This window comes from Rutilus rutilus, assembly GCF_951802725.1.
Source record: "Rutilus rutilus genome assembly, chromosome: 15".
In the NCBI taxonomy this organism is placed as follows: Eukaryota; Metazoa; Chordata; class Actinopteri; order Cypriniformes; family Leuciscidae; genus Rutilus; species Rutilus rutilus.
The window spans coordinates 11,486,290-11,558,378 of NC_140220.1; the positions used below are offsets into that span (position 1 = coordinate 11,486,290).

The following is a 72,089-nucleotide window of genomic DNA, read 5'->3' on the forward strand; positions in this document are numbered from 1 at the left end:
GTTATTATGGAAGGCATGTTCTGCCTAAATTGAATAAATCAATTAAATGATAAAAATGAAAACTAAAACCAGATTAACCACTTCATTACAGAAAACTGTACGCATAATATGTGACAAAAATTCTCAATATCCATACTATCCATCCTAAACAGTTACGAGACGTTGCAGGAGTGCCCACTACTGGCGGAACCTTTGCAATAGGCTGAATTGGAACGTGCTACTACGCCCTTGGTCACTTAAAATCCACTATGGGGCTGAATATATATATATGTGTGTGTGTGTGTGTGTGTGTGTGTGTGTGTGTGTGTGTGTGTGTGTGTGTGTGTGTGTGTGTAGATCAGCAGTTGAGCAATATCAGCCATTTTTTTACAGCAATATAAACAGGCAATAGAAGACAGAATAAGCATGCATTTATAGGAAACAACTCCCTTGTTCAAGTACGCAATCTCTCAACAGGCATACAGCCTCTCAGTCACTGTTCGTTATTTGTTCATCCAAATCAGCATCTGTCATGCTTGTGAATCAAGACAGGGTGAATAATCTGTGAAGGACAAACGTGTATGCAGTAATAATAATAATAATAATAATAATCTAAAACAAGGCTGGGTTGAATTAGTAATAATTTAAATCAGACAGAATTTCTGCCTTAGGCCGTGTGTCCACCAAAGCATTTTTTCACACGGCTGGCATGTTTTTGCAATTGTTTTCAATGGGAGCTCCACGTTTTTAAAACGCCATTGGATCCACTTTTGCGACACAACTGAAGCGTGGAGTCACGACGCCTCCCCTCATTTGTACCTTGATGGGCATTCCTCAAGTTTACCGCTATGGCTGTGGTTTTGAGCCAGCGGCTCATGATTTGCCCAGTCTCCATGTGCTCTACTTCTATTGGATAGTCGCGTCGCGTTCAACGGATTCATTTGCATAAAGATGGGCATGCATCGGCCAGCTTTTTGACGCGCAGCATTTTTCCAAAAGGCACCAAGCGTTTTTTTCTCGCTGAAGCGCTGAGCACTCTGCGTTTTTAACAGGTTGCCGAGAGTTGAAGACTGTTTAACTTTGGGTAAAATGCAGAGCTCATCACTGTCACTTTTTACCCAATCGCAGTGGAGGAGGGGCGGGACTAATACCACATCGAATAACATCAACAGATGACAACAACAAGCATAATAACGGTATGGAACAAAATTATTTAAAATAATTTAAAACTCTGTGCCAGAGAAAATACGTTACATTCAGTGGTTAAATTAATAGACAGTAAAAGAAATGGACACAGCGACCCCATTGGATTCAACGGAGAAAAGTGAAGTCAATTAGAAGCACTCACTTCCTGATGGCTGACCGTACTGAGCAGACTCAAACTGAGCTTGACGACATAGATGTGACGTGAGCAACCTGTCTGTCTTCTAGTAGCTGTGCATGAAGCCATCCTGATTTACAAACAAAAAAAATAAAAATAAATAAGTACTGTAATAGAGACTAAATATAGGACACCTCGGCTTTCAGCTGAAATTGCAATTAGTTGTGTTTGGAATAATTATTAGCCTATTTAATTTCATTGTAAATTTTCTGCTAATATTTTATATTTCAATATAATTCATGTTAGGCAGCTGATCTAGCCTGGCTGCAGTAGCCTACTTAAATGTTATGACGAAATATCCTCTATTTTATTATTATTATTATTATTATTATTATTGAACCGAAAAACGGTACGGGCGTCACGGTTCGGTGCATGAATATACACGGAGAATACACGGTATAAAAATAAATAAAACTGGCTGCGGAACTACTGTTTGATACGCGGGTTCTTTAGGGACACCTAATCTGCAGCTCCGCCTTAGCTCTGAAGCTCTGTGGCTAATGAACAGGATTGCAATGCTGGAATATGTTGTGTGTGTGTGTGTGTGTGTGTGTGTGTGTGTGTGTGTGTGTGTGTGTGTGTGTGTGAGAGAGAGGCGCAGGGGCGATCGGACAGTGGAAACTATGGGAGACCATAAAAACATACTCCTTCATTTTGTTCATACAGGACATCATTCAAACTGCAAAGTGTTTACTTATAAATACACAACATTGTGCTTTTGTCAAACTGTAAACTCTTGTCAAACTGTAACCTACAACTGTCACCCAACCAAAATCACACACACACACACACACACACACACACACACACACACACACACACACACACACACACACACACACACACACACACACACACACACACACACTGTTTAAAGCCAAAAATATTTATCCAACCCCATTTAAAAACAGGCTGTGGGTGCCATATCATATTGCATTGGTTTTCATTTCTTGTCCTCAAACAGAGCACTAATCTGTTTATTTTTAAGTTACACATTCTACAATGATTAAAAAAGAAAATCAAATGTGTTTTATGTAGTATTATTTTTACAGAAATACATTATTTATAATTAAGATGAGAATAAAGTTAGTGTTAATTAAAATTTTAAGGAACACAAATACATTGATCTGAAATATAGCAAATTAATTTTAAATTCATTCAGGTACAATTACCAAACATATCTCAAGGTCTTTTTGTCTTTTTTTAATTACTTTAAAATTTCTTTACTTTATTAATACAACTTATTTAAAAAATAAAAGGCTTAAGACATTTATTTTCCTTTGGTGGTACAGCCTGAGACATGCACACACACAAAAAAAAAATTGTGTTCTGCATTTTTGTTTTGCTTTTCCCTCCATTGTACCGAACACGTACCGAACCGTGACTTCTGTGTACCGTTCCACCACGACATATTCTGCTTCAATCCATATTTGTTGACATCAAAATTTTCACTGTGGTGAAAATAAAACTTTGCTCTCGCATGCTTGCTTGCGGTCAAGTAGCTCTTACAGATTTATATGTTACGCTCACATAGAGGTAGAGCGATGCCAGGGTAAACAAGGGAGGGAAACAGAAAGGAACATAAGACACAGACTAAACCACTGACCGTAACATATATTACAAAAAGATCGTATTGTATTGGCCTAGAATATGACGAAAGACACAAAGCTTAATTTCAAAACCTCAATAGAAGCTTGGTTAGAATGCAAAAAGCCTATGACATGACAAAAATGACATTCGGTACAGTCTATATGCTGTATGTGTATATAGTATTTATATACACAATATTTACAGTAGAATTGCGGTAGTTCTAGTGTTAAAGTGGCAAGTTCTATACATTTCAAAAAATCTTTCAGAATTGAAGTTCAAGAACGTTGTGGTGGATGACCAAGTTTGTTTTCAATGGAATAAGAGCATGTCATTGTTAAACAACACCACCAACAATGGAAGAGGCCTGTGGAGATGTTGAGAAGAACGTCTCGGTTACGGATGTAACCCTCGTTCCCTGAGTAGGGAACGGAGACGTTACGTCGGATGACGACGATTGGGGTTTCGCTTAGAAAGCCTATCACCTTTGAGTATATAAAACGAGCCAATGGCAATGAAATGCCATGGGTCTGCGGAATTTGCATAGCGTATCTCCGCCCACCGCAGGGGGTATATAAGGAAGTACGCTGGCAACATGCAGATATGTCTTCGCTGAGGAGTCGAGACTGGACCCAGGCGTTTTTCAGCGATACAGCGGAAGTGGCAGGAAGACGTAACTACCCAGGGAACGAGGGTTACATCCGTAACCGAGACGTTCCCTTTCGTGGTCACTCCGAGTTACGTCGGATGACGACGATTGGGGTTCCAGTCTAATCACGCCACCTCGGCTGTCATCCAGTGCCCTGCGTAAGTCTGAGCTCCCTGTTGTGAGACTAGCACGAACAAAGGAGTCCTACCTAACACAGGAATACCAAGGTACACTGGGAAGCATATCTCAGGAGAAATATGCAATTACGCCCAACCATTAAGGGGGGGACTTGAGAGACACATATGCCAGAGGGATGCATATGGGGTATCACTGGGGTGTCCAGCCGCAGGTGGAATATTTAAACCCCAGGGGTGGCAAGGTGGCTTGCCAAGGGAAAGACACACGCTCAAAAGAGACTTACAGTGGAATACACATGTGGGGGTCGCCCAGAGGGGGGACCATGCACATGGAGGCACCTAGTCAAGTGCAAAAGCTGCGTATGGCAGATTGGCATAACTCAGGCGTTGACGTAACCAGTGCTGGAGGAAACTCAGAGCTTATCAGACTCACCTGAGAAGATAATCGCACATATCCCGTCCGTGGAGAGGAATGGCGAGCAAGCAAAGACACCTGAGCAGAATCTAGTACCGGCTGGTTGAAGCAAGTACATGGGAAGAAACTGGCTCTACTCGGAGATTATAGAATCTCGCGAATGTGTTGGGTGTCGCCCAGCCTGCAGCTCTACAAATGTCTGTTAGCGAGGCGCCATGCGCTAGAGCCCAAGAGGAAGCCACACTACGAGTGGAGTGGGCTTTCACACCAAGGGGGCATAGACGACCTTGCTGCTGGTATGCCAAAGCAATGGTATCCACTATCCAGTGAGATAACCTTTGCTTTGAGAGAGCCTTTCCCTTTAGCTTCCCGCCATAACAGACAAGAGCTGGTCTGAGGTCCTGAAACACTGCGTTCTGTCTACGTAAGCACGAAGGGCGCGTACTGGACAGAGTAGTGCCAAGGCTGGGTCTGCCTCCTCCAAGGGCAGCGCTTGCAGGTTCACTACCTGGTCTCGAAAGGGTGTGGTAGGAACCTTGGGCACATATCCAGGCCGGGGTCTCAGGATCACGTGAGAGTTAGCTGGCCCGAATTCCAGGCACGCTTCGTCAACCGAAAATGCCTGCAGGTCCCCTACCCTCTTGATGGAGGCCAATGCAACCAGGAGCGCTGTCTTCATTGACAGGAACTTAAGCTCCACTGATTGCAGAGGCTCAAAGGGAGCAGTCTGCAGGGCAGTCAAAACCACTGAGAGGTCCCAAGAGGGTACGAGGGGAGGACGAGGAGGATTCAGTCTCCTCGCTCCCCTCAGGAACCTGATGATCAGGTCGTGCTTTCCCAGAGACTTACCATCAACTGCGTTGTGATGTGCGGCAATGGCGGCAACATACACTTTCAGAGGAGTACTAGTTCGGAGAACCAGGTCCGGTTGTGCCAATACGGGGCAACCAAAATGACCTGCTCCTCGTCCTCCCTGATCTTGCGCAAAGTCTGCGCAAGAAGGCTCACTGGGGGAAACGCATACTTGCGTAGGCCCCGCGGCCAGCTGTGCGCCAGTGCATCCGTGCCGAGCGTGCCCTCGGTCAGGGAATAATACAGGTCGCAATGGGACGAGTCGTGGGAGGCAAACAGGTCTACCTGTGCGTCCCCGAACTGATCCCAAATCAGCTGGACCGACTGGGGATGGAGTCTCCATTCTCCAGCGAGAGGCCGAAGCCGAGACAGCTCGTCGGCTGCCTGGTTCAGGTCTCCCGGGATATAAATGGCTCTAAGCGACCTCAGATGCTTCTGACTCCATATGAGGAGGTGGCGGGCGAGTTGCGACATACGGCGGGAGCGTAGACCACCTTGACGGTTGATGTACGCTACTGTCGCGGTATTGTCTGATCGGACTAGTACGTGCTGACCCTTGAGCAGCGCATGGAAGCGGTGCAGGGCGAGACGCACAGCCAGCAACTCGAGGCAATTGACATGCCAAAGGCGCTGGGGTCCTGTCCAGGAGCCCGCGGGAGCATGTCCATTGCACATGGTGCCCCAGCCCGTGGTGGAGGCATCTGTTGATACAACAACATGCCGGGAAACTCGTTCTAGGGGCACTCCGGCCCGTAGAAACTTGAGGTTCGTCCACGGGGTGAAGGTCTGACGGCAGGCTGGAGTCACTGGGACTCTGAGCGTGCCGTGTAGCCATGCCCACCTCGGGACTCGATCGCAAAGCCAAAGCTGAAGCGGTCTCATATGAAGCAATCCCAGCGGCGTTACTGCAGCTGGCGATGCCATATGCCCCAGGAGCCTCTGAAAAAGTTTCAGTGGAACCGCACTCTTTCCCTCGAACTGACGAAGACAAGTCAGCAGTGACTGCGCGCGCTCGCTCGTAAGCTGCGCGCACATGGCGACCGAGTCGATCTCCATACCAAGAAAAGAGATCCTCTGCGCGGGGCAGAGTTTGCTCTTCTCCCAGTTGACCCGAAGGCCCAGACGAGCTAGGTGCTGGAGCACTAGGTCCCTGTGTTCGCAAACCTGGTCTCGAGAGTGAGCTAGGATCAGCCAGTCGTCGAGATAGTTCAGGATGCGAACCCCGTGTTCCCGGAGGGGAACAAGGGCTGCCTCGACGACCTTCGTAAAGACGCGAGGAGACAGGGCTAGCCCGAAAGGGAGAACCGCGTACTGGTATGCCCGCCCCTCGAAAGCAAACCGAAGAAACGGTCTGTGTCGAGGTAAAATGAAGACATGGAAGTAGGCGTCCTTCAGGTCGATCGCTGCAAACCAATCCTGCGGCCGCACACACTGGAGGATGTGTTTGGCCGTTAGCATCTTGAACGGCAGCCTGTGAAGGGAGCGGTTCAAGACGCGCAGGTTGAGGATTGGCCGTAACCCACCGGACTTCTTGGGTACAATGAAGTAAGGGCTGTAGAAGCCGGACTTCATCTCGGCTGGAGGGACAATCTCGATCGCACCCTTCGCCAGTAGGGTGGCGACCTCCGCTCTCATGACAGGGGCATTGCCACCGACCATAGTGAAGCGGACTCCCCTGAAGCGGGGAGGAGATATCGCGAACTGAATCGCGTAGCCGAATCTGATGGTTCTCGCGACCCAGCGGGACAGTCTGGGAAGCTCTAGCCAGGCCTCCAGAAAGTGCACAAGCGGGGTCATACGAACCACAGACGTACCGTCGGTGGTGCAGCGAGGCGGAATGACCGGCACCGGCGAGGGTGGCATAGTGGCCCTGTGCGGGGGCACGGTCATTAACCACGTCCTGCCAGAGGAGGCCAGGGGAGGGCGCGCGTCCCACGGGGGCGTGCTCTGGCAGGGGTCTGGCGACAGAGGGGGATGAGAGGAGCGTGGCCCGTGGGCGGCGCGTGCTGTCATCCCGCACCTCTGGGACAGAGGAGGGCGGCAGTGGCGGGACCCGAGGGTGGCGCGCACTGCGGCCCTCGGACTCTGTCGGCTCAGGATTGGGGGATTCAATTCTGTCTTTAACCACATTAGGGTACTGCTCGTCGTTGGACGAGCAGCGGGGAGTGGAGAACAAAAGATTCTCCCCCGGCCCTCCACCGGGGGAAGGAGTGGCCCTGCTACCAGCTCCTGAACAGAATTGAATGTCAATCCTGAGCAGCCCGTCTCAGGGGCGCCGCTTGGCCTGGCGTTTAGCGGGCCGCGGGGCCGGAGCGGGCTGTGGCGCCTTCCTGCGGCTTTCTCCACGACGCGGCCCAGATGAAGGCTGCTGCTGGGGCCGTGCGGGAGGGGCGGGAGCCGCGGGAGGGCGCCCTCGGCGGCGAGCAGGCTGAAGATTCTGTGCCGACGGCTGAGCAGCAGCGGAGCGTCGGGGCAGAATGTGCTTGATCGCCTCAGTCTGCTTCTGGGCGGTCGAGAACTGCTGGGCAAAGTCCTCGACGGCACCGCCGAAAAGGCCGGCCTGGGATATGGGAGCATTGAGCAGACGAGTCCGCTTGGGCTCACGCATATCGGCCAGGTTCAGCCAGAGATGTCGCTCCTGGACCACAGCTGTGGACATCACCAGACCCAGGGAGCGCGCAGTCACCTTCGTCGCTCGGAGAGCGAGGTCGGTGGCGGCGCGCAGCTCATCGAAGAGCCTTGGGTCTGTCCTACCCTCGTGCATGTCACGGAGCATCTTGGCCTGGTAGACCTGCAAGATGGCCATGGCATGCAAAGAGGCAGCTGCCTGTCCCGCCGCTCTGTAAGACTTCGCCACCATAGTAGACGAAAATCTACAGGCTTTGGATGGTGCTTAGGATCACCACGCGATGAAGCGCTTGTCGGACACAGCTGCATCGCGACAGAACGTTCGACCGGGGGAATCCCAGTGTACCCACAAGCATCAGCCTTATCGAGGGGAGGAAAGGCAGAGAAAGCCGACGAACGATCACGGGAAGACATGGGGTCCTTCCAGGACCGCGTGACTTCCTCATGCACTTCCGGGAAGAATGGTATTGGGGTTGGGCGGCGACGAGTGTCAGTGGCCGCTCCCAAAAACCAATCATCCAGCCGCGAGCGCACTGGATCGGGTGGCGGGGACCACTCGAGCCCAATGGCCGCGGCTGCCCGGGAAAGTATGGCAGTCAGCTCGGGATCAGACTCGGGCAATGCTGGCACGCCCGAGGGCGGCAACACAGCCGAATCCTCACTTCCCGAGGACTCATGCCCACCTTGTGATGCAGTGATCGACAATGCATCCTCTTCTGGAGCTCCAAACGAAACATGCGGGGCCTCCGTAGAGGGACCAGCGGTCTCAGTTTGAACACTTGCGGGTACCGATGCTGAAGAGGGGCGTGTGGACCGTGGACGTATCGGCGGTGTGCTCCACACAGTCACCCTCAGGTCACCCCGGCCACCAGCCGAAGTACTAGCTCTCGGGGAGTCAGTAGATCGGGGTGTGGGTAGGGGGACTCTCGCTCTGGTGAGCTCATTGAGTCTCGACCGCAGCATGGAGATGGTCATGTTCCCGCAGTGAGAACATGAGTCATCCACAAACGCTGATTTAGCGTGATCAACGCCCAAACACGCTAAGCAGAGATTGTGCCCATCAGGAGAAAATACAACGCGACCACAACCAGAAGTGCACGGGCGAGGCATCTTTAAAAAGACGTGCCACGTGCAATGCTCTTTTTTGTGAGAGGAAAAACTCCGCGGATGTTGAAGCGAACAGGGAGAAATCACACTATCTGTCAGATCACTGACCAGATCAGCAGGGTAGTGTGCACTCGCTGAAATCGCCGTCACACCAACACCGGAGAGTTCGCTCGTCTCGAAGGGATTGAGAAGAATAACTCAGGATTTTTGGCTTGCGTGGAGTGGAGAAGTTCTCGGCTCCGAAGCGAAAACATATCTGCATGTTGCCAGCGTACTTCCTTATATACCCCCTGCGGTGGGCGGAGATACGCTATGCAAATTCCGCAGACCCATGGCATTTCATTGCCATTGGCTCGTTTTATATACTCGAAGGTGATAGGCTTTCTAAGCGAAACCCCAATCGTCGTCATCCGACGTAACTCGGAGTGACCACGAAAGGGAACCATGGATTCAACATTCATAATGATTTTCCCCTTCATAATCCATGATAAGTAGGCCTATATATTTTGTGATGCTGATGAAATTCTCTGCAGATGTAAATTAGTGGCGTGATCAATTAAATTCAGTGATTGCAGTATATACAAAAGTAAATATTTTGCTGAATGCTGTGTTGGCTATGTAATTCTTTAGGGTAGAGGGGAAAAAAACTTCCATAACAAAACCCTTCATTGAAAAACTTTATGATAAACATGTTTTTTCATAAATACAAGGAATGCAGAAAGTGCTGCATGGGGTGTAACTTCAGTATCTCTGTCCTGTTTGGGTGTAGGGATGGTTCCACTCATAAGAAAAAACAATACAAGGCATTCAATTAATTTGTTTTAGAAAAACGTGTATTTTCATAAGTGTTCCATTAGTGTTTTAAATGTTGTGTGTTGTTATTTTTTTTGTGTGTTGTTATGATTTATGTGATGCAGTGGCTGTATTTTGAGGCCAAATTTATTTTAGATTAAATCCTGCAATTTACAATCTTAGTCTGTTTGTCAGGTAAATTTCCATAGTTTCCAATGTGCCAGCACGTAATTACATCTTAACACGCAATTCACACATTAACATGTCATTTACGTGTCAATTTACATATTAACGCATAAATTACTGGTAATGCATAAATTGCGTGTTTACAGAGCAGTTTCACACATTTTGGCCCTTATGGCCTTCCATACTGCAGATCAACGTGCTTCTGCATTTCTCTCCGATAAATGAAATGTGGAGGATTTTAACTGTGACAAGATGATTGACCGGCCAATTTACTGTGACAGGATGCAACAGAGAGCAACCGTTAAAAACGCAATTGTATGACATGATAGTATGTCCCAAAGCTTGTCTACTTTTTTGCTATGCACTCAAAAGTATCTACTATTCTTCACAAAAAGAGTACATACTTTTAGGGTGTAGTATAAGTAGGCATATGTCTTCCTATGAGTCCACATTTTCGTAACGTAACGCCGCTTTGACTGTCGGGAAGAAGTCTGCTGCGGAGCTCGCACCAGTGCAGGCTCGGCAAAAGTGTGCATTGAGGGCACATATCAACCGCAGAGGGGGAGTTTGCGAGCATCCTTCTGAATCCTAAAATGTCAAATGGAACACGATACGGTCTCATGAACTTAAAGGTGCACTGTGTAATTTTTAGCGGCATCTAGTGGTGAGGTTGCGAATTGCAACCAACAGAAGTTACGGTGGTCGACAGGAAAATATGTCTTCGTCTCAGACAGCAGAGAGTTGCCAGTTAAGCAATGAGGTTTATTTACAAAGATAAATTCAGAAATCAGATTTACTTAATTATTCAGGCGTAAACATTGAATTTATGCTTAATATTCTATTAATTCAAATACATTTTCATTGACTTCATAGACATCTTTAATCTCTGAAATCTCCATATCTGTTGTATGTTTCTTAGTCTGGACACAAACATTATATTGCGTCGGTTATTGGTATAGGAACATTTTAATGACTACGAGAAGCACAGGATTGGGCTCGGTGCATCCCTGACACACAAAAAATAAAAGAAATAAAAGAAATAAATACATTAAAAAATTTCAACCAGATGATGAACATTCCAGTCTTTTAAAAATATCCAATCTAAGATTTTTATTTTTATTTTTTTTATTACAATAAGATATACATTATGCAACATTGCCCCCAAAACACTGTGGGTAAATGTCGAAATCTAAATAAATAAATACTGGAATTAGTTACATTCTTTAAGTGTGAGAAAAGCTCAAACTTTGTTGAAAGCCTGCAATGAAAATTTTGTTCTTTTTACATCATTCCAGCTTAGGGACACAGATGAGTCCGTGCATCATATAAGACGAAGAAGTGCAGGTCTGATTCAGTTTTGTCCTCTACTCAATACAATGCCCTAATAACATGCATATGTGTGATTCATTATCATGTTTTTCATGTTATTAAAATATATATATTTTTCTAATTAGAAAATTATTTTAAATATGGAGATTTTCCCTTTCCAGAAATGAATGCATGTCCGTTCAATTCATCTGTATGTGGTCCAAATGCCACCTGCACAAATCAAACAGGAATTTACAGTTGCTTATGTATGTATGGATTCACTGCAACAAACCCAAGTCTCCCCGCCAGCATCAATAACACATGTAGAGGTACATTCTATATTCAGATTTGTGTGTATTATTACCGTAGATAATAAGGTAAGATGAATAATGCAAAAAAAAAAAATGTTGTGTGTGTGTATAACATTAAGGCCTGGTTTCACAGACAGGGCTTAGATTAAGCCAGGAGTAGGCCTTAGTTTAGTGGTTCTCAACGGGGGGCGTTCAGAGAACAACCGGGGGCGTTGGAAGCAAGATTTTTCAAAGGGGGGCGTTCAGGCGTTCATGGGGGGTGTTCACAAGTTTACACCAAAGATCCAGGCAAGCCAAGATTAAACATGTAATTACTTGCAAAATAATTGCCTACAACATTCTAAAATCAGTTTAATGCTAAATGTAAGTTATGTTGTTTCTTTTGCAAAGACTCAATTATTTTTACAGTCATAGACCAGCGCTCAAGCACTGACTAGAATCCAGCGCTGACTAGAATCAGCATTCACATGTTCAAAAATGTGTTTCACGCTGACAACAATCCGATGTTTGCTAGAATCCAGCGCTGACTAGAATCAGCATTCACATGCTCAAAAATGTGTTTCGCGCTGACAACAATCCGATGTTTGCTAGAATCCAGCACTGACTAGAATCAGCATTCACATGTTCAAAAATGTGTTTCACGCTGACAACAATCCGATGTTTGCTAGAATCCAGCGCTGACTAGAATCAGCATTCACATGCTCAAAAATGTGTTTCGCGCTGACAACAATCCGATGTTTGCTAGAATCCAGGGTAACACTTTAAAATACGGATCCTTCGTTAATGAATAACTACACAGGAACAAATGAGTAACACAATGTTAACAATCTAGTAACTACAGTTAACTAACAAGTAACTCTGATTAACGAATTAGTAAGTAATAGCACACAGATTTAAGTGGTAGTTCACTATTAACTAATCAATAACTACTATTTTTAATACTTCCCAGAGAACTACTGAATTTTTTACAGATTTAAGTGGTAGTTCACTAATAACTAATCAATAACTACAATTTTTTAATACTTCCCAGAGAAGTAATGAAAAAAATTCACAATTCATGCAAAACTTAATAACTAATGCAGGAAAATTACTAGCACTAGATGAACATTACTGCTAGATACTGTACACTAATTATCAATATGTAGTAGCGTAGCAGACTTATGATTTGGGAAAGCTGTCAATAATTAGCCTATGCACTGCTGTCTTTTAGAGAACTATTCATAAACTAAATAATTTTTAAGAATTGTTTTTATAAATGCACTTGTCTGGAACACTTACCCTGTGGCCGATTTTCCGGCATTCCTCTGGACTGGCTTTGAATAACTAGACTCATCATGGTGAGTACTGGAACATACTGAGTCATCAGCCATCCAAATACCAGTTATTTTATTATTTAACCTACCTCTCAAAATTGTTTTTATGTATGTCTCTTTGTTCATATGTATATATATATATATATATATATATATATATATATATATATGTGTGTGTATATATATCCTGTGAATGATTAGATGATTCTACCCTTTCGGGTTGGCTCTTCATTAGTAACTACAGCATGGAATCATGATAACTAGTAATGACTCAAGTGTTAATGCATACTTTTATAGGACTTACAAATTATTTGGATCCGTATTCTAAAGTGAAGATCATGTTAACTAACTAGTAATGACTCAAGTGTTACTACATACCTCTATAGGAACTACTAATTATTTGGATCCGTATTCTAAAGTGAAGATCATGTTAACTAACTAGTAATGACTCAAGTGTTACTACATAGTACCCCTATTTGGATCCGTATTCTAAAGTGAAGATCATGTTAACTAACTAGTAATGACTCAAGTGTTACTACATACCCCTATTTGGATCCGTATTCTAAAGTGAAGATCATGTTAACTAACTAGTAATGACTCAAGTGTCTCAGATGACTCAAGCTATAATAAAATAACTGGTATTTGGATGGCTGATGACTCAGTATGTTCCAGTACTCACCATGATGAGTCTAGTTATTCAAAGCCAGTCCAGAGGAATGCCGGAAAATCGGCCACAGGGTAAGTGTTCCAGACAAGTGCATTTATAAAAACAATTCTTAAAAATTATTTAGTTTAAAAGACAGCAGTGCATAGGCTAATTATTGACAGCTTTCCCAAATCATAAGTCTGCTACGCTATTACATATTTATAATTAGTGTACAGTATCTAGCAGTAATGTTAATCTAGTGCTAGTAATTTGTCCTGCATTAGTTATTAATTAGTTTTGCATGAATTGTGAATTTTTTTCATTATTTCTCTGGGAAGTATTGAAAAATAGTAGTTATTGATTAGTTATTAGTGAACTAACACTTAAATCTGTAAAAAAAATCAGTAGTTCTATGTGAAGTATTAAAAAATAGTAGTTATTGATTAGTTAATAGTGAACTACCACTTAAATCTGTGTGCTATTACTTACTAATTCATTAATCAGAGTTACTTGTTAGTTAACTGTAGTTACTAGATTGTTAATATTGTGTTACTCATTTGTTCCTGTGTAGTTATTCATTAACGAAGGATCCGTATTTTAAAGTGTTACCGAATCCAGCGCTGACTAGAATCAGCATTCACATGCTCAAAAATGTGTTTCGCGCTGACAACAATCCGATGGTGGCTAGAATCCAGCGCTGACTAGAATCACGCAGCAGAGGAATGGAAAGTTGACAAGCCATTAAAGTATTGACTTAAAGGCACAATATGTAACTTTTTTGCTTTAAAAATAGCAAAAATCACTATATTTATGTTATATATATTTTTTTAGTTGTGTACTTACATTATCCCGACTGTTTCCAACAACTTTCAAACCAGGAGAAATTTGTAATTTAATTCGAAGACACGTCACGTTTCTTTATTTCCGTTCCGTCAATGTCGTCATATCCGCGTTGTCCCTGGTTTCCGCTCGTACTGCCATAGCAACCAGAGCCCTCTGATAGTAACCAAGGCGACAGACGTGGACAACTGTGTAGTTCGCAATGTCTATTTGCACGCTGTTGTTGTTTCGTTCAAACATTACGGACCATGGCAAGCAGAACTAAAACGAGAATCAATATCAGCGCGGTGTTTTCGAGATGCCGAGAGCTCCCATAGACAGTATATAAACGAGAGCTCCACGTCCGAGACTTCGACCGCTCCTACATGTACTTTATTAAAACAGGTGAGCACATTTACATAAAACTAATCAATGTTATATAGTTCAACAATGATAAAATGTTAGAATATGATCTGTATGTTATTCTAATGTTGATCTAGCTAGTCTCATACAGACAAACTAACACAAATTTCAACACATTTAAATGCAGTTTAGTGTGCTAGTGTAATGTTAGACCAAGTGAAACAGCGCTGCGTTACCTCACAAGTTTAATTTGTCTAATAAACTGACCTGTAAGTAGTAATTCTGCACTTGCATGTAGTTCGGTAGAATGAAATGTCCATATTCATTTTATATCCGCGGGACTCGCGTCGCGTGTGGAGCTGATAGCTGTCTCTTAGCAATCCCGACCTGCTTCATATCACAGTCATGATAAAAACATCTATGTATTCACTCATCCATAAACATTATTAGATCGGTCGGCTTGACGTTGACGACAAGATCCATAATTCTTAGCAAATGTTGCGTCATCAAACTACGCCTTTGTTATTGTAAGAGGTTAGCGACCCCTAGCGGCGAAAATCATGTTCCCATTCACTCCGGCGAAATTTTTTAAAATGAATTAAACTAAATTCTATCTAGAAGGTAAAACATTTAAATTTTTAGGCATTAACTAATGCCAATGCCTAATACCAAAATGTTTTCTTTGTTCACCTGGCCAGGCATTATTGTTAACTCGCAAGACTGTAAGGAGAAAATGACAATTTGATGGATAATTTAAATATATTCTGTAATCACATTTTGGTAATGTATTAATTCCGCCGTCACAGTAAGTAAGGTTAATGTAAGCAGCTTCTTGCAATACTCGCCTAAATGCGGCAAGGGACCTGGATAATGGATAGGGGGCACTGGCCCAAAAAAGGTTTAGAACCACTGCCTTTACACTGAGATCCGATCACAATGCAACCTCGACCATAGACATAATAAATACATAGACGTCCACCATATTGCTGAGGGCAATAAACAAGAAATTTCTTTTATCCAGAAAATTTCATATTTTCTGGATAAAAACAAAAATAACGTTTACATGTATCAACCGATTTCAGTGGTTTGTACGTGGTGTACAAAAAGTTCCATCTCTAGTTATTTAAAATTTCGATAGTTAGACTTATAAAAAATTTTTTTTTTAATAAGGAATTGTCAAAGCTCAGGCTTGTCATGTATTTGGCTTTTTATTCTTGGATAAGAATTGTGAAGACCCCCATACTGAGATATAATTAAATTTTCACATTAAATTAAATAAAGTTTTCTTATTGTGGAAAAAGCATTTTCTGTCTTTAACCCTATTTTAGCTTTTCTTGTGCTTAGAAATAGAATTGACCGCCATTGAGAAAATGAAACAAATCGGCAAACACAAATCACACCGGAAGGCTGCTTTCTGTATTTTTATAGCACTAAAATGATAGATTACAGATAGATACTCCTAATATACAATAACAAAGATAATTGATGGATCCTTTATGGTAATACATATGATATGGTACAACTATAGTGCAATGCAAATAGTAAATATAAGATAAAGTGAGAAGTAATAGTAAATAGTTTAGTGTGTAGTCAATAAAATAAAATAAACAATATAGAGCAAATAAAATATTAATGAATAGTATAATTATATAATATCATTAATATAATAATAATATATTGATAATTGCATATAGTTTATGTATAATACTAAAATAATAGCAATAGAATATGAGTTATGGGAAAGTTGCCCTCCGCAATATGGCGACGGCGTTGACGTACGATCCAGCGGCCAATCGGGCGTCTATGTATTTATTATGTCTATGTCCTCGACTACCTCCGAACCTGGACATGCTGATCGGATAACATTCTGATCAGAAGCACGTTTACACTTGTCTTTTCAAGGCGTATGTGGACAACATCCGGATACAGGTCGCATGTTAATGCCAAGTGTAAACGCAGCCAGAGAGAACTTAAATACTAGTGATAATGGGTGAACACAGCTGAACTAAATGACTAGTCACCTAATAACCATGACAATGAACTAAGGGAAACAGTGCAAACTGAAAACAAAGTCCAAAAAGTGTGCGTGACATACAAGAGGATAGAGGCTGAATTTTCAAGTCATTTCAAGTCATGTCTGTTTTCTTCAGTTCCAACAATAACACAACCAGCATCACCAACAACACCATCACCAAAAGAGCCGGACAGAAACGGAGTAGCCTACATTTACTTGAGTACAGTACTTAAGTACAATTTTGAGGGATCTGTTCTTTACTCGAGTATCATTTTTGGGGAGTACTCATGACTTTACTCAAGTACATTTGAGAGGCAAATATTGTACTCTTTACTCCACTACATTTCTATCCATAACTGTGAGTACCCGGTACTTCTTCTAAAAAAAAAAAAGGAAAAAAGAAACATCTCGGAAACCCTCAATTTGTTGTTTCCCTCTTAAATGTGATTGGATTGTGCAGACGCCACTGATTGGGACAGCCTATCAGCAATCACCTTCAGCTTTCCACCAAAGTCAACTCCATTGTCAGATTTAGATAAGAGACGAAACCATGGACGAAACAATGGATGAAGACGCAGCAGGTCCATCCCAGGATTGTAGGGGAAGACTCATGAATATTCATTAGGGAAGTCATCCCTTATTGGTCTTAACCCCAGTGACGGGTAGGTTTAGGGGCGGGGTTAGGGAGGTCATAAGACCCCCAGTGAAGGGTAGGTTTAGGAGTGGTAGGTCATCAGACCAATCAGGGATGACTTCCCTAATGAATATTCATGAGTCTTCCCCGTGGCCCCACCTCGCCAGACTATTTCAATTTTCTGAACAAGTTAATGATAGTTTTCGCTTCAAGTGTTTGCTGTGTTTACCAATGAAAGCACTGTGGCAGTAGTAATGCAATATTTAGAAAATGTACTCATGTACTCTTGATACTCAAGTACTTTTAAAAACAAGTACTTTAGTACTTTTACTTAAGTAGACATCTGACTGTAGTACTTTTACTTGTACTTGAGTAAAATTTAGCAAGGGGTATCTGTACTTTTACTCAAGTAATGAAGCTGTGTACTCTGTCCGCCTCTGATCACCAACAACACAAGCACCAACAGCAGCAACAACAGGTATGCCCAGTAAAACAAAATGTGTAATAAAGCACAACAATTGTGATGATGGTGAAGATTTGTATTAGTATTGAGAACTGTTACTATCATATTTGATCATATTACTCCGGTACTGTCGTCCCTCCACTGGTTGCCTGTTGCTTTCAGAATCCATTTTAAGATTTTATTATTTGTTTTTAAATCTTTAAATGGATTAGCACCGTCTTATTTAGCGGATTTGCTGACTATGCACACCCCAGTCAGAGCACTTAGGTCAAATGACCAGCGACTTCTAGACTGTCCTAGATCTAGACTGAGAACCAGAGGAGACAGAGCATTTTCCGTTGCAGGACCTAAGCTATGGAATGCTCTTCCCCTCAATATTAAGGAAGCTAGCTCTATTGAGTCATTTAAATCGCTTTTAAAGACTCATCTTTTTGAAAAATCTTTTAATACAATATGAGCTGTGACGTTGTGATGTTTGATTGTAAAAATGTTTACATGTGTTTTTAACTATTACTATTATTATTGGGACATTTTGCCTATGTAATTGCTCTCTTTGATTAATTAGTATGTTTTTATGTTTGGTATGAATTTCTGTACAGCACTTTGTGGCAGTAATGACTGCTTGGAAATGTGCTTTATAAATAAATTTGACCTTGACCTTGACCTACTAAAACCTGTTCATTCAGTGGACACTTAAAGGGTTAGTTCACCCCAAAATTTAAATTCTGTCATTAATTACTCACCCTCATGTCGTTCCAAATCCGTAAAAGTTTTGCTCATCTTCAGAACACAAATGAAGATCTTTTTGATGAAATCTGAGACCTTTCTGTCCCACCATTGACTGCCTATGCAACTACCACTTTCAAGCCCCACAAAGGTGACATTAAAGTAATCCATGTGACTCCAGCCTCAATTTTATGGAGTGACGTCCAATGAATTACTTTAATGACGTCTTTACTACCTTACTGCACAAAAATATATCTCTGAATCAAGATATTTTGTATTAGCAGGAGCACAAGCAAATAACAATAACAGAAAATAACATTGGGAGCAACATTGTTTATCTTGAATACCCCCAGTATTTTCATATTTGTATATTGTTTTGTATATTGAGGATTGTTTGATACTTGATCCAATGCACATAATGTACATTTGTTTTACAGTTATTGGAATGTCAATAAAAATAGTTCAGACTTTTGACACCAGTCTTACTGACCTTAATAGCAAGAACTACAAAGATTTATCTGGACAAATTGAGACAGCAGTGAGTATTCCATGTTTCATATTTAATTAAATTGTTTATGAAAAAGAACATGTTGAATTTGAATACTATAAATACAACTTTGAAAACAGCTTCACTGTAAAAAGAACACAGAAAATAGAAAGAAAGTAGCTGTAGTCTATTCCACAGTAAGCTTAATGTAAATTTCATCATGATAACTATATACTTACTGTGATTTCTTTTAGAGTAATAATCACAGTATTATTAGTGCTGTAATTTTTTATGCAAATATAAGATTACTGTTATCTGGCATTTCTGCTTTAATTTTGTGTACTGTAAAATGAAGACACCATTTTTGTCAGAAAATGACATTAAAATGATAAAATTGTAAACAACACTACTTTCCTAAACATAATAAATCCACATAAATCCATTATCTTTAAGTTAAATAATAAATTATTAGAATGTCCAGATAAAATTGGAAATGATTAAAACAGAAATTAAACATAATTAAAAAAACAATAGAATTTTAAAATTTAAAAACCTGGAAAAAATTAGTCATTAATGTAGAAGTTGAAAGGCAGGACTGATGGCTTGATGACAATGTATACAAGTTGGATACAAATTAAAATCCAGTCAACATTAGTAGTACTATGGTGGTGACCATATTAACTAGTGGGAAAGTGATATGTTGTGGCATGTCCTATGTTGAGGGAACAACATCTTTTTTCTCATGGCCACAAGTTTAATATGCCTACAAACCTTTGTAACCATAGCAACATGGGATAGGCTCTGACGTGTAATGGCGTGATGCTAGCTCATTGGCGCACACGTCAGAGCCCGCCAAGGGGGCGTGACTGAGTCTATATTAGCCCCCGAAACAGCCATTATAGCATCTCCTTCAACCCAAAAGTCATCTTCCCCTGTCGCCGTTCTGCTGTCGCTATCCGGCGACCAACGCAATATATCCTTTATATATTTATTCTGTCTGCTTTTAGGAACGCGAGCTTTGTTCTAAATGCCTCGCTCTTCCTGTGCCACATGCGGATCTCTTCTGCACGAGGATGATGGACATGCTAAGTGAATCTCATGCCTGGGAACTGCCCACGCTCAAGCTGCATTTCCGCCGGCGGTCTGTGAAGGCATGCCTGTCTCGATGCTGCGGTCGCGGCTAGCTCTCTGCATGATGGCGACGCCGCTTCTCCTGCTCTTCCTTGTCCGGAGGAAGAAGAAGCGCCGCAGCCTGAAAGAATGGAGGTCAGCGAGCCCACGCCGGTCAAGTCCCTGCGTGTCTCGTTCTCCCCATCTCAGTCACGCTCGCCGGTCCCGTTCACTGAGGCAGACCCTTCGAGCAGCGGGTCTCGTCTCACTACCGGTGGATCGGCTTATTTACATATGCGCTCAAGCTCTTATCCAGGGCTGGACTGGGACAAAAATATCGGCCCTGGCATTTTGCCCCAGACTGGCCCACTATTACCCCTTTTCCACCAAGGCAGTGCTGGTGCCGGTTCGGAGCCGGTGCCTACTTACGAACCAGTTCTTTGTGTTTCGACAGCCAAAGAACCGGTTCTCGGCCAGGAAATTTGGTTCCAAAGCGGCACCAACTCTTTGCTGGACTAGAACCATTCTTTTACCACGTCATGCTTACGTCAGGGGCTGCGGGCGGGGGTATTGTCGAACTTCTTCTCGAACGTAACCTCCGTCTATAGTAATCCAGACGAGCAGCACAAATGTGTTCTAAACGTCTTCTTCTGACCCCAATATAGGATCGCAAAGCCAGGAGAAACATTTGCAGAAAGATGATGTAGTCCAACATTGTAATTGTTATGCTTGAAGTTGGCGCAAGCGTTTCTGGGAAAGCTAAGACGTATGGCAACGTACACAGTGACATAACGGCCTCTCTAGTCCATGGAAAAACAAACTGGTTCTGAGAAGGTTCGCAAGTTGAACCAACTTTGAGCCAGCACCAGTTCCGAACCAGTTCATTTTTGGTGGAAAAGGGGTATATATGATCATAAACACCACCCATCTTTGCACGCCCATAAATATATGCATACCAACTCCTATTCCTTAAAACCACTAATGCCATGTAATGAGTGAGTATAGGAACGAGTGAGTTATTTATTAATACAGTTGAACTATACTCCACAGTGATGAATCCTAAAACAAGCTATAAGCTGCAATGGCATAGCAATACCAGTGTTTCTCACAGGATTTTTGGTAAAACTGTGGTGGGTGGACCTCGGTTCTTCTAGGGGGGTTTGGGGGCATGCCCCTCCGTAAGAACATTTTGTGCATTTTAATGCTAAATTCATCAATCTGGAGCACTTTGAGAGTTCAAAATTAAAAGCTCCAACCCATATTCAGTGCAAATTAAACAAAGAAAAATGTAACTGGGTTATGGCAGAGAATGTCTAATAAGGCGAGAAGTTTCACTCTCAGTACACTTCCGGCTTCTGAACTGGTTGCAGTTCCACTCTGATTCCATATGAGGGCGCTCACAGGACGAGTGCAGAATGAATGGAGGTCTATGGCGCTATACACATCAAAATCCACTTTTCTCAGGATATAATTTTTTGTCTAGTAATTTGAATGTTGTATTCGAAAGGAGATGCAAAGAAATTACACATTGCTGGGTGTTAGATTTTTTAGAGTCACTTATTTGCTTTAAAAAGTCTTTTAAAGTGTCAATGACGTCATACACATCGTACGACCAGAGATACTGCTTTACGGCAATCCTTCAGTCACTTTGGTGCTTTCGTGCTCTGCACTTTCTTTTCTCTCGAGGCATCGACAACACAGCTGACACAGGTAAATACATGTGCTAGACGAGTTTTTGTTTTGTTTGTTTCTGGTCCCGCTTCGGATGCCACGATGCCATCAAGCGGTATCTCTGGTCGTAATCAGTACTTCACTGACCAATCAGCGTTCATTAGCAGAATGCTAGCGTGTTATGGGCAACAACAACTCAACCTGTAAGAAATCGAAAGGACATAAGTACTCGTTCATTCAACCTTTGACCTATAACCCATGTTGAACTTGCAAAACCTACAATTAAATCTGAGATTTCTCAACGGCAATCGGATGAAAGAGACACATTTAGCCGTCTAGCCCCATAGACTCCCATTCATTTTGCACTCATGGGCGATCGCCCCCAGTGGAACTCTGGTGGAACTACAACCAAAATTCGGTACAATAGGACTTAATAGGGAGTGGGAAGGGTCTCCGTAGACGGGCTCTGGTTATGGGTTCAGCACACTCGATCATGACATAGCTTAAGTGTTTTGAAAGTAGTTCAGATAGCCCCTCGTCACAGGCCATTCTTGAGATTCGCCTTCGAGGGGAAGGCTTATCAGTACACAGTCCTGCCATTCGGCCTCTCTTTAGCACCCCGTACATTTACGTAGTGCATGGACACTGTGCTTTCTCCCCTGAGGCTTCAGGGGGTGCGTGTGATGAATTATCTCGACGATTGGCTGATTCTAGTTCAGTCGTGAACCGAACTGTTACAACAGAGCTCTGATTCTCAGCCATTTGCAATGTCTGGCTCTCAAAATCAATGTATCCAAGAGCAAACTGAGTCCCAGCCAGAACGTGATCTTTCTGGGCACAGTTATCAACTCTACAACTATGAGAGCACGCCTCACAGCAGACCTCATTGCAGTCGTCCTGTCCCTGCAGCTGAAAAACACCCCCACAGCATGATGCTGCCACCACCATGCTTCACTGTTGAGACTGTATTGGACAGGTGATGAGCAGTGCCTGGTTTTCTCCACACATACCGCTTAGAATTAAGGCCAAAAAGTTCTATCTTGGTCTCATCAGACCAGAGAATCTTATTTATCACCATCTTGGAGTCCTTCAGGTGTGCTTTCATGTGTCTTGCACTGAGGAGAGGCTTCCATCGGGCCACTCTGCCATAAAGCCCCGATTGGTGGATGGCTGCAGTGATGGTTGACTTACTACAACTTTCTCCCATCTCCCGACTGCATCTCTGGAGCTCAGCCACAGTGATCTTTGGGTTCTTCTTTACCTCTCTCACCAAGGCTCTTCTCCCCCGATAGCTTAGTTTGGCCGGACGGCCAGCTCTAGGAAGGGTTCTGGTCGTCCCAAACGTCTTCCATTTAAGGATTATGGAGGCCACTGTGCTCTTAGGAACCTTAAGTGCAGCAGATTTTTTTTTTGTAACCTTGGCCAGATCTGTGCCTTGCCACAATTCTGTCTCTGAGCTCTTCAGGCAGTTCCTTTGACCTCATGATTCTCATTTGCTCTGACATGCACTGTGAGCTGTAAGGTCTTATATAGACAGGTGTGTGGCTTTCCTAATCAAGTCCAATCAGTATAATCAAACACAGCTGGACTCAAATGAAGGTGTAGAACCATCTCAAGGATGATCAGAAGAAATGGACAGCACCTGAGTTAAATATATGAGTGTCACAGCAAAGGGTCTGAATACTTAGGACCATGTGATATTTCAGTTTTTCTTTTTTAATAAATTTGCAAAAATGTCAACAATTCTGTGTTTTTCTGTCAATGTGGGGTGCTGTGTGTACAATAATGAGGAAAAAAATGAACTTAAATGATTTTAGCAAATGGCTGCAATATAACAAAGAGTACTTTCCGTACCCACTGTATATATATATATATATATATTAGTGGTGGGCATAGATTGATTTTTTTTTTATCTAGATTAATCTCACTGTAATCTTGGAATTAATCTAGATTAAAATGGCTCATTTGAATTCTGCCGAAGGCATTCAGAATATGTGTGCTACCCAAATAATGACTAAAAGTAAGTCTTTTAGAATGGGTTTCTCAAGCCAGGTGGTGCATTAGACCAGAGTCTCATCTCCTGTTTCCAAAATGCATCACAAACTGCTTGAGAAAGCTGTTCTACAATGATAATTGGTGATGAAAATAAATCATGTTCAATAAGATGTACTTGTGTACCTGCCTCGCAGGTAGTTTGTAAGATGGGTCACCTGTGGCCGCCTGGAGAACAAGCTCGAGCCCCTCATCTTCAACCACGCTGATGGGCCGGCAGCTGGTGGCAATCCACTCAGCGAGGAGATTTGTTAGCTTGGCTGATAGAGCTGTGCTGACGGGCTTGCCTCGGTTGCACTCAAACATTGTAGTTTGACGACGACTCTTCCCTTACGCTACATCAGTGCTTGGCCCGGCATCTTCCGCATTAGCTAAGGGATGCTTTGCGTTTAGGTGGTACTTGAGACTGGAAGAACTCCTACAGTAAACTAATTCCGCATTGCACAAGGTGCAAACAACCTTAGTCTTGTCGAAGTTTTCATTGGGAAGTTTCTTAAAAATAAATTTTCCCTGAGGCAAACCCGGCGCCTTCATAGCTGCATCCATGTTAGCACATCACGTATTTTTTTTATCGCCCGATAAGAGTCTCACGTTAACGCAGCACGTTAACGCCAATAACGGCCCACCACTAATATATATATATATAATATATATATATATATATATATATATATATATATATATATATATATATATATATATGTATATGTGTGTATATATATTATCAGGCCCAACAGTGTCCAGTCTTTTTTAATATATATTAGGTTCTGGCTTGTTTCTGTGGGCTCAGAGCTCTCGAACCGCAGATGCAACCAGTTACTTGGTCGGCGTTTTACATGGCGTCCCCACTGCGTATAGCTACGCAATACGAAGTGACCGTTCGCGAAAGGGAACGTACTCAGTTACTATCGTAACCGAGTACATTTTCAGTGACATTCATTTATGCCTGGAGTGCAAACTATTTAATCTGTAACGTTCGTTATTTTGAATAGAAATCATCACTCATAATGCAGTCAGTCACGTCTTCTCCGGTTTATTTGTGTTCACATACATGCAATATACAGCATCCATCAGTGCTCTTAGTCTAAATGGTGCGCACATTTGGAGAAATAATGATTTATCATCACATATTTGCAAAATATTTTGTCATACAGAATAAACATTTCTATAAATTTTCCACTGAATTATGCAATCTGAAGAGCTAGAATAAAGGCTATAATGGCTGAATTCAAACAAAAGAAAAAGGATAGAATAATGAAGATTACGTCTCATTCAGGCAGAGGTGTGAAAGGTTTGTCGATTGACATCAATATAGCATGAATGACCAGATCTCCTCCTCGTCCTCCGCCAGACATTAATCAAAGATTGTAATGGTTGTTTACAGGGCAATAAAATATTTGATTAGCATCTTATCAGCGTTTCTCTAAAAAAAACTCCCCTGACATACTTACAGCAGTCTTCACAGCATGAGGAGGTTAGAAGCCTCTCACAAGTTAGAAAGAAAACACAACGCCAATCAGTTTAGCGATGTGTATTCAGGAGGCGGGACTCAGATCTAAACCGTTTGTGTAATTGGCCAATTCTTTTTTTTACGACGACAAGCCGGAATGAAAACAAGCCGAAATTAAATAGGAGTAACAAGGCTATTTTTAAAATGTAAGGAGTAGAAAGTACAGATAATTGCGTGAAAATGTAAGGAGTAGAAGTAAAAAGTCGTCTGAAAAATAATTACTCCAGTAAAGTATAGATACCCCAAATTTCTATGCCAAATGCCTCATTATTGAGACTATCATATGGAAGTTAATGACAAGAAATGACACATTCTACATGCGACATGTCTCCATAGTCAACATTGCCGTGTCCCTGCTGATCGCAAACATCTGTTTTATCATTGGAGCCGCAGTCGCAGAACAAGAGCAACCAACATCAGTGGTTTTCTTCATGCACTTTTTTTATCTGGCTCTTTTCTTCTGGATGTTTATTTCTGCGCTGCTGCTCTTTTACCGTTATACAGTCATGGTCTTGTCCCAAATGTCAAGGGCCAAAATGATGGCTATTGCCTTCATAGTCGGTTATGGTGCACCTTTGCTCACAGCGGTCATTACTGTTGCGTCGACAGCTGGACCTCAGAAATATATTACAAAACAATTAGCATGCTGGCTGAACTGGGTTGAATCTAAGGCCCTTCTGGCATTTGTGATTCCAGCTCTCACTATTGTAGCAATAAACCTTGTGGTTTTGATTGTGGTTCTGTGCAAGATGTTGAGCAGAGTAGCTGGTGCCACAACTCAACCGGATGAGAAACATGCCCTGGTGGTCATTACCCGATGTGTGGCCATATTGACTCCTATCTTTGGTCTAACATGGGGATTTGGAATTGGAACCATGGTGTCCCGTGAATTAGGCATTCATGTGGTGTTTGCACTCCTCAATTCACTGCAGGTATCACTTTCTATCTCTATCAATTTTATTTTAAGGTTACATTTCCAATTTGTGCAATCTACTAATGTTGCACATAATGATTTATAATGCATGTCCATGGTTTTATTTTTCAATGGATTTAAAATTGAACCATATTGTAACTAATACCTGTATTTGTAACATTTCCTTTAACAGGGATTATTTATTTTGGTGTTTGGAACACTTTTAGACAGCAAGGTACGAGTTTACTTCTTTTGCTTTGTACTGTAAGAGCTTAAGTGTCACTTAAATTTCTAATGCTGCATTTTATCTAATCTACCATTATCCTCCGGTTTCACAGACCAGGCTTAAGATAGTCCCCGACTAAAATGTTAGTTTAAACTGTTTTAACTGAAAGCAACTTGCACTGACATGTCTTATATGTCAGTGCCATTGTTTTGTCTCAAGATGCACACCAGTAATGTTTTTTTCTAAGGAACATTTATAAAAGCTACTTAGATGTCATCATTAAACTAAGGCCTAATCCTGGCCTAATCTAAGCCCTGTCTGTGAAACCAGGCCTATATGCATTATATTAAAATATTCATTACAAATTTGACAACAGCATATCACCCTGGCAGGCTTTATTTAGATTGTTATTTGAATGATAGTACATTATCTTGCTTATTACACGACTGGCCACCAAATACGTGAAAATGAAAAATGTATTTGAGTTGAAATTATTTAACAAATATACCTGTATATTAAGAAAATACATGAAAAAGTCTACTATAACGTACAATCGATGGTCAGCAATACGGACACTGTGACAGCATTACAGTATTAATAGGAATTTACATTACAATTGATAACTATCTGAGACCCTAACAGAGATAGCACCAGGTGCTTTTGTATCCTTTTGTATGAAGATACGATTTCTGGATGTAAAGTAGAGATCTTTTTTGTTGCAGGTTCGTGAGTCACTATAGCAGGAAAGCTATCACTACAGAAACTCAGTTCCAGCCATACCAGGGTAAATGCCATTCTATAGCATCACACACTTATAGGACTTTATCTAATGTTCAAATTCTAACCATTGTTAAAATATATTTACATTATTTGACTCACAGAGCACCAGTGCAGGATCATCATCCACATCTGGACTCAATTTATTTCAAAGGATGCGACGGAGGAGTGAGTAGATGGCATAGATCTTGTTATTATTGTCACTTGGATAAATGTTACTGCTAAATAAATTAATATAAAAACAATAGTTATGTGAGTAATATACATCTAACTATTTGCAGATGTGTACACTCTAAAAGTGTTTCCTCCACTGCAGTGTATGTTTGTGTTTGGTGGAAGAAATGTTTCCATGTTCTAAGATCATTAGTCTAATGATAAGGTTACAATATGACTTTTTGCTTCATTGTGTAATATACTGGACTTTTTCACAAATCAAGTAAGTTTATGTGGTTTGTGAAGTTCACTTTTGTTTTATATTAGACATGTTATATGTGTGAGTTGTTGTTGTCCAGTTGGTTTAATTACATCCTGGTTCTCTGCTTTGTTATGATAAATTATAAATGTTTCCAAATTTTACAAATGTTACTTTTGACCAATAATTACTAATATTTAAATGCCTCTTCATATTGTATTTACTGGGGTAGCTTTGGCAACTCCTTTTTACATCTTCATGTGAATTGTTCATTTAAACTGCTGGGTCAAAATGGGTCAAACACTAATAAAAATGTTTCTTGCCTTAACTGGAGAGAATGGTTTAAAAGCAGACTAGAAAGTGGAGGAGAGAGATAACTCTATTCTAAATATGCAGTAATGTGAATTATTTTATTAGTTGTATCTACATGCCATTTTTGAAAATGCAGTTTCATATAAAATGTGCATATAAATGGACAAAATATGTCAAACATTTCCTGAATGTAATTTGTCAAACTGAGTTGAATGGAAAATTACTATGAAATCCGCTCTTTAATTTGAGCTCTAAATGATAGATTATGGTAAATGGTTCTAGGTACCAATTTCAGCACCATATCAAAAATATTGAAGCTTTTTTAACAAATTAAAAAACGAATTATTAATGCTATAATAATTATAAGCAAATAATATATATATATATATAAAAAAACATTATTGAGCCTTCAAATGTTTTTAAGCAATTAAACTGCTTTAAAAAGCTAAAGTTAAGGTATAAAAAAAGTTAATAAAAATAAAGTAATAAAATAAAAAAATACATAATAGAACAAGTGGCTGGTCTATTAGTCTGCATTCACGCTTCAAGATTTAATGCACATCTATTAATTTTGTGCATATTATACATTAAAGATGAAAAACAAAGACAAACAAAAATCGTAAAATTCTTTGTCAGATTTGTCAGCTTTATATATTTAATGAGCATTGTTATATTATATATATAACCTCGGTGGACCTTTTGCCCTACAAATAATCTTGATCCGTCAGTTTAACTGAATAAGCTGTACATTTACCATCATATACTCTATTTTTATCCACCAGGAAATAATGTAATGCTTGGATTTTTAATGTGACATTGGTGAATATCTATGACGAGACCTCTATTCAGTCCACTGTGTGTGCGTGTTGTATTTCACTGTATTTGTCATGATTCCTGTCTTGTGTTAACCTGTCTTAAGGAATTTTAAGTTGCAGTGTTCCCTGTTCTCATTGTTTCCGTGTTCATTTCTGTGTGATGTGACCATGTTTGTTGTTTTCCTTGTTGATTTGTCTTCCCTGTGCGTGTGTCTTATTAACTTGTTAAGCTTGTTTGCCCCTGTGTATTTAAACCCCTGTGTTTCCTGTGTTCTTTGTCAGGTCTTGTCCTACATGGATGTATGCTTGGTATTACTCATTCTGTTCCCCTGTTCCAGTATAGGAATGTTTATTTTTATTATTAAACATTTCTGCATTTGGATCCAGCTCTCCCATTGTTTTTTTTTTTTTGTTCACCCGGCATTACAGAAACAATATGAAAAAGACAACAGATGTACTTATCTGCTCTTCATCTGTTAAAATTACTGAAAGCACTTTGAAATTTCCATCAGTGCTCCAGATGATGACGGAACATAACCATATTACTTAATATATAGACTTACATATATTAGGCCTACTGCATAATAATAAGAAATACCTATTTGTTAATAGGCCTACTTTTACATTTTTAAGTTTCATTTTGATGTTCAGTGGTTGAAGGGTGAGAAGCTTAATTTGTTAAACAAATGCTTAGCAATAAGGTACGAGCGAGGGACTGTGCAATAATACGCATTTGTTTAGCAAATTAATCTTTTTCATATATAATATAAAACGGTTATATAAGTTATAAAACGGTTACCACACAATACAAATATTAAAGCCAAAAAAATGAATCAATGAAACTTTCATGAAGTAAAATCACTAAAAGCTACGGAAGCCCTGAACCACAACGTAAATGCGAGATTAAAGTCAAAATATTTCGAGATTAAAGTCGAAATGTTTCAAGATTAAAGTCGAAATGTTTCGAGAATAAAGTCGACAGGGCTTCCGTAAAAAGTCTTCTTTCCGCTAAAAAAATAAAAAAAAGTCCCTGACGTGAACAGCAACAGAAGTTACATTATTTTGCCATTAGATGGCGGAAAAGACTGTTCTTATGAGTGGGTCAGTTAGTAGAGAAGACTTTATCCTCCTGAGACCCGAGAGTTTGCCTGGTGTGCATTTTATAATTGTTCTTGCTATTTGGGATAAGTATGACCTAATAAGTATAATAACTAAAATTTGTTTTTGTACAGGAAGTAGTTTTTGCAGAAAATGATGTCCTCCTGTGAGGACAGTGGGTCTATGATTTACCATAGTAGTAGCAATTATGTGAATTGTCAGTACAAATGAAGTGATAAACACTGACAAAATCTGATTGTGTTATAATAGTAATGGTAATGGCCAGCAGAGAGCAGTAGAAGACCACTTATTGGCTCACTTTCATTTTAAATTTCTTGATTTTTACCAGTTTTCTGCACTAAAGCAAACCAGTTTTTCCATGTTAACTAAATAATGCATGCTCACACACACACACACACACACACACACACACACACACACACACACACACACACACACACACACACACACACACACACACACACACACACACAGACAAATATTGTTGTTTTTTCAATGCTATTGCGATCCATCTAAATATTCCCAAGTTTACCCACATGGTAGAATAAATAACGTTATATAGTCCCAATGTCCTCAAACGAGTGCTTCACATTTACTGATGTCCTAGAGTGCTACTATTACTAAAATATGTCAAATTTTAATCCCCATATGATGATAGATACAGTATTGTACATAAATACATTTGTTTCATAGGCCTACTTCTCACTGACATTGGTGTAATGTTGTGATATCACCACAAGATGGTGTGGGCAGTGTCCCTAAATGTTGCCAACAGATTTACAAATTTGACTATCATTGTGTCAAGAGGCAAAAATGTAATATCCTCATTGAACTCAAACTTGTGCACACGGAGTCAACTGACAAATGACTAACTTCTTAGAGGACACAGTAAATAGGACAAGATATCGCGGCGGACATTCAAATGGATATTTTATTACGAATATAGGACTGACCTGAAGGAAAATACTATATCTACTGTAAATGCAGGTACACCACTTAGGCTCAATCCCAATTCACCCCTTGGCCCTACCCCTCCGTTTTGCGCGTTCCCGTGAAGGGGTAGGGTTGTCTCGATTCTCTTTTGGTTGGAGGGGTAGGGGTAGTGCTAAGGGGAAGGGCCGGATAGCCCTTGAAACGAAGATTTTTCGGGACCACACTTCAAACGAAGGGGTATGAGAAATGTACCTGCATACACCGGCTACAGAGGCAACATGACTGCCAATAATCATTTTGTTTATGTCTCATTCAATCTTGTGTTCATATTTACAGTCATGTTATTCAAATAAACGGTTGCAAAAAAATCGCTAAAGTTCGTTAACAATATGACGCGTGTAAAAAGCAAAAGTTTGAAGCGAAATGAGGCGAATTCGCGTCCACCGCGCCGCGCTAAACGCCTCATTCGCGCCGCAAGACCTCCAGACGCGCGTAAACGCGTCTTAACACTGAAATCACTTGCACCAGACGATCTATTCACGTTTGGTGTGAACGCAGCATTATGGTGTGTTCACACCAAATGCGAAGTGTATATTCGCATTGCGCTATGGTGTGTTCACACCAAACGCGAATAGAGCGTCAAATTCGCGTCTATCGCGTCTAGTTATACGCTTGGCCACTTTGTGTCCATTCGCGCGTCCGCGTCACGCGCGAATAAAAACATCCCGCGAAAAGGAGTGTCATCATCATCATTCATCATCATCAACAACAACACAGTTTCTTTCTGCCATATGTTTCCGTCATGTCTGAAATAAAAGATATTGCTGCTCTGTACTTGTTGTGGAAGTCCCAAATACGAAGGAAAGCAAAACGCCGACGTGTCTGTTCACAGCACCATCCAGAGGCGCACTCAACTCGGTGAATTTCACCATCTTCTCCAGGAACTGCGCCTGGATGACAGCCGCTTCCAGCGGACGTATCAATGAGCTCTTCGTTGATTGGCTTGCGCAACAAAGCGTCATGCGAATTTCCGCTCGAGTTGAAATTTTTCAACTTGCGCGGAAGACGCGATTGAGGCGATTATCGAGCTTTCGCGGCAAACGCGTCGCCCAATTCGCGTCATTTGCGCCGCCCGGCGCGAATTCGCGTCTATTCGCGTCTTTGCATTGACTTTGTATGTAATCTACTCTTTATAGTAAATAAAACACAGCTATTGACCAATCAGAATCAAGGACTGGAACTAATCGTTTTATAAATAAGACATAAATAGTATGATGGTATTCACTGAGTTTACAGGAATCTGATGAATCATGGCCAATTAATCCCTTTCGCAGATACTCGTTTTTGAACAAAAGCTGTTAGGTGTGGTCATTCAATTATGCAATGACAGTGACTGTTTGCTTTTTGATTACATTTTAGAAATAAGACTTAATGTGAAATGTCACAGTACTTATAATACTATAGTTCATCAAGGGAATTTTATTAATGTGTGTATAATATGATTTACTGCTGATTTAATGTAGCCCACATTGTTTATGTTATGATGTCTCTCTTCTATTCACACAAGAGAACATGGAGATAACAGAGGGAATCAAACTTGACTAGCAGGTGATCCACACGCAGTCACATTCTTGTGGTGATAACATGTCTACACAAAGACACATTCATTCCAGGATAATTTTTTAGGTGGATAATTTGACAAGGAAACAAAATATCAGACACATAGAAACAAGCTCAGAATAACTTCATGGTTGTTTCCAGAGGTAATGTAGGAGCGATCAATCAGTATGTTTATTCTATTAATTATTAAATGCTGTTGACTGCTTTTTCATACACTCAGGTTAGTTTAACCTTAACAATTTAACCCTTTACGTAGATTTACAGATTTCAATTGTAGGCTATAGTAAAATTCCATCAAGTTGAATCGTCTTATTCATATTATATATATATATATATATATATATATATATATATATATATATATATATAAACGTATTTCATAATAATAAGGATTATTTAATTTAATGTGATGGAATTTGACTATTCAACTGAAGGTCGTAAATAGTTTTTTTTTTTTTTTTTTTTTTTTTAAAGCCTTAAAAAAGTCTTAAAGTAATTCTTTGATTTTGAAATGTGCTGTTCAGTGCTGTACTTTTTTCTTTTTTTAATCGGCCTTGATCTAGTCATGCAGGAGTATGTTATAAATGTAAAAGAGCAAGAATTTTACATAAATTAAGTTAAAGCATTCAGTTTGTGTCATTGTAATTTATTATTAAATAATCTTATTTTATTTTCTGACTGATGCCATGGCACTTCCATACAAGAGTTGACCTTTGCTGTAGTAATGTAAATATTTGTTGTAAACATTAATGGATTCAACATTTAGACATATAGTGTGCTTCAGATGTTTTATTCTAAATCTAAATCTATATTTAAATGTATTGATAAAATTCCATTCAATAGTCAAAGTCAGTAGTTTTTTGGTGATTTGTGACAAAAAACAACAACATGAAATTATCATTGATTGTTCAGTTTCATCATTATTATCTGATTTTATATGACAGAATTTCCTATTTTACATATGTAAGGTGTCTGGATGAGCCATATGATTGCCTTCTGTTCTGAAGAAATTTGTTGAAGTTATTTTGACTGACGTACATCAGAGAGAAGCATGGCTGGTCAAGGTACAATAAATGACAAATAAACTTATTTTTGATATACTGTTACTACTTTTGTCACAAAAATGCTATGGTGCATCTTGTATATTAAACCGCCTGTACCTTTAACAGGTTTTAGTTTTGCTACACTCTTAAGAAAAAAAAAATGGTACAACAGCTCTCACAGGGGCGATTCTCCTCTAAAAGATCCACATTTTGAAAGGGCACTGCCACTGTGACAGCTATATGATTTGTTCCTGAGAGTGTGTAATGACAAATATTATCTGGCTTTGTTTACACCTGTTATTACCCGTCATACGCTTGCACTCCGAAATATTTCACTGTCAAAATAATAAATACTTAAATACTGTATACAGAAGTACAGTATTTATGATTTTTCAGAATACCAGTGGTGGTAAAGTAAAAATAAATACTCCTTTTCAATTTTACTTGAGTAAGAAGTACAACATTATTTGATTTATATAAGTATTGTAAAAATTAAAAGTAGGCTATAACAAATATGTTAACATTTTAAGAAGAATGGTATACAAACATACTAGTATCATCCAATGGGCGTACACAGCTCACACAAACTTTTTGCACCATCAGTCACACACAAACAAGTTTTGCGGATCTCCTAGTTCTTGGCTCATTTTGAGTCACTCTGCCAGATCATTGAAAATGATTGGCTAAGTTTGAAAATTTGCATAAGACAGAAGTCATGCACTACTGTACAATTCTGTTTAATTTTGTTGTCCGAGACCTTTAGTTTCTGGACTACAGGCTAATAAGTGTTTTGTTTTCTTGTGGTGTCTGTTTATAAACGGTTTAATTTCTCATTTCTTCAGATACAGGACAAATATTAAAGTACTTCACAGGAATCATGGCTTTCCTGCTGATCCATGAATGTGTTGGGCAAACACTTGATTTCCCAAAAACAAGTACAGATTTCCAGGTAGGGGAACGTTTATTTAATGCAGAAACATAAATAAATAAAATGAATATAATATAAAAACCAACAGATTGCTGTCATTTTCAGAACTTTCAATCATTTGCATTATTAATAATATGTTTTGTACACATTAAACGCAAATTTAAAATATTTAACATTACGTTTTTATTTTATTACTATAAACAGAGTACGGAGCCATGATCACATGATTGAATGATAAAATAATATGTAAAATAAATGTATTTTTGTGTTATTTTATTATAGTTTTATTCCAGCGACATAGGTGGGCAACTCCATTATATAAGCACAGGTCTGATTCATGGTTTTGACCTCTACTACATGTTATTTATATAAAAATTAAGATTTTAATTTGTAATTTTGTCTGTCAATTGTTTTATCTTGTCCTTTACTTTAAGAGTACAGGCCTCCTTATGACAGCATGATTATTAAAATCTCATTCATTTTCTCATATGAATAGAGCCATTGGAATACATTGTTGTTGTGGAATTCAATGCATCCCAAGCTATATTGATTGAACAAATCAGAGCAGGGTTGGCCTTTAACGTGTTTCCATTTCAATTGGACAACAGAACTGAAATTACTACTGCGAATATTACAACAGGTAATTAAAAGCCATTTACATCAGGTAATTAAAAGCCATTTACATCATTCTTACTACTTAAAGGCAGGGTTAGCATGTTTTTTTTTTTTCATAAACACTTTTTGTTATTCTGCTTGAAACTCTCTTCACACCCAGATGGCAATCAACAATAGAAGTGGTCTTAAAGAGTTACAGTAGTTCACCCAAAAATGAAAATTCTGACATTAATTATGTTATGACGCATCAGAGTCTGGGGGATCCATTCGCAGCGTGATTTATTAATAAGAGTAATCAAACAGGCAATGGTCAGAACCAGCAGATACAGCAGTGAAGACAGGGCTAAATCGTAGTAATACCAGGCAAAAGGTCAAGGCAGGCAGCAAACAATCAGAGACAGAGATCAAGGCAGTGGTAACGCAGGCAGGCAGGCAGAAATCCAGAAACAGACAAGGTCAAAAACAAACAGACAGTCCACGGGAATAAATACTCAGTAAAGTTCACAACAGTAAAACAAGACTTCGCAGTGAGGGTGAGAATGTGTGAGACCTAAATAGTCCATAGAATGTGGATCAGGTGTGACTGTAATCAGGAACAGTGCAGGTGAATAATGCAGTGCAGGTGTATGAAGTAATCAGTCCAGGTAGATGCAGGATGGGAAATGTAGTCTGTGAGGAAGTGATCCTAGTCTATTGTGGAGCGCCCTCTGGTGGCTCTTGAGGGCACTCCAGCTGGTTATCGTTACAAATTATGTCTTTCCAAACCCGTAAGACTTTCGTTCATCTTTGGAACACAAATGAAGATCTTTTTGATCAAATCTGAGAGCTTTCTGTCCCTCCATTGACAGCTACCCAACTACCACTTGTTTCAAAAAGTTTCAAAAAGTTAGTCCAAATTTCCTGAAGAGACATGAGCGCTTTATATGATGAAAATATTTAATTTAGGTTTTTATTCACATATAAACATTGATCAGCGAACATAAACAGAAGCTCAACCGAACTGCCTGATACGCAAGAACAAACTTCATTGGTTCTTGCGGAAGCTCAAACGGGCTGCGTAACATGAGAATGAACCTCAATGGTTCTCGCACATCAAGCAAACATTCTTGAGCTTCCGTTTACCACAACTGATGTGATGAATGTTTATATGTGAATAAAAGCCTAAATTCAGTCTGTTCATCACATAAATCGATTGTCTCTTCAGAAAATTTGGACTAAACCACTCAATTAATATGGATTAGTTTTACGATCTCTTTATGAACTTTTTGAAACATCAAAGTGGTAGTTGCGTAGCTGTTAGTGGAGGGACAGAAAGCTCACAGATTTTATCAAAAATATATTTATTTGTGTTCCAAAGATGAACGGAAGTCTTGCGGGTTTTGGACGACATGAGGGTGAGTAATTAATGACAGAATTAACATTTTTAGATGAACTATCCCTTTAATATATATTTTTTTACATATCTTCCGGGGAAGTCTCAGGAATGATATGATGCCCTATCTGCTGGTCTTATGTATTTCCATATCTCTGTGCACCCTGCTCGCGCCGACATCACATGTCATCGCGTTCTGTAAGGCTATGCAGAGTTGTAGACAGACAGGCACAGCAAACAAACTTCAGCCACCTTTTACAGTTCCCCCTGAACCAAAACATGTCATAACTGTAATTACGAGATGGCAATCCGTGACGTTCTAACCAGAACTGTTGACGTCCTCGGACTCGGATTCATGCATTTCTATGTCAACATTATCAATGCTGAAATTAATCTGCAGCAGTCAGGTGTTACAAGTCAGAGCTCTGTAAGTTGTTTACGTTCATTATTATTGTAATGTTATGTGCTTTGAGACATGATGTATTTAAACACTGTCTCTCTTGACGCTTTGCAAACTTTGTTCTGGCTGTGCGCGTTCATGTGTTTTCGGGGAAGTGTGGCTTTGGAGACGCTCTGAAGAGAGGGCGGGATCTCATGCTTTCAAAGCTAGCTTGCTATTGCTAGCCTCTTAGAATTTGCCAACCTTACCCTTACTGTTGTTAACCAGTTCTGTTATATTTACATCAGTGTGCCAGCCAAATGTGACTGCATACCAGTGTGTATGTGAAGATGGTTATGCATGGACATACAACAACTGCAAGACGTATGAGGCCTGTGATGACATCAGTTCGGGCTCATGTGGATGTATCAGTGGTATTCCGAGTGATGGAGAGATATGTGTGCTGGAGAGCGGTAAGAATCATGACCGAACAAGCCAACTGCAAATGCACCCAAAAAAGCTGTAAAAAAGTTTGTGATTTAAAAAAATAAATAATGCTACAATGATAAATGGTTTAACTGGTTACGTTACCATAATTTATTAGGTTTAACAGGTCATTTTACAGTTAAAAAACTAAAATGTATGTAAAAAGTATAAATTTGCACATGCATGTAATTTACAGTGAAAATCTATATTATATTTAACAGACTTGTACATATTTTTACATTAATGTATTTTATAAGAAAAATGTGTGAGTCACATTACAATGGTGATAGCAACATGTGTTTTTACAGTGTTTGCACGTGTAGGATTTGACAAATACTAATGAACATTGTTCACTTAATATGTAGAATGCTTATTTGTATATACTTAAACACTGCTTTATTGTTAAAATAATTAATTATATAAATTGATATATTGTAATTAAAAATACAAAGTATTGCAAAAGTACATTGAAATGACAAATGCAATGTATAAACACTAAGCTTGCAATGATTGTAAGCTTGTTGATTCTGCCACAGAACTGCCCTTCACAGACTTATTGTTTGAAATTGAGATGGAATCATCAAGCATCTCTGTGATCGATGAGATGAGGAGATATTTTCAGAACATCACATTTCCACTTCAGTTAGATGAGCTGGTTGAAGTATTAGATGTGGATATCACGACAGGTGAAGAATATCACATGACCTTCATGAGCTTCTGAACACAAACGTTCTGATCTGTTAAAAATGGCCGTATGTTTACGTTTTATCCTTTCTTAGTGTGCAATTTCAATGACAGTGGATACAAGTGTGTATGTGAGGATCAGTATTTCTGGCCGTGTGAAAAGTGCACAGAATATGGGAGCTGTGATGACATCACTAACAACACATGCAGCTGCATCAATGATATTCCAAGTGATAGACAGTTCTGTCAACCAGTCAACGAGATAACAAGTAAAATAGTTTTACACATTTCTGTTTGCAATCTCACAGAAGACCTCAGTTATTGTTACAGATTATTTCTAATCCATTCTCATCCTTTTCTTGGAAGATAACACTGCATGTGTGCAACCATCAACAGGTACGTAAAAACATATGACACAATTACATCCCAAAGTACATATAAATGCTGCATTTTCATGAATATTGGAAGAGAAGAGTGAATATTCCTAACTCTTTTTATCTTTCCTACACTCATTCCAGTTCCAGCTGAATATCTAACTGAAATTCAGATAGATGCCGAGAATACTTCCATCATTGATCAGCTGATGAGCTATTTGATGTCTTTCAGTTTGCCCTACAAAATCAGTGACAGCACTAACATCACAGAAATCAACATAACTACTGGTATGAGCTCTGTCTCTGCTTTGACTTGTACTTTATACATCATATATACTGCTATAAATGAATGATAAACTTGTTGATTCTGCTTTCCAGTGTGTTCATTGAACCAAACTCAGTATCAGTGTAAATGTGAGGGTCTGTTTGTTTGGCCAAATGACACGTGTCACTCATATGAGGCCTGTGATGACATCATTGATGGTTCATGTACATGTATCAATGCACTTCCAGTGGATGGACAGTTCTGTCAGTTAAAAGAAGGTGAGCCATTACATTCATAAATCTATAACAACATCAGTTTCATCCCTTTAATTAATTTGTTCTGGTTGTCTTTCTGCTTTGATTTTACTGCATTTTGCTACTGGTATTTCAGTCTGATTATGTGCATTATTATTATTATTATTATTATTATTATTATTATTATTATTAATATTTTCTTTTTCTTGCAAATAACTGTAAGACACATGGTCTATTATATGGAGTTTTTGTCGTAAAAATATTAACATCACATTACACAACAACTCAACCTACTTCTGTTTGTTCTTGCAGTACTGCCTTCTAACTACGAGATTGACATTGATGTGAGATTCTTTGACTTGTTCCTGGTGAACTACTTACGAAATCTCATCAGAAATATCAGCCTGCCTTTGACTCTGAGCAACAGCATAAATATCACAGATATCGACATGACTACTGGTGAGAGCTGAATGTTTTATCATGTCACATACTAAGATGAGTTCAGTATTAGGACAAATTGACAGTTTGAACACAGATTAATAAATCCTATTGTATTACAGTGTGTGGGTTAAATGGAACACAATATGAGTGCAAGTGTGAGGAGCGTCATGTTTGGCCCAATGACACCTGCAGGGCCTATCATGAGTGTGATGAGATTGTGGGAGGCACTTGTGGATGTATTCAAGCTCTCCCTTCAGAGGGTCCGCTTTGCCAGAGAGGTAAGAAATCACAAATGTACTGATTGTAATTGTAGTAACATGACCAGTATGGTTTTACTCAGTGACACTTGACACATTTGGTGGTTTGGAAACCTGTGTTGAAAATCAAATTTTTAAAGTTATTAAATTGTCTATTGAGTGTTCCCTATCGATACGGTTCACTCGTATTGTGTCGCTAGACACTATGGGGAAAAACAAATTTTTCTCTGAATATTGAAGCCTTTTATTGAATCATGCAGTGAAACTGCACAAGCCATAATAGTGCAGGGATATGTATGAGCTTATTGGCTGAGCAGTGTAAACTGCACAAACCTATGGTGATTCGGCATATCTGCCCGAACCAATCGGCGCGCATCCCGTTGAATCCAGCGCAGAGCCTGGATTCAACGGCTCTGAGCTCTATATAACTTACCCGTCTCGCCATAGGATTAGACCAATTCACGAACGCGCCCGAAAACAAGAGGCAGGTTTTTTCACATAAACCAATCATATCCAATCATGACCAATCACATCCAATCATAGCACGATGATAGCATTGCCTCCTCTCACGTGATTTTCCACCCATTCATTCTCAATTACCCCCCACCAAATCCACTGCATGCTTTAGGGGGTCTGTTAAAACTCAATGGGCTCAGGGGAGGCAAGAGAAACGCAGCGTCCCGCTGTAACTTTATCCACTGGTGTCGCTGTTGGACAGTGTTACTTTTGAAAAACGAGTTATTTATACACTTTTTAATGTAATATTTTGTAATATATGTGTGGTTTTATTATTGTAATATAGATTCTTTTCTTTTGCAATTTTTTGAGGAGGTACTGCCTCCCTTGCCTTCTCTGGAGAAACACCTCTATTTTATTTTATTTGCTCAACATGCTAATGAGAGGCTGTCAATCAAAAATCATTCTGTAGGTGGGATTCATAACACCATTGGCTTATCATTGTAAAAGTACTGTGCTGGACTGATTGCCTGCAAAACAGAACGTTTTCTTTTGATTAAATGCTGCGCCTAAATATATATATTGTATATATAAAAGCTTTAAAGATTACAATGTAGTTTTGACTTAATACTGATTGGCTGAGCTCTGTCGCAACTTGCGTTACGCAACGTTGCTTGGCAACTGTAAACTGCCATATGCGAACATACCTGAATGTAAGAGTGATATTTCAACACCTAATTTTCTGATAAATGTCAGATAAAGTGGATATTTTCATTCCAATAAAAACCATTTACAGAATGATGTTAGTCCTTTGAACAGAAACAAACAGGTTAGTCAGATGTTCCCTCAAAAACTCAAGCAGCGTAACAAAATTACAAAAAAGGAGATGGCAAAAAGCCAAAGTACACAGAAACCAACAAAAAAGCAACAGTGGTCAGAAAAGTCAGAACGACTCCCCCTGTGGACAAAATCGCAGTTGTCTGAAAGAGAACTTTAATCAAATATTGTTTCTACTGGAAGCTGTATCTAAGATTTGGATTTTAGTCAATATATGCGACAAATGAGCAATTAAGTTATTGCCTAGGGCCTAACAAATGTGAAAAGATCTACTATTGGTGGTTTGAAAATCTTTGATTTTAGCATTAATGCAAAACCATCTCCCTCTTTTCAGACATCAATGAATGTGAAGATGCAGTGTCAGTTTGTGGTCAATACTCAGATTGTATTAACATCATTGGGAGTCACATGTGTTCATGCTGGAGTGGATTTAATACCTCCAATAAAGACAATCCTGTGAGCCGCAACAATTCATGTCAGGGTGAGTATTATCAACTGATTTTGTTTTCTCTTTTAGTCTCATAAAATTGAGTGTACAGAGCTGTTATATCTTTACAGTTTGTGTGACTACTAGTGTGAGCTATTATACCTATATCTTTTTTCATTTGTTTTTGTCATAGATATAAATGAATGTGTGTTCAGTCCATCTGTATGTGGTCCAAATTCCATCTGTGCAAATCAATTAGGAAGTTACAATTGTTCATGTTTGGATGGATTCACTTCAGCAAACTCAAGTCTCCCCGTTAGCATCAATAACCCATGTACAGGTAAATCATGGAATTTAGTGTGCAAATCACTTTTGAAGTTAACAGCATGTTTTTTTTCCAGCCATTTCATTTTTTCAAATTGTATTTGAAAAGTAACGTATAGGTGCACATAATTGACAATTAATATGCATCATCTAATTTTAAAGTTTGGCACCCATACAAAAAAAAACAAGATTTACATTTAAAATTAAATCTTCATATTAGCATGAAAGTTCCTGATTGCAGCAATACATTGTTTTGTTTTTTAACTCTTCTTTTCATAAAGACGTGCATGAATGTCTAAAGTCATCAGAGTTTTGTGGTCCAAACTCTCGTTGCACCAACTCAATTGGGAGTTACAACTGTTCCTGCTTGAGTGGGTTTACTGTAACAAATATGAATCAACCAATCAGCATCAGTAACCCATGCAATGGTAAGCAATTGTGAAGTTTGATTGATTTGATATCAGTTTTCACACTTCTGCTTTTTTCAAAATCCGGGGACAGTTGAACCAAACCTGTCTGTCACGTGACAAATCTTGGTCTTCGAGAACCAAGTTTTGACAAATGGTGTTGCATGGTATCAGTCATAATTTCTGGATTTTTTTCTACAGTGACTCTACCTTTGACTGAATATCTGATTGAAGTTCAGATCAATAGTGTGGATAGTAGCGTCACTGATCAGCTGAGGACCCTTCTGATGTCTTTTAATTTGCCCTACATAATCAGTGACAGCACTAACATTACAGAAATCAACATAACTACTGGTACGAGCTCTGTCTCTGCTTTGTAATCTTAAATAGCTAAGAATAAACTCTATACATCATGAATACTGACATAAATTATTTAATGTTTGGACTCTTCTTGTGCTTTTCAGTGTGTTCATTGAATCAAACGCAGTATCAGTGTAAATGTGAGGGTCTGTTTGTTTGGCCAAATGACACGTGTCACTCATACGAGGCCTGTGATGTCATCACTGATGGATCATGTACATGTATCAATGCCCTTCCAGTGGATGGACAGTTCTGTCAAGGTGAGACACTGGTGTCAATCTACAACATCAGTTTTATCCCTTTAATTTATTTGATCTGTTTTTCTTGCTTTTATTTTCCTGCATTTTGCTACTAGGATTGACAGACTGATTATGTGCTTGTTTTTTATTGCAAATAACTCTATTAACAACACATTAATGTTCTTTTAAATTTTACACCACAGGCTACAAAGGTCATTTAAAAAAAAAAAAAAAAAAAATATATATATATATATATATATATATATATATATATATATATATTTGTAGTTATTTTAAGAATTGAATTACTTGGACTAATTGTTCGGCTCAACCTGCTTCTGTTTTTTTCTGTTTCTTTTTGCAGTACTGCCTTCTAACTACATGGTTGACATTGATGTGAGATTCTTTGACTTGTTCCTGGTGAACTACTTACGGAATCTCATCAGAAATATCAGCCTGCCTTTGACTCTGAGCAACAGCATAAATATCACAGATATCGACATGACTACTGGTGAGAGCTGAATGTTTTATCATGTCACATACTAAGATGAGTTCAGTATTAGGACAAATTGACAGTCGAACACAGATTAATAAATCCTATTGTATTACAGTGTGTGGGTTAAATGGAACACAATATGAGTGCAAGTGTGAGGAGCGTCATGTTTGGCCCAATGACACCTGCAGGGCCTATCATGAGTGTGATGAGATTGTGGGAGGCACTTGTGGATGTATTCAAGCTCTCCCTTCAGAGGGTTCGCTTTGCCAGAGAGGTAAGAAATCACATTAGATCACAAATGTACTGATTGTAATTGTAGTACCATGACCAGTATGGTTTTACTCAGTGACACTTGACACATTTGGTGGTTTGGAAACCTGTGTTGAAAATCAAGTTTTTAAAGTTGTTAAATTGTCTATTGAGTGTTCCCTATCGATACGGTTCACTCGTATTGTGTCGCTAGACACTATGGGAAAAACAAAATTTTCTTTGAATATTGAAGCCTTTTATTGAATAATGCAGTGAAACTGCGCAAGCCATAATAGTGCAGGGATATGTATGAGCTTATTGGCTGAGCAGTGTAAACTGCACAAACCTATGGTGATTCGGCATATCTGCCCGAACCAATCGGCGCGCATCCCGTTGAATCCAGCGCAGAGCCTGGATTCAACGGCTTTGAGCTCTATATAACTTACCCGTCTCGCCATAGGATTAGACCGATTCACGAACGCGCCCGAAAACAAGAGGCAGGTTTTTTCACATAAACCAATCATATCCAATCATGACCAATCACATCCAATCATAGCACAATGGTAGCATTGCCTCCTCTCACGTGATTTTCCACCCATTCATTCTCAATTACCCCCCACCAAATCCACTGCATGCTTTAGGGGGTCTGTTAAAAATGGGCTCAGGGGAGGCAAGAGAAACGCAGCGTCCCGCTGTAACTTTATCCACTGGTGTCGCTGTTGGACAGTGTTACTTTTGAAAAACTAGTTATTTATACACTTTTTAATGTAATATTTTGTAATATATGTGTGGTTTTATTATTGTAATATAGATTCTTTTCTTTTGCAATTTTTTGAGGAGGTACTGCCTCCCTTGCCTTCTCTGGAGAAACACCTCTATTTTATTTTATTTACTCAACATGCTAATGAGAGGTTGTCAATCAAAAATCATTCTGTAGGTGGGATTCATAACACCATTGGCTTATCATTGTAAAAGTACTGTGCTGGACTGATTGCCTGCAAAACAGAACGTTTTCTTCTGATTAAATGCTGCGCCTAAATATACATATTGTATATATAAAAGCTTTAAAGATTACAATGTAGTTTTGACTTAATACTGATTGGCTGAGCTCTGTCACAACTTGCGTTACGCAACGTTGCTTGGCAACTGTAAACTGCCATATGCGAACATACCTGAATGTGAGAGTGATATTTCAACACCTAATTTTCTGATAAATGTCAGGTAAAGTGGATATTTTCATTCCAATAAAAACCATTTACAGAATGATGTTAGTGCTTTGAACAGAAACAAACAGGTTAGTCAGATGTTCCCTCAAAAACTCAAGCAGCATAACAAAATTACAAAAAAGGAGATGGCAAAAAGCCAAAGTACACAGAAACCAACAAAAAAGCAACAGTGGTCAGAAAAGTCAGAACGACTCCCCCTGTGGACAAAATCGCAATTGTCTGAAAGAGAACTTTAATCAAATATTGTTTCTACTGGAAGCTGTATCTAAGATTTGGATTTTAGTCAATATATGCGACAAATGAGCAATTAAGTTATTGCCTAGGGCCTAACAAATGTGAAAAGATCTACTATTGGTGGTTTGAAAATCTTTGATTTTAGCATTAATGCAAAACCATCTCCCTCTTTTCAGACATCAATGAATGTGAAGATGCAGTGTCAGTTTGTGGTCAATACTCAGATTGTATTAACATCATTGGGAGTCACATGTGTTCATGCTGGAGTGGATTTAATACCTCCAATAAAGACAATCCTGTGAGCCGCAACAATTCATGTCAGGGTGAGTATTATCAACTGATTTTGTTTTCTCTTTTAGTCTCATAAAATTGAGTGTACAGAGCTGTTATATCTTTACAGTTTGTGTGACTACTAGTGTGAGCTATTATACCTATATCTTTTTTCATTTGTTTTTGTCATAGATATAAATGAATGTGTGTTCAGTCCATCTGTATGTGGTCCAAATTCCATCTGTGCAAATCAGTTAGGAAGTTACAATTGTTCATGTTTGGATGGATTCACTTCTGCAAACTCAAGTCTCCCCGTTAGCATCAATAACCCATGTACAGGTAAATCATGGAATTTAGTGTGCAAATCATTTTTGAAGTTAACAGCATGTTTTTTTTCCAGCCATTTCATTTTTCAATTTGTATTTAACACAGTTAGGGTTAGGGTTAGGGTCACAGTTTATTATTTAATGTCTTTGAAAAGTAACGTATAGGTGTACATAATTGACAATTAATATGCATCATCTAATTTTAAAGTTTGGCACCCATACAAAAAAAAAAAAGATTTACATTTAAAATTAAATCTTCACATTAGCATGAAAGTTCCTGATTGCAGCAATACGTTGTTGTTGTTGTTTTTTCAACTCTTCTTTTCATAAAGACGTGCATGAATGTCTAAAGTCATCAGAGTTTTGTGGTCCACACTCTCGTTGCACCAACTCAATTGGGAGTTACAACTGTTCCTGCTTGAGTGGGTTTACTGTAACAAATATGAATCAACCAATCAGCATCAGTAACCCATGCAATGGTAAGCAATTGTGAAGTTTGATTGATTTGATATCAGTTTTCACACTTCTGCTTTTTTCAAAATCCGGGGACAGTTGAACCAAACCTGTCTGTCACGTGACAAATCTTGGTCTTCAAGAACCAAGTTTTGACAAATGGTGTTGCAGGGTATCAGTCATAATTTCTGGATTTTTTTCTACAGTGACTCTACCTTTGACTGAATATCTGATTGAAATTCAGATCAATAGTGTGGATAGTAGCGTCACTGATCAGCTGAGGACCCTTCTGATGTCTTTTAATTTGCCCTACATAATCAGTGACAGCACTAACATTACAGAAATCAACATAACTACTGGTACGAGCTCTGTCTCTGCTTTGTAATCTTAAATAGCTAAGAATAAACTCTATACATCATGAATACTTACATAAATTATTTAATGTTTGGACTCTTCTTGTGCTTTTCAGTGTGTTCATTGAATCAAACGCAGTATCAGTGTAAATGTGAGGGTCTGTTTGTTTGGCCAAATGACACGTGTCACTCATACGAGGCCTGTGATGTCATCACTGATGGATCATGTACATGTATCAATGCCCTTCCAGTGGATGGACAGTTCTGTCAAGGTGAGACACTGGTGTCAATCTACAACATCAGTTTTATCCCTTTAATTTATTTGATCTGTGTTTCTTGCTTTTATGTTCCTGCATTTTGCTACTAGGATTGACAGACTGATTATGTGCTTGTTTTTTATTGCAAATAACTCTATTAACAACACATTAATGTTCTTTTAAATTTTACACCACAGGCTACAAAGGTCATTTAAAAAAAATATATATATATATATATTTGTAGTTATTTTAAGAATTGAATTACTTGGACTAATTGTTCGGCTCAACCTGCTTCTGTTTTTTTTGGTTTCTTTTTGCAGTACTGCCTTCTAACTACATGGTTGACATTGATGTGAGATTCTTTGACTTGTTCCTGGTGAACTACTTACGAAATCTCATCAGAAATATCAGCCTGCCTTTGACTCTGAGCAACAGCATAAATATCACAGATATCGACATGACTACTGGTGAGAGCTGAATGTTTTATCATGTCACATACTAAGATGAGTTCAGTATTAGGACAAATTGACAGTTTGAACACAGATTAATAAATCCTATTGTATTACAGTGTGTGGGTTAAATGGAACACAATATGAGTGCAAGTGTGAGGAGCGTCATGTTTGGCCCAATGACACCTGCAGGGCCTATCATGAGTGTGATGAGATTGTGGGAGGCACTTGTGGATGTATTCAAGCTCTCCCTTCAGAGGGTTCGCTTTGCCAGAGAGGTAAGAAATCACATTAGATCACAAATGTACTGATTGTAATTGTAGTAACATGACCAGTATGGTTTTACTCAGTGACACTTGACACATTTGGTGGTTTGGAAACCTGTGTTGAAAATCAAGTTTTTAAAGTTGTTAAATTGTCTATTGAGTGTTCCCTATCGATGCGGTTCACTCGTGTTGTGTCGCTAGACACTATGGGGAAAAACATTGAATAATGCAGTGAAACTGCGCAAGCCATAATAGTGCAGGGATATGTATGAGCTTATTGGCTGAGCAGTGTAAACTGCACAAACCTATGGTGATTCGGCATGTCTGCCCGAACCAATCGGCGCGCATCCCGTTGAATCCAGCGCAGAGCCTGGATTCAACGGCTCTGAGCTCTATATAACTTACCCGTCTCGCCATAGGATTAGACCGATTCACGAACGCGCCCGAAAACAAGAGGCAGGTTTTTTCACACAAACCAATCATATCCAATCATGACCAATCACATCCAATCATAGCACAATGGTAGCATTGCCTCCTCTCACGTGATTTTCCACCCATTCATTCTCAATTACCCCCCACCAAATCCACTGCATGCTTTAGGGGGTCTGTTAAAAATGGGCTCAGGGGAGGCAAGAGAAACGCAGCGTCCCGCTGTAACTTTATCCACTGGTGTCGCTGTTGGACAGTGTTACTTTTGAAAAACTAGTTATTTATACACTTTTTAATGTAATATTTTGTAATATATGTGTGGTTTTATTATTGTAATATAGATTCTTTTCTTTTGCAATTTTTTGAGGAGGTACTGCCTCCCTTGCCGTCTCTGGAGAAACACCTCTATTTTATTTTATTTGCTCAACATGCTAATGAGAGGCTGTCAATCAAAAATCATTCTGTAGGTGGGATTCATAACACCATTGGCTTATCATTGTAAAAGTACTGTGCTGGACTGATTGCCTGCAAAACTGAACGTTTTCTTTTGATTAAATGCTGCGCCTAAATATATATATTGTATATATAAAAGCTTTAAAGATTACAATGTAGTTTTGACTTAATACTGATTGGCTGAGCTCTGTCGCAACTTGCGTTACGCAACGTTGCTTGGCAACTGTAAACTGCCATATGCGAACATACCTGAATGTAAGAGTGATATTTCAACACCTAATTCTCTGATAAATGTCAGGTAAAGTGGATATTTTCATTCCAATAAAAACCATTTACAGAATGATGTTAGTCCTTTGAACAGATACAAACAGGTTAGTCAGATGTTCCCTCAAAAACTCAAGCAGCGTAACAAAATTACAAAAAAGGAGATGGCAAAAAGCCAAAGTACACAGAAACCAACAAAAAAGCAACAGTGGTCAGAAAAGTCAGAACGACTCCCCCTGTGGACAAAATCGCAATTGTCTGAAAGAGAACTTTAATCAAATATTGTTTCTACTGGAGGCTGTATCTAAGATTTGGATTGTAGTCAATATATATGTGACAAATGAGCAATTAAGTATTTGCCTAGGGCCTAACAAATGTGAAAAGATCTACTATTGGTGGTTTGAAAATCTTTGATTTTAGCATTAATGCAAAACCATCTCCCTCTTTTCAGACATCAATGAATGTGAAGATGCAGTGTCAGTTTGTGGTCAATACTCAGATTGTATTAACATCATTGGGAGTCACATGTGTTCATGCTGGAGTGGATTTAATACCTCCAATAAAGACAATCCTGTGAGCCGCAACAATTCATGTCAGGGTGAGTATTATCAACTGATTTTGTTTTCTCTTTTAGTCTCATAAAATTGAGTGTGCAGAGCTGTTATATCTTTACAGTTTGTGTGAATACTAGTGTGAGCTATTATACCTATATCTTTTTTCATTTGTTTTTGTCATAGATATAAATGAATGTGTGTTCAGTCCATCTGTATGTGGTCCAAATTCCATCTGTGCAAATCAATTAGGAAGTTACAATTGTTCATGTTTGGATGGATTCACTTCAGCAAACTCAAGTCTCCCCGTTAGCATCAATAACCCATGTACAGGTAAATCATGGAATTTAGTGTGCAAATCACTTTTGAAGTTAACAGCATGTTTTTTTTCCAGCCATTTAATTTTTTCAAATTGTATTTAACACAGTTTATTATTTAATGTCTTTGAAAAGTAACGTATAGGTGCACATAATTGACAATTAATATGCATCATCTAATTTTAAAGTTTGGCACCCATACAAAAAAAAACAAGATTTACATTTAAAATTAAATCTTCATATTAGCATGAAAGTTCCTGATTGCAGCAATACATTGTTTTGTTTTTTCAACTCTTCTTTTCATAAAGACGTGCATGAATGTCTAAAGTCATCAGAGTTTTGTGGTCCAAACTCTCGTTGCACCAACTCAATTGGGAGTTACAACTGTTCCTGCTTGAGTGGGTTTACTGTAACAAATATGAATCAACCAATCAGCATCAGTAACCCATGCAATGGTAAGCAATTGTGAAGTTTGATTGATTTGATATCAGTTTTCACACTTCTGCTTTTTTCAAAATCCGGGGACAGTTGAACCAAACCTGTCTGTCACGTGACAAATCTTGGTCTTCGAGAACCAAGTTTTGACAAATGGTGTTGCAGGGTATCAGTCATAATTTCTGGATTTTTTTCTACAGTGACTCTACCTTTGACTGAATATCTGATTGAAATTCAGATCAATAGTGTGGATAGTAGCGTCACTGATCAGCTGAGGACCCTTCTGATGTCTTTTAATTTGCCCTACATAATCAGTGACAGCACTAACATTACAGAAATCAACATAACTACTGGTACGAGCTCTGTCTCTGCTTTGTAATCTTAAATAGCTAAGAATAAACTCTATACATCATGAATACTTACATAAATTATTTAATGTTTGGACTCTTCTTGTGCTTTTCAGTGTGTTCATTGAATCAAACGCAGTATCAGTGTAAATGTGAGGGTCTGTTTGTTTGGCCAAATGACACGTGTCACTCATACGAGGCCTGTGATGTCATCACTGATGGATCATGTACATGTATCAATGCCCTTCCAGTGGATGGACAGTTCTGTCAAGGTGAGACACTGGTGTCAATCTACAACATCAGTTTTATCCCTTTAATTTATTTGATCTGTGTTTCTTGCTTTTATGTTCCTGCATTTTGCTACTAGGATTGACAGACTGATTATGTGCTTGTTTTTTATTGCAAATAACTCTATTAACAACACATTAATGTTCTTTTAAATTTTACACCACAGGCTACAAAGGTCATTTAAAAAAAATATATATATATATATATTTGTAGTTATTTTAAGAATTGAATTACTTGGACTAATTGTTCGGCTCAACCTGCTTCTGTTTTTTTTGGTTTCTTTTTGCAGTACTGCCTTCTAACTACATGGTTGACATTGATGTGAGATTCTTTGACTTGTTCCTGGTGAACTACTTACGAAATCTCATCAGAAATATCAGCCTGCCTTTGACTCTGAGCAACAGCATAAATATCACAGATATCGACATGACTACTGGTGAGAGCTGAATGTTTTATCATGTCACATACTAAGATGAGTTCAGTATTAGGACAAATTGACAGTTTGAACACAGATTAATAAATCCTATTGTATTACAGTGTGTGGGTTAAATGGAACACAATATGAGTGCAAGTGTGAGGAGCGTCATGTTTGGCCCAATGACACCTGCAGGGCCTATCATGAGTGTGATGAGATTGTGGGAGGCACTTGTGGATGTATTCAAGCTCTCCCTTCAGAGGGTTCGCTTTGCCAGAGAGGTAAGAAATCACATTAGATCACAAATGTACTGATTGTAATTGTAGTAACATGACCAGTATGGTTTTACTCAGTGACACTTGACACATTTGGTGGTTTGGAAACCTGTGTTGAAAATCAAGTTTTTAAAGTTGTTAAATTGTCTATTGAGTGTTCCCTATCGATACGGTTCACTCGTATTGTGTCGCTAGACACTATGGGGAAAAACTCATTTTTCTCTGAATATTGAAGCCTTTTATTGAATAATGCAGTGAAACTGCGCAAGCCATAATAGTGCAGGGATATGTATGAGCTTATTGGCTGAGCAGTGTAAACTGCACAAACCTATGGTGATTCGGCATATCTGCCCGAACCAATCGGCGCGCATCCCGTTGAATCCAGCGCAGAGCCCGTTAGAATAAGCGGGCGCATCTGCCTATATAACTTACCCGTCTCGCCATAGGATTAGACCGATTCACGAACGCGCCCGAAAACAAGAGGCAGGATTTTTCACACAAACCAATCATATCCAATCATAACCAATCACATCCAATCATAGCACGATGATAGCATTGCCTCCTCTCACGTGATTTTCCACCCATTCATTCTCAATTACCCCCCACCAAATCCACTGCATGCTTTAGGGGGTCTGTTAAACCTCAATGGGCTCAGGGGAGGCAAGAGAAACGCAGCGTCCCGCTGTAACTTTATCCACTGGTGTCGCTGTTGGACAGTGTTACTTTTGAAAAACTAGTTATTTATACACTTTTTAATGTAATATTTTGTAATATATGTGTGGTTTTATTATTGTAATATAGATTCTTTTCTTTTGCAATTTTTTGAGGAGGTACTGCCTCCCTTGCCTTCTCTGGAGAAACACCTCTATTTTATTTTATTTCCTCAACATGCTAATGAGAGGCTGTCAATCCAAAATCATTCTGTAGGTGGGATTCATAACACCATTGGCTTATCATTGTAAAAGTACTGTGCTGGACTGATTGCCTGCAAAACTGAACGTTTTCTTCTGATTAAATGCTGCGCCTAAATATATATATTGTATATATAAAAGCTTTTAAGATTACAATGTAGTTTTTACTTAATACTGATTGGCTGAGCTCTGTCGCAACTTGCGTTACGCAACGTTGCTTGGCAACTGTAAACTGCCATATGCGAACATACCTGAATGTGAGAGTGATATTTCAACACCTAATTCTCTGATAAATGTCAGGTAAAGTGGATATTTTCATTCCAATAAAAACCATTTACAGAATGATGTTAGTCCTTTGAACAGATACAAACAGGTTAGTCAGATGTTCCCTCAAAAACTCAAGCAGCGTAACAAAATTACAAAAAAGGAGATGGCAAAAAGCCAAAGTACACAGAAACCAACAAAAAAGCAACAGTGGTCAGAAAAGTCAGAACGACTCCCCCTGTGGACAAAATCGCAATTGTCTGAAAGAGAACTTTAATCAAATATTGCTTCTACTGGAAGCTGTATCTAAGATTTGGATTGTAGTCAATATATATGCGACAAATGAGCAATTGAGTATTTGCCTAGGGCCTAACAAATGTGAAAAGATCTACTATTGGTGGTTTGAAAATCTTTGATTTTAGCATTAATGCAAAACCATCTCCCTCTTTTCAGACATCAATGAATGTGAAGATGCAGTGTCAGTTTGTGGTCACTACTCAGATTGTATTAACATCATTGGGAGTCACATGTGTTCATGCTGGAGTGGATTTAATACCTCCAATAAAGACAGTCCTGTGAGCTGCAACAATTCATGTCAGGGTGAGTATTATCAACTGATTTTGTTTTCTCTTTTAGTCTCATAAAATTGAGTGTACAGAGCTGTTATATCTTTACAGTTTGTGTGACTACTAGTGTGAGCTATTATACCTATATCTTTTTTCATTTGTTTTTGTCATAGATATAAATGAATGTGTGTTCAGTCCATCTGTATGTGGTCCAAATTCCGTCTGTGCAAATCAATTAGGAAGTTACAATTGTTCATGTTTGGATGGATTCACTTCAGCAAACTCAAGTCTCCCCGTTAGCATCAATAACCCATGTACAGGTAAATCATGGAATTTAGTGTGCAAATCATTTTTGAAGTTAACAGCGTGTTTTTTTTCCAGCCATTTCATTTTTCAAATTGTATTTAACACAGTTTATTATTTAATGTCTTTGAAAAGTAACGTATAGGTGCACATAATTGACAATTAATATGCATCATCTAATTTTAAAGTTTGGCACCCATACAAAAAAAAAAAGATTTACATTTAAAATTAAATGTTCATATTAGCATGAAAGTTCCTGATTGCAGCAATACGTTGTTGTTGTTTTTTCAACTCTTCTTTTCATAAAGACGTGCATGAATGTCTAAAGTCATCAGAGTTTTGTGGTCCAAACTCTCGTTGCACCAACTCAATTGGGAGTTACAACTGTTCCTGCTTGAGTGGGTTTACTGTAACAAATATGAATCAACCAATCAGCATCAGTAACCCATGCAATGGTAAGCAATTGTGAAGTTTGATTGATTTGATATCAGTTTTCACACTTCTGCTTTTTTCAAAATCCGGGGACAGTTGAACCAAACCTGTCTGTCACGTGACAAATCTTGGTCTTCAAGAACCAAGTTTTGACAAATGGTGTTGCAGGGTATCAGTCATAATTTCTGGATTTTTTTCTACAGTGACTCTACCTTTGACTGAATATCTGATTGAAATTCAGATCAATAGTGTGGATAGTAGCGTCACTGATCAGCTGAGGACCCTTCTGATGTCTTTTAATTTGCCCTACATAATCAGTGACAGCACTAACATTACAGAAATCAACATAACTACTGGTACGAGCTCTGTCTCTGCTTTGTAATCTTAAATAGCTAAGAATAAACTCTATACATCATGAATACTGACATAAATTATTTAATGTTTGGACTCTTCTTGTGCTTTTCAGTGTGTTCATTGAATCAAACGCAGTATCAGTGTAAATGTGAGGGTCTGTTTGTTTGGCCAAATGACACGTGTCACTCATACGAGGCCTGTGATGTCATCACTGATGGATCATGTACATGTATCAATGCCCTTCCAGTGGATGGACAGTTCTGTCAAGGTGAGACACTGGTGTCAATCTACAGCATCAGTTTTATCCCTTTAATTTATTTGATCTGTTTTTCTTGCTTTTATTTTCCTGCATTTTGCTACTAGGATTGACAGACTGATTATGTGCTTGTTTTTTATTGCAAATAACTCTATTAACAACACATTAATGTTCTTTTAAATTTTACACCACAGGCTACAAAGGTCATTTAAAAAAAAAATATATATATATATATATTTGTAGTTATTTTAAGAATTGAATTACTTGGACTAATTGTTCGGCTCAACCTGCTTCTGTTTTTTTTGTTTCTTTTTGCAGTACTGCCTTCTAACTACATGGTTGACATTGATGTGAGATTCTTTGACTTGTTCCTGGTGAACTACTTACGAAATCTCATCAGAAATATCAGCCTGCCTTTGACTCTGAGCAACAGCATAAATATCACAGATATCGACATGACTACTGGTGAGAGCTGAATGTTTTATCATGTCACATACTAAGATGAGTTCAGTATTAGGACAAATTGACAGTTTGAACACAGATTAATAAATCCTATTGTATTACAGTGTGTGGGTTAAATGGAACACAATATGAGTGCAAGTGTGAGGAGCGTCATGTTTGGCCCAATGACACCTGCAGGGCCTATCATGAGTGTGATGAGATTGTGGGAGGCACTTGTGGATGTATTCAAGCTCTCCCTTCAGAGGGTTCGCTTTGCCAGAGAGGTAAGAAATCACATTAGATCACAAATGTACTGATTGTAATTGTAGTAACATGACCAGTATGGTTTTACTCAGTGACACTTAACACGTTTGTTTGTTTGAAAACTTTAAATATAAGCATGTATTCAATACTGCTGTTTTTCACCAGACATCAATGAATGTGAAGATGCAGTGTCAGTTTGTGGTCAACACTCAGATTGTATTAACATCATTGGGAGTCACATGTGTTCATGCTGGAGTGGATTTAATACCTCCAATAAAGACAGTCCTGTGAGCCGCAACAATTCATGTCAGGGTGAGTATTATCAACTGATTTTGTTTTCTTTTCAGAGTACAGAGCTGTTATATCTTTACAGTTTGTTTGAATACTAGTTTGAGTTTTAGTTGTTCCTGTTTGAGGTGTAACATCACCCAACAAATTTATATTTTTTCTCTTTTCCATCTTCTTGGAATTATAATGTTTATGAATGTCTTTAGATACGAAAGGTATTCCATGTCTTTAGCTTTTTTTCCCCAATGTAAAACATTAAAATAGTTTTTTTTTTTTGTTGTTGCTTTTGCTTTTGAAGAGACCATTCACACAAAAAATTAATACTGTAAAAAACTAGTAGCTGTCAGAATTTCACTGTAAAACATACTGTGACAATGATAAATAATATATATATTATCATTGTCACAGTATTTTTTACAGTGAAATTCTGACAGCTACTAGTTTTTTACAGTATTCATTTTAATAATGAATACTGTAAAAAAATAATGAATGAATGAATACTGTTTAATAATATTAATATTATTATACATTTTTTTTATTATTATTAAATAATTTTGTTAATATACCTACTTACTACCAAAATCTGCATTTTAACCTTGAAATATACCGATAACCACCACAATAATACTGGTGGCACAACAGAAAGCCAAATGATCATTCATCGGAAGTGGTCTGTTCATTATTGAAAAACAATTAAAAAAAAATCTATGTACTGAAATGCTAATTTGTACATTTTGTCTTGAATTGTAAACTTACACAGCATCGTAATTTCAGTGTTTCGGACATCATTTTTGACCTTCATATACAGCAAGTAATAAACTTTTTTTTTCCCTGTATATTCTGTTTACTAAAGATGTGGATGAATGTGTTGAGAGATCAGAGGTCTGCGGTCCAAACTCAATCTGCAACAACACTGTTGGGAGTTACAATTGCTCGTGCAAGAGTGGATATAATGTAACAGACCCAAACCTCCCTATAAACAGCAGTAACACATGCAGAGGTATGATTGACAGGAAAAAGCTTATATTACAAATTCATGTTAAAGAAAATGAGTTTTGGGAGGTGTATAATTGTTAGTTTGTTTCTGTTATACATGCTGCTTTTCAAAATCTAAATGTTGTAGTCGTTTGTTTAAAAAGAATGTTGATATTCTTTCTCAATCTGTATTCTTTTTGTATAGTTATTATGTTAATGTATATGTTGTGAGATACCATTTGTCTTTCATGTTTTATGTGTTTATAATTGTATGTATTAATACAAATTTATATTATTTTCCCCTCTAGATATAGATGAATGTCAGTTCAGTCCATCTGTATGTGGTCCAGATTCCAACTGCACAAATGAAATAGGAAGTTACAATTGCTCATGTGTGGATGGATTTACTGCAACAAACTCAAATCTCACCATCAGCATCAATAACACATGTAGAGGTACATTCTATATCTATATTTTTGTTTACTCTAACCTTGAATAATTAGCATGAGTTTATCCATGTAATTCTTAATCTTTGGATATAATGTTTTTGTAAATAAAGCGTTCTGTTGTAAAGATGCCAAAGAATATGTTGACATTCAGGTATGAATGAGTGACCCAAACTGTTCTTTTTCCATAACTTTCCTTATGGTTCCTTATTTCTCCTTATGTTAAAGATGTGGATGAATGTGTTGAGAGATCAGAGGTCTGCGGTCCAAACTCAATCTGCAACAACACTGTCGGGAGTTACAATTGCTCGTGCAAGAGTGGATATAATGTAACAGACCCAAACCTCCCTATAAACAGCAGTAATTCATGCAGAGGTATGATTGACAGCTGAAGCTCTGAACAGCTAACATTTGTTGTGCTTAAATCTTTTGTCTCTTGAAATCTTTCCCTTTACCAATTTTTTTTTCAGATATTGATGAATGTCTTGACTCAGTATCAGTGTGTGGGCCGAACTCTCACTGTTACAATTACAACGGAAGCTTCTCATGCTTTTGTTGGGAAGGATATAACGTCTCAGATGGGAATAAGGCGATTGCCAAAAGTAACCCATGCATCGGTAAGTTTGCTTTGTCATATTCTCTGTCATGTTTTTTGAGGTATTGTTTATTGGAAACTGCTCAAAAAGATGTCATCTTTAGATTGCTACATAATTTCAAATATGTCTTTTATCAAGTATGTCAATAATCACTGTTTGTTTATATTTTATTTTAGGGGAAAAAAATCATTCTCCTAAAAAAAATTATACATACTCAAACCTCTGTGATCATTTATTATTTACAAAAAATATATATTTTTGCACATGCAGTTTGGACTTATTCGTTTAGTGCTTAAATAAAATTTGTATCCAGCATTTATTCTTTGGGAGATAAGTTTCCATTTGCTCTGGCCTTTTGTGCTTTAAATATTCCAAGTTCTGCCTTCTTGATTTATATTTTCCTTTTATATAGACAGATGAATGCCATGAGATGATAAATGTTTTTCATGTCTTTGTGTTTGTGTTAAAGAAAACTGTTTTCAATTGTCACTTTAATGTTTTTTTTTTTTTTTTCATAGATATAAATGAATGTCTGGACAGTTTATCTGTATGTGGTCCAGATTCCAACTGTACAAATATAATTGGAGGTTACAATTGCTCATGTTTAGATGGATTCACTGCAACAAATTCAAGTCTTTCCATCAGCATCAATAACACATGTAGAGGTAAATTCGATTTTCAGATCTTTGTATTCCATTGTCACGGAAATCCACTGAAGGCCAGTTGAATTGAGAACCCATCTGCATCTTTTATAAACAAAATTGAACAAAATAAACAATGACTTGAGCTTGATTCAACTTGAACATGAACAGAAACATAAAACTCGCCAAACAGCAGTAACAAAACAACATCAGCCCAATTCGCCTACTTATACTACGCCTTAAAAGTATGTACTTGTTTGTGAAGAAAAAGTACATACTTTTGAGTGTGTAGCAAAAGAGTAGACAAGCTTTGAGACTTACTATCACGTCATACAATTGCGTCTTTTTAATGGTTGCTCTCTGTTGCATCCTGTCACCGTAAACTGGCCTGTCAGTCATCTTGTCACAGTTAAAATCCTCCACATTTAATTTAGTTCCCTACCGTATCGGAGACAAATGTAGAAGCACGTTAATCTGCAGTCGTTGGTCTTTCATGCGTACACTCTTCTTATGTTAATGCATAATAAAAGTTAATAGCCAAACGGATCTTCATAAAAATCCACATTTGTTATTGCAAATGAAATATAACAAGGATGACATTAAATAAATATTTTTGATCAGGTTAAACTTTGATTATTTGATAATATATTGACATTCAGGTATGAATGAGTGACCCAAACTGTTCTTTTTCCCATAACTGTCTTTTACTAAAGATGTGGATGAATGTGTTGAGAGATCAGAGGTCTGTGGTCCAAACTCAATCTGCAACAACACTGTTGGGAGTTACAATTGCTCGTGCAAGAGTGGATATAATGTAACAGACCCAAACCTCCCTATAAACAGCAGTAACCCATGCAGAGGTATGATTGATAGGAAAAGCTTATATTAGAAATTCATAAAAAAAAATAAAAAAAATAAAGAGTATTGGTAGGTGTATAATAATAATAATAATAGTTTTTTTTTGTTAGTTTGTTTCTTTTGCACAAGCAGTTTTCCAAATCTTAATTTTGTGGTTGTTTGTGTTTAAAAAAGTTGATAATATACTTTCTCAATCTGTATTCTCTTTGTACAGTTATTGAGTTAGTGTATTATGTTGTGAGACACCATTTGTCTTTCATGTTTTATGTGTTTATGTTTGTATTTATTAAAACAAATTTAAATTATTTCCCCCCTCTAGATATAGATGAATGTGTTTTCAGTCCATCTGTATGTGGTCCAGATTCCAACTGTACAAATGAAATAGGAAGTTACAATTGCTCATGTGTGGATGGATTTACTGCAACAAACTCAAATCTCACCATCAGCATCAATAACACATGTAGAGGTACATTCTATGTTCAGATTTTTTTTTACTGTAACCTTGAATAATTAGTTAAAATTTATCCATGTAATTTTTACTTTGGATATAATGTTTTTGTAAGTGAAGCAGTCTGTTGTAAAGATGCCAAAGAAGATGTAGACCTTCACGTATGAATGTGTGACCCAAACTGTTCTTTTTACCATAACTTTATTTTACTAAAGATGTGGATGAATGTGTTGAGAGATCAGAGGTCTGTGGTCCAAACTCAATCTGCAACAACACTGTTGGGAGTCACAATTGCTCGTGCAAGAGTGGATATAATGTAACAGACCCAAACCTCCCTATAAACAGCAATAACACATGCAGAGGTATGATTGACAGAAAAAACTCTTAGTGCAAATTCATAACAGAAAATAAGCATTGGCTTATAACACACACAAAAAAAATCCAAATAAAGGTTTTACAGTAACATCACCAATATGTATTTATTTAAAAACAAAATCTGAGATGTTGCTTAAAACTGTATCTGTTCTATTGTGGAGGTCTGTTGTTTAAAGAAGCACAACAAAATCTTAGTTTTAAAAATGTTGATGTTGTTTTGTATTCAGATTTGAGTTTACTATAACCTTGCATAATCGTCCAGAGTTTACCTGTATAATTTTTACTTTGCATTTTGCAAATGAAGCAGTTTGTTGTTACAATGATATTAAACTTATCCAAACTGTTCTTTTTACCATAACTTTATTTTCCTAAAGATGTGGATGAATGTGTTGAGAGATCAGAGGTCTGTGGTCCAAACTCAATCTGCAACAACACTGTTGGGAGTCACAATTGCTCGTGCAAGAGTGGATATAATGTAACAGACCCAAACCTCCCTATAAACAGCAGTAACTCATGCAGAGGTATGATTGAAAATGACAGAAAATGAGTATTGTTAGGCTTAAAACACACACACTCACAGTTTTAACAGTAACATCACCAATATGTATTTATTATTTAAAAACAAAATCTGAGATAATGCACAAAGCTGTTTTATTGTGGAGGTCTGTTGTGAAAAGATGTGGGGGAAAAGTATTTGTAAAAATGTTTGATATTGTTTTGATTTGTTTACTTTACCTTCCATAATTATCTAGAGTTTATCCATATCATTCTTACTTTTCATTTTTGAAAGTGAAACATTCTATTTTAGCAATGGCAAGGAATGATATTAAACGTATTCAAACTGTTCTTTTTCCATTACTTCCATTTACTAAAGATGTGGATGAATGTGTTGAGAGATCAGAGGTCTGTGGTCCAAACTCAATCTGCAAGAACACTGTTGGGAGTTATAATTGCTCGTGCAAGAGTGGATATAATGTAACAGACCCAAACCTCCCTATAAACAGCAGTAATTCATGCAGAGGTATGATTGACAGCTGAAGCTCTGAACAGCTAACATTTGTTGTGCTTAAATCTTTTGTCACATGAAACCTTTCCCTGTATCAATTATTTTTTCAGATATTGATGAATGTCTTGACTCAGTATCAGTGTGTGGGCCGAACTCTCACTGTTACAATTACAGTGGAAGCTTCTCATGCTTTTGTTGGGAAGGATATAACGTCTCAGATGGGAATAAGGCGAATACCAAAAGTAACCCATGCATCGGTAAGTTTGCTCTGTCATATTTTCTCTCATGGTTTTCGAGGTATTGTTTATTGGAAACTGCTCAAAAAGATGTCATTTTTAGATTGCTACATAATTTGAAATATGTCTCTATCAAGTATGTCAATAATCATTGTTTGTTTATATATATTTTTTAGGGAAAAAAATTATAATTCTCCTTAAAAGAATTATACATACTCAAACCTCTTTGTGATTCATATTTAATTTTTTTTATTTTTTTATTTTTTTTGCACATGCAGTTTGGACTTATTTGTTTAGAGCGTAAATACTATTTGTATCCAGCATTTATTCTTTGGGAGATAAGTTTCCATTTGCTCTGGCCTTTTGTGCGTTTAATATTCCAAGCTCTGCCTTCTTGATTTACATTTTCCTTTTATATAGACAGATGAATGCCATTAGATGATGAATGTTTTTCATGTCTTTGTGTTTGTGTTAAAGAAAACTGTTTTCAATTGTCACTTTAATGTTTTTTTCTATAGATATAAATGAATGTCTGGACAGTTTATCTGTATGTGGTCCAGATTCCAGCTGTACAAATGTAATTGGAGGTTACAATTGCTCATGTGTGGATGGATTCACTGCAACAAATTCAAGTCTTTCCATCAGCATCAATAACACATGTAGAGGTAAATTCGATTTTCAGATCTTTGTATTCCATTGTCACGGAAATCCACTGAAGGCCAGTTGAATTGAGAACCCATCTGCATCTTTTATTAACAAAACTGAACAAAATAAACAATGACTTGAGCTTGATTCAACTTGAACATGAACAGAAACATAAAACTCGCCAAACAGCAGTAACAAAACAACATCAGCCCAATTCGCCTACTTATACTACGCCTTAAAAGTATGTACTTGTTTGTGAAGAAAAAGTACATACTTTTGAGTGTGTAGCAAAAGAGTAGACAAGCTTTGAGACTTACTATCACGTCATACAATTGCGTCTTTTTAATGGTTGCTCTCTGTTGCATCCTGTCACCGTAAACTGGCCTGTCAGTCATCTTGTCACAGTTAAAATCCTCCACATTTAATTTAGTTCCCTACCGTATCGGAGACAGATGTAGAAGCACGTTAATCTGCAGTCGTTGGTCTTTCATGCGTACACTCTTCTTATGTTAATGCATAATAAAAGTTAATAGCCAAACGGATCTTCATAAAAATCCACATTTGTTATTGCAAATGAAATATAACAAGGATGACATTAAATAAATATTTTTGATCAGGTTAAACTTTGATTATTTGATAATATATTTACATTCAGGTGTGAATGAGTGACCCAAACTGTTCTTTTTCCCATAACTGTCTTTTAATAAAGATGTTGATGAATGTGTTGAGAGATCAGAGGTCTGTGGTCCAAACTCAATCTGCAACAACACTGTTGGGAGTTATAATTGCTCGTGCAAGAGTGGATATAATGTAACAGACCCAAACCTCCCTATAAACAGCAGTAACCCATGCAGAGGTATGATTGATAGGAAAAGGTTATATTAGAAATTCATGAAAAAAAAAAAAAAAAAAGAGTATTGGTAGGTGTATAATAATTAAAAAAAAAAATTGTTAGTTTGTTTCTTTTGCACAAGCAGTTTTCCAAATCTTAATTTTGTGGTTGTTTGTGTTTAAAAAAGTTGATAATATACTTTCTCAATCTGTATTCTCTTTGTACAGTTATTGAGTTAGTGTATTATGTTGTGAGACACCATTTGTCTTTCATGTTTTATGTGTTTATGTTTGTATTTATTAAAACAAATTTAAATTATTTCCCCCCTCTAGATATAGATGAATGTGTTTTCAGTCCATCTGTATGTGGTCCAGATTCCAACTGTACAAATGAAATAGGAAGTTACAATTGCTCATGTGTGGATGGATTTACTGCAACAAACTCAAATCTCACCATCAGCATCAATAACACATGTAGAGGTACATTCTATGTTCAGATTTTTTTTACTGTAACCTTGAATAATTAGTTAAAATTTATCCATGTAATTTTTACTTTGGATATTATTTTTTGTAAGTGAAGCAGTCTGTTGTAAAGATGCCAAAGAATACTGTATGTAGACCTTCACGTATGAATGAGTGACCTAAACTGTTCTTTTTACCATAACTTTATTTTACTAAAGATGTGGATGAATGTGTTGAGAGATCAGAGATCTGTGGTCCAAACTCAATCTGCAACAACACTGTTGGGAGTCACAATTGCTCGTGCATGAGTGGATATAATGTAACAGACCCAAACCTCCCTATAAACAGCAGTAACTCATGCAGAGGTATGATTGAAAATGACAGAAAATGAGTATTGTTAGGCTTAAAACACACACACACACAGTTTTAACAGTAACATCACCAATATGTATTTATTATTTAAAAACAAAATCTGAGATAATGCACAAAACTGTTTTATTGTGGAGGTCTGTTGTGAAAAGATGTGGGGGAAAAGTATTTGTAAAAATGTTTGATATTGTTTTGATTTGTTTACTTTACCTTCCATAATTATCTAGAGTTTATCCATATCATTCTTACTTTTCATTTTTGAAAGTGAAGTATTCTATTTTAGCAATGGCAAGGAATGATATTAAACGTATCCAAACTGTTCTTTTTCCCATAACTTCCATTTACTAAAGATGTGGATGAATGTTTTGAGAGATCAGAGGTCTGTGGTCCAAACTCAATCTGCAACAACACTGTTGGGAGTTACAATTGCTCGTGCAAGAGTGGATATAATGTAACAGACCCAAACCTCCCTATAAACAGCAGTAATTCATGCAGAGGTATGATTGACAGCTGAAGCTCTGAACAGCTAACATTTGTTGTGCTTAAATCTTTTGTCACATGAAACCTTTCCCTGTATCAATAATTTTTTCAGATATTGATGAATGTCTTGACTCAGTATCAGTGTGTGGGCCGAACTCTCACTGTTACAATTACAGTGGAAGCTTCTCATGCTTTTGTTGGGAAGGATATAACGTCTCAGATGGGAATAAGGCAAATACCAAAAGTAACCCATGCATCGGTAAGTTTGCTCTGTCATATTTTCTCTCATGGTTTTCGAGGTATTGTTTATTGGAAACTGCTCAAAAAGATGTCATTTTTAGATTGCTACATAATTTGAAATATGTCTTTATCAAGTATGTCAATAATCATTGTTTGTTTATATATATTTTTAGGGAAAAAAATTATAATTCTTCTTAAAAGAATTATACATACTCAAACCTCTTTGTGATTCATATTTCATTTTTTTATTTTTTTATTTTTTTTTGCACATGCAGTTTGGACTTATTTGTTTAGAGCGTAAATACTATTTGTATCCAGCATTTATTCTTTGGGAGATAAGTTTCCATTTGCTCTGGCCTTTTGTGCTTTTAATATTCCAAGCTCTGCCTTCTTGATTTATATTTTCCTTTTATATAGACAGATGAATGCCATTAGATGATGAATGTTTTTCATGTCTTTGTGTTTGTGTTAAAGAAAACTGTTTTCAATTGTCACTTTAATGTTTTTTTCTATAGATATAAATGAATGTCTGGACAGTTTATCTGTATGTGGTCCAGATTCCAGCTGTACAAATGTAATTGGAGGTTACAATTGCTCATGTTTAGATGGATTCACTGCAACAAATTCAAGTCTTTCCATCAGCATCAATAACACATGTAGAGGTAAATTCGATTTTCAGATCTTTGTATTCCATTGTCACGGAAATCCACTGAAGGCCAGTTGAATTGAGAACCCATCTGCATCTTTTATTAACAAAACTGAACAAAATAAACAATGACTTGAGCTTGATTCAACTTGAACATGAACAGAAACATAAAACTCGCCAAACAGCAGTAACAAAACAACATCAGCCCAATTCGCCTACTTATACTACGCCCTAAAAGTATGTACTTGTTTGTGAAGAAAAAGTACATACTTTTGAGTGTGTAGCAAAAGAGTAGACAAGCTTTGAGACTTACTATCACGTCATACAATTGCGTCTTTTTAATGGTTGCTCTCTGTTGCATCCTGTCACCGTAAACTGGCCTGTCAGTCATCTTGTCACAGTTAAAATCCTCCACATTTAATTTAGTTCCCTACCGTATCGGAGACAAATGTAGAAGCACGTTAATCTGCAGTCGTTGGTCTTTCATGCGTACACTCTTCTTATGTTAATGCATAATAAAAGTTAATAGCCAAACGGATCTTCATAAAAATCCACATTTGTTATTGCAAATGAAATATAACAAGGATGACATTAAATAAATATTTTTGATCAGGTTAAACTTTGATTATTTGATAATATATTTACATTCAGGTGTGAATGAGTGACCCAAACGGTTCTTTTTCCCATAACTGTCTTTTACTAAAGATGTGGATGAATGTGTTGAGAGATCAGAGGTCTGTGGTCCAAACTCAATCTGCAACAACACTGTTGGGAGTCACAATTGCTCGTGCAAGAGTGGATATAATGTAACAGACCCAAACCTCCCTATAAACAGCAGTAACCCATGCAGAGGTATGATTGATAGGAAAAGCTTATATTAGAAATAAAAAAAAAAAAAATAAAAAAAAAAGAGTATTGGTAGGTGTATAATAATTTTAAAAAAATTGTTAGTTCCCTTTCGTGGTCACTCCGAGTTATGTCGGATGACGACGATTAGGGTTTCGCTTAGAAGCCTATCACCTTCGAGTATATAAAACGAGCCAATGGCAATGAAATGCCATGGGTCTGCGGAATTTGCATAGCGTATCTCCGCCCACCGCAGGGGGTATATAAGGAAGTACGCTGGCAACATGCAGATATGTTTTCGCTTCGGAGCCGAGAACTTCTCCACTCCTTGCAAGCTAAAATTCTGAGTTATTCTTCTCATCCCTTCGAGACGAGCGAACTCTCCGGTGTTGGTGTGACGGCGATTTCAGCGAGTGCTCACTACCCTGCTGATCTGCTCAGTGATCTGACAGATAGTGTGATTTCTCCCTGTTCGCTTCAGCATCCGCAGAGTTTTTCCTCTCACAAAAAGAGCATTGCACGCGGCACGTCTTTTTAAAGATGCCTCGCCCGTGCACTTCTGATTGCGGTCGCGATGTGTTTTTCTCTGATGGGCACGGTCTCTGCTTAGCGTGTTTGGGCGTTGATCACGCTAAAGCAGCGTTCGTGGATGACTCATGTTCCCACTGCGGGAACATGACCATCTCCATGCTGCGGTCGAGACTCAATGAGCTCATTAGAGCGAGAGTCCCCCTACCCACACCCCGATCTACTGACTCCTCGAGAGCCAGTACTTCGGCTGGTGGCCGGGGTGACCTGAGGGTGACTGTGTGGGACACACCGCCGACACGTCCACGGTCCACACGCCCCTCTTCAGCATCGGTACCCGCAAGTGTTCAAACTGAGACCGCTGGTCCCTCTACTGAGGCCCCGCGTGTTTCGTTTGGAGCTCCAGAGGAGGATGCAATGTCGATCGCTGCATCACAAGGTGGGCGTGAGTCCTCGGGAAGTGAGGATTCGGCTGTGTTGCCGCCCTTGGGCGCGCCAGCATTGCCCGAGTCTGATCCCGAGCTGACTGCCATGCTTTCCCGGGCAGCCGCGGCCATTGGGCTCGAGTGGTCCCCGCCACCCGATCCAGTGCGCTCGCGGTTGGATGATTGGTTTTTGGGAGCGGCCGCTGACACTCGTCGCCGCCCAACCCCAATACCATTCTTCCCGGAAGTGCATGAGGAAGTCACACGGTCCTGGAAGGCTCCCATGTCTTCCCGTGATCGTTCGTCGGCTTTCTCCGCCTTTCCTCCCCTCGATAAGGCTGATGCTTGTGGGTACACTGGGATTCCCCCGGTTGAACGTTCTGTCGCGATGCAGCTGTGTCCGGCAAGCGCTTCATCACGTGGTGATCCAAAGCACCCATCCAAAGCCTGTAGATTTTCGTCTACCATGGTGGCGAAGTCTTACAGAGCGGCGGGACAGGCAGCTGCCTCTTTGCATGCCATGGCCATCTTGCAGGTCTACCAGGCCAAGATGCTCCGTGACATGCACGAGGGTAGGACAGACCCAGGGCTCTTCGATGAGCTGCGCGCCGCCACCTACCTCGCTCTCCGAGCGACGAAGGTGACCGCGCGCTCCCTGGGTCTGGTGATGTCCACAGCTGTGGTCCAGGAGCGACATCTCTGGCTGAACCTGGCCGATATGCGTGAGCCCGAGCGGACTCGTCTGCTCGATGCTCCCATATCCCAGGCCGGCCTTTTCGGCGGTGCCATCGAGGACTTTGCCCAGCAGTTCTCGACCGCCCAGAAGCAGACTGAGGCGATCAAACACATTCTGCCCCGACGCTCCGCTGCTGCTCCGTCGGCACAGAATCCTCAGCCTGCTCGCCGCCCCTCCCGCACGGCCCCAGCAGCAGCCTCCATCTGGGCCGCGTCGTGGAGGAAGCCGCAGGAAGGCGCCACAGCCCTCTCCAGCCCCGCAGCCCGATAAACGCCAGGCTAAGCGGCGCTCCTGAGACGGGCCGCTCAGGATTGGCTTTCTTTTCTGTTCAGGAGGTGGTAGCAGGGCCACTCCTTCCCCCGGTGGAGGGCCGGGGGAGAATCTTTTGTTCTCCACTCCCCGCTGCTCGTCCAACGGCGAGCAGCACCCTAATGTGGTTAAAGACAGAATTGAATTCCCCAATCCTGAGCCAACAGAGTTCGAGGGCCCCGGTGCGCGGTGCGCGCCATCCTCGGGTCCCGCCACTTCCGCCCTCCTCTGTTCCAGAGGTGTGGGATGACAGCACGCGCCGCCCACGGGCCACGCTCCTCTCATTCTCCTCTGTCGCCAGACCCCTGCCAGAGCACGCCCCCGTGGGACGCGCGCCCTCCCCTGGCCTCCTCTGGCAGGACGCAGTTAATGACTGTGCCCCCGCACAGGGCCGCTTTGCCACCCTCGCCGGTGCCGGTCATTCCGCCTCGCTGCCCCACCGACGGTACGTCTGTGGTTCGTATGACCCCGCTGGTGCACTTTCTGGAGGCCTGGCTAGAGCTTCCCAGACTGTCCCGCTGGATCGCGAGAACCATCAGACTCGGCTACGCGATTCAGTTCGCGATATCTCCTCCCCGCTTCAGGGGAGTCCGCTTCACTATGGTCGGTGGCAATGCCCCTGTCATGAGAGCGGAGGTCGCCACCCTACTGGCGAAGGGTGCGATCGAGATTGTCCCTCCAGCCGAGATGAAGTCCGGCTTCTACAGCCCTTACTTCATTGTACCCAAGAAGTCCGGTGGGTTACGGCCAATCCTCGACCTGCGCGTCTTGAACCGCTCCCTTCACAGGCTGCCGTTCAAGATGCTAACGGCCAAACACATCCTCCAGTGTGTGCGGCCGCAGGATTGGTTTGCAGCGATCGACCTGAAGGACGCCTACTTCCATGTCTCCATCTTACCTCGACACAGACCGTTTCTACGGTTTGCTTTCGAGGGGCAGGCATACCAGTACGCGGTTCTCCCTTTCGGGCTAGCCCTGTCTCCTCGCGTCTTTACGAAGGTCGTCGAGGCAGCCCTTGTTCCCCTTCGGGAACACAGGGTTCGCATCCTGAATTATCTCGACGACTGGCTGATCCTAGCTCACTCTCGAGACCAGGTTTGCGAACACAGGGACCTAGTGCTCCGGCACCTAGCTCGTCTGGGCCTTCGGGTCAACTGGGAGAAGAGCAAACTTTGCCCCGGGCAGAGGATCTCTTTTCTCGGTATGGAGATCGACTCGGTCGCCATGTGCGCGCAGCTTACGAGCGAGCGCGCGCAGTCACTGCTGACTTGTCTTCGTCAGTTCGAGGGCAAGAGTGCGGTTCCACTGAAACTTTTTCAGAGGCTCCTGGGGCATATGGCATCCGCAGCCGCAGTAACGCCGCTGGGATTGCTTCATATGAGACCGCTTCAGCTTTGGCTTCGCGATCGAGTCCCGAGGTGGGCATGGCAACACGGCACGCTCAGAGTCCCAGTGACTCCAGCCTGCCGTCAGACCTTCACCCCGTGGACGAACCTCAAGTTTCTACAGGCCGGAGTGCCCCTAGAACGAGTTTCCCGGCATGTTGTTGTGTCAACAGATGCCTCCACCACGGGCTGGGGCGCCATGTGCAATGGACATGCTGCCGCGGGCTCCTGGACAGGACCCCAGCGCCTTTGGCATGTCAATTGCCTCGAGTTGCTGGCTGTACGTCTCGCCCTGCACCGCTTCCATGCGCTGCTCAAGGGTCAGCACGTACTAGTCCGATCAGACAATACCGCGACAGTAGCGTACATCAACCATCAGGGTGGTCTAGCTCCCGCCGTATGTCGCAACTCGCTCGCCACCTCCTCATATGGAGTCAGAAGCATCTGAGGTCACTTCGAGCCATTTATATCCCGGGAGACCTGAACCAGGCAGCCGACGAACTGTCTCGGCTTCGGCCTCTCGCTGGAGAATGGAGACTCCATCCCCAGTCGGTCCAGCTGATTTGGGATCAGTTTGGGGACGCACAGGTAGACCTGTTTGCCTCCCACGACTCGTCCCACTGCGACCTGTATTATTCCCTGACCGAGGGCACGCTCGGCACGGATGCACTGGCGCACAGCTGGCCGCGGGGCCTACACAAGTATGCGTTTCCCCCAGTGAGCCTTCTTGCGCAGACCTTGCGCAAGATCAGGGAGGACGAGGAGCAGGTCATTTTGGTTGCCCCATATTGGCACAACCGGACCTGGTTCTCCGAACTAGTACTCCTCGCGACAGCACCTCCCTGGCCAATTCCTCTGAGGAAGGACCTCCTTTCTCAGGGACGGGGCACCCTTTGGCACCCTCGTCCCGACCTTTGGAACCTCCACGTGTGGCTCCTGGACGGGACGAGGCAGGTTTGAGTACCCTACCACCTGCGGTGGTGGCTACCATCACTTCCGCTAGAGCATCGTCCACGAGGCATGCCTATGCGTTGAAGTGGAACCTCTTCGTCAACTGGTGTTCTTCTAAACATCAAGAACCCACGAAATGCCCGATCAGTGTCGTGCTTTCCTTCCTGCAAGAAGGGTTGGAGCGAAGGCTGTCTCCCTCCACCCTGAAAGTGTATGTTGCCGCCATTGCCGCACATCACGACGCAGTTGATGGTAAGTCTCTGGGAAAGCACGACCTGATCATCAGGTTCCTGAGGGGAGCGAGGAGACTGAATCCTCCTCGTCCTCCCCTCGTACCCTCTTGGGACCTCTCAGTGGTTCTAACTGCCCTGCAGAGTGCTCCATTTGAGCCTTTGCAATCAGTAGGGCTTAAGTTCCTGTCTATGAAGACAGCGCTCCTGGTTGCATTGGCCTCCATCAAGAGGGTAGGGGACCTGCAGGCATTTTCGGTTGACGAAGCGTGCCTGGAATTCGGGCCGGCTAACTCTCACGTGATCCTGAGACCCCGGCCTGGATATGTGCCCAAGGTTCCTACCACACCCTTTCGAGACCAGGTAGTGAACCTGCAAGCGCTGCCCTTGGAGGAGGCAGACCCAGCCTTGGCACTGCTCTGTCCAGTACGCGCCCTTCGTGCTTACGTAAACAGAACGCAGTGTTTCAGGACCTCAGACCAGCTCTTTGTCTGTTATGGTGGGAAGCTGAAGGGAAAGGCTCTCTCAGAGCAAAGGTTATCTCACTGGATAGTGGATACCATTGCTTTGGCATACCAGCAGCAAGGTCGTCAATGCCCCCTTGGTGTGAAAGCCCACTCCACTCGTAGTGTGGCTTCCTCTTGGGCTCTAGCGCATGGCGCCTCGCTAACAGACATTTGTAGAGCTGCAGGCTGGGCGACACCCAACACATTCGCGAGATTCTATAATCTCCGAGTAGAGCCAGTTTCTACTCATGTACTCGCTTCAACCAGCCGGTACTAGATTCTGCTCAGGTGTCTTCGCTTGCTCGCCATTCCTCTCCACGGACGGGATACGTGCGATTTTCTTCTCAGGTGAGTCTGATAAGCTCTGAGTTCCTCCAGCACCGGTGACGTCAGCGCCTGAGTTATGCCAATCTGCCATAACGCAGCTTTTGCGCTTGACTAGGTGCCTCCATGTGCATGGTTCCCCCTCTGGGCGACCCCCACATGTGTATTTCCACTGTAAGTCTCTTTTGAGCGTGTGTCTTTCCCTTGGCAAGCCACCTTGCCACCCCTGGGGTTTAAATATTCCACCTGCGGCTGGACACCTCAGTGATACTCCATATGCATCCCTCTGGGTCATATGTGTCTCTCAAGTCCCCCCCTTAATGGTTGGGCATAATTGCATATTTCTCCTGAGATATGCTTCCCAGTGTACCTTGGTATTCCTGTGTTAAGTAGGACTCCTTCGTTCATGCTAGTCTCACAACAGGGAGCTCAGACTTACGCAGGGCACTGGATGACAGCCGAGGTGGCGTGATTAGACTGCAACCCCAATCGTCGTCATCCGACGTAACTCGGAGTGACCACGAAAGGGAACGTCTCGGTTACGTATGTAACCCTCGTTCCCTGAGTAGGGAACGGACACGTTACGTCTTCCTGCCACTTCCGCTGTATCGCTGAAAAACGCCTGGGTCCAGTCTCGACTCCTCAGCGAAGACATATCTGCATGTTGCCAGCGTACTTCCTTATATACCCCCTGCGTTGGGCGGAGATACGCTTGCAAATTCCGCAGACCCATGGCATTTCATTGCCATTGGCTCATTTTATATACTCGAAGGTGATAGGCTTCTAAGCGAAACCCCAATCGTCGTCATCCGACGTAACGTCTCCGTTCCCTACTCAGGGAACGAGGGTTACATACGTAACCGAGACGTTTGTTTCTTTTGCACAAGCAGTTTTCCAAATCTTAATTTTGTGGTTGTTTGTGTTTAAAAAAGTTGATAATATACTTTCTCAATCTGTATTCTCTTTGTACAGTTATTGAGTTAGTGTATTATGTTGTGAGACACCATTTGTCTTTCATGTTTTATGTGTTTATGTTTGTATTTATTAAAACAAATTTAAATTATTTCCCCCCTCTAGATATAGATGAATGTGTTTTCAGTCCATCTGTATGTGGTCCAGATTCCAACTGTACAAATGAAATAGGAAGTTACAATTGCTCATGTGTGGATGGATTTACTGCAACAAACTCAAATCTCACCATCAGCATCAATAACACATGTAGAGGTACATTCTATGTTCAGATTTTTTTTTACTGTAACCTTGAATAATTAGTTAAAATTTATCCATGTAATTTTTACTTTGGATATTATTTTTTTGTAAGTGAAGCAGTCTGTTGTAAAGATGCCAAAGAATATGTAGACCTTCACGTATGAATGAGTGACCTAAACTGTTCTTTTTCCCATAACTTCCATTTACTAAAGATGTGGATGAATGTTTTGAGAGATCAGAGGTCTGTGGTCCAAACTCAATCTGCAACAACACTGTTGGGAGTTATAATTGCTCGTGCAAGAGTGGATATAATGTAACAGACCCAAACCTCCCTATAAACAGCAGTAACTCATGCAAAGGTATGATTGACAGCTGAAGCTCTGAACAGCTAACATTTGTTGTGCTTAAATCTTTTGTCACATGAAACCTTTCCCTGTACCAATTATTTTTTCAGATATTGATGAATGTCTTGACTCAGTATCAGTGTGTGGGCCGAACTCTCACTGTTACAATTACAGTGGAAGCTTCTCATGCTTTTG

The 72,089-nt window shown here is 39.8% G+C and overlaps 2 protein-coding genes across 2 annotated transcripts; both read left to right on the forward strand.

The window, feature by feature from the left end:
• Positions 1–25,096: 25,096 nt before the first annotated feature.
• Positions 25,097–37,811, forward strand: LOC311304444 (adhesion G-protein coupled receptor F1-like; the record flags this gene model as incomplete). Its single annotated transcript, XM_084431437.1, has 7 exons — positions 25,097–25,104; positions 25,373–26,072; positions 26,247–26,288; positions 28,878–28,895; positions 36,211–36,247; positions 36,913–37,077; positions 37,627–37,811. The coding sequence occupies 7 exons, from the start codon at positions 25,097–25,099 to the stop codon at positions 37,809–37,811; spliced, it is 1,155 nt and encodes a 384-aa protein (XP_084287563.1).
• A 1,218-nt stretch (positions 37,812–39,029) lies between these two features.
• On the forward strand, positions 39,030–45,695 carry LOC311305020 (uncharacterized protein). Its single transcript, XM_084432456.1, has 11 exons — positions 39,030–39,126; positions 39,228–39,386; positions 40,993–41,139; positions 41,279–41,425; positions 41,691–41,837; positions 42,018–42,170; positions 42,281–42,436; positions 42,780–42,926; positions 43,027–43,185; positions 44,797–44,943; positions 45,083–45,695. Exons 1-11 carry the CDS (start codon positions 39,117–39,119, stop codon positions 45,379–45,381), a joined length of 1,671 nt encoding a protein of 556 aa, XP_084288582.1. The 5' UTR covers positions 39,030–39,116; the 3' UTR covers positions 45,382–45,695.
• Positions 45,696–72,089: the final 26,394 nt, after the last annotated feature.

Excerpts from the sequence above, each read along its gene's own strand:
- LOC311305020 (XM_084432456.1), top strand. Across the intron at positions 41,426-41,690 it reads CATCAATAACCCATGTACAG|ACGTGCATGAATGTCTAAAG; the intron begins GTAAATCATGGA and ends CTTTTCATAAAG. Across the intron at positions 44,944-45,082 it reads CCGCAACAATTCATGTCAGG|ATATAAATGAATGTGTGTTC; the intron begins GTGAGTATTATC and ends TTTTTGTCATAG.